Source organism: Chaetodon trifascialis, chromosome 11 (assembly GCF_039877785.1).
Source record: "Chaetodon trifascialis isolate fChaTrf1 chromosome 11, fChaTrf1.hap1, whole genome shotgun sequence".
Taxonomy (NCBI): Eukaryota; Metazoa; Chordata; class Actinopteri; order Chaetodontiformes; family Chaetodontidae; genus Chaetodon; species Chaetodon trifascialis.
In genome coordinates this window covers 19,883,553-19,953,469 of record NC_092066.1, presented here as the reverse complement: position 1 = coordinate 19,953,469, position 69,917 = coordinate 19,883,553, and the positions used below count along the sequence as shown (strand labels likewise).

Sequence of the window (69,917 nt, the reverse complement as noted above, 5' to 3'; positions counted from 1 at the left end):
AAGGGACCTTATGATTTGATAATAAAAATGCAATCAAATGTAAAATGCAGAATATGGTAGAAATTGCCAAAGTGTGGACGTAGTTTTTAAAAATCAAGGTTTACCACTGTAAGTGGTGCCTAAGACGAATGAACAGAAAAACCACTATGCTGCTATGTTTCGTGTCACACATACACACACACAGTCATGTAGAAGACACCCCCCCCGAGAGAGAGGCAGCATGCTAACAAGAGCTCATCACTTCAACAAATTCCCAGAAGCACTGCCACATCGGTTTGTTGAAGACGTTGTGGCTGTATGCTCAGAGTCATATATTCTGTTGGGAAAAAATGAACAAGCTACATCTGTTTCTGGTCAAGTATTGTAAACAAGGAGGAGCGTTGTACAAACATGAGAGTAGCCTCTGTCAGACCCACTCACTCAGTGTGTTTCTGCTGTCATAAACATCGTTTTGATAAAAACAACAATGTTGTGCTACCTTAAATTCATCAATATTCATGAAATTGTTGAAATTTTATTCCTTCACCTCATGGTTAGATGCTCTTTTTGACAACAAAATGCGATTAAAATTGTGAAAAAAAAGAAAACGGAAACATGTCAAAAAAGGATGAGCAAATAATCACATTCAGTTTTATTATGTTTACAGACTCCCAACTTTTTTGGAAGAGCAGTTGTATAACAAACATTTAACAGTTTGTTCCAAGTTATTCCAGCAACCTCCACAGCTTAGCATGCAAATAACCAAATGTTAAATGCTTCCCCGCTTCAGCCTGCTCCATTTTTCTGACAGAACACAGATTTGCATATCCACTTGTTCACCCTCCGCTCTCCCGCCCCTTCCTTTTGTTTTGACAGCGTCCCAGTCGAACAGCAGCCTGAAGAAGCAGAGGAGCCGGAGCATCTTCAGCACATTCTTCTGCTGCTTCCGCAACTACAATGTGGACCCACCAGCCGCCAACACCAACACCAGCTCCCCGCCTCCACCTGTTGAAGAGAATGGATCCCCTCCTAAGGTGGGCTGCTGCTCCACTAAACACATGCCATTTGATTGTTGTTTTCTCTATCTTCATGGACCCTTTTTAGTCTCTCTCTCTTTTTATTTAGTTCTCCTTCCTACCCCTCACCCTGTTTTTGTATGTATGTGTGTGTCTATCTCTCTTGTATTGTAGTGTGACCAGGTCGAGGTCATCCCTGTCCCTAGTGTATGTATTGCCTGTTTTTTTTCTGTTCCTTTGCATGCAGGCTGAGTGGGCTGGTGCTGGCACATCCTGTCTGTGTGGGCTCCAGTGCTCCTCAGAGAGCTTCTGCTCTGCTACCGTACTGCGACTCATTTTCAACCGATCATAGCACTGGCTGTGTGGAAGGTGTATATGCACCTATGGATTTAAATAGTGCAGCATGAGTGACACTTGGTGGTTTGAATGCTTTCTGAAATACCGTGACACTAACTGTCTAACAAGTTCAGTATAAAGCATTTTCCATTAATTGCCTCAGGTGCTTCCATGCAAGATGTAAATCCACTTATTGTGTGACTTACTTGTGCACTTGAATAATATTAGCGACAGTTAAGCTCCACAGTAGCTCCTAGTCTGTAATTCATGAGGGAGGGAATTACAGTTTATGTGATTTGACCAACATACCGGTCACACCAGCTTTTAGTGGCTACATGCAGGTCAACTCTTGAGATCTGTTAAAAGTGAATGGATTTTTGATACAGCACTGTTCCTACACTGAGGCATAGTGCCCACATGACTCTATCTTGTTCATAAATGAATTTGAAGTTTATTTGCATTTTCAAAATGATACAGTTTGAGTGACTTTATTGAAACTAACAATGCTCTGCAGCAGCAGCAGCTAACCTTTGCATGGCCTTTGTCTGAGAGAATAAGGGTCGGGTGATATTGGCTGTGGGCAATTGGCTTGATGAATTAAGGGTTTATTTTTGCCAAACCAGAGTTGGTGATGGAACAGTGGAAAGGCATTTTATTTCGTTGCTGTTGAGTTTGAGTTAAAGTTAACAAAGCTGGTCTTAGTTTAGTGAAAGAGAGAAACTTAAATTCAGAAGGCGTACAGTTGTATTTTCTGTTTAATAAGGAAAAAAGGTGTTTCTTAACATTTTGGCCAACAGGGCAATATAACCACTTGTTGGGCTGTAAAATTTTAACGAATCACCCAGCTCTAGTGAGACGGTGTGAGAAAATGTATTTAATCTCCACAGATCTGACACAAATCTCAGGGGATGGAAGACGTTACTTTCTCTGAGTAGGTGGCTGTGGCAGAGGAAGTATACCGTAGGGTGTTATTTTGAAGCAATGGGTCCATTAAGCACATCATTTCATACATGGCTTTATCACAGATGCATTGTCACCCATGGAGATGCTCTTCCTAGCATGGTGTTGGCCTTTCTGCTCAGCCTTACATAGTAATTTATGCAAAGTATATGTCTTCTGTCTCTCTCTCTCTCTCTCTCTCTCTCTCCCTCCCTTTCTTTCTTTCTTTCTTTCTTTCTTTCTTTCTTTCTTTCTTTCTTTCTTTCTTTCTTTCTTTCTTTCTTTCTTTCTTTCTCTCTCCCTCCCTTTCTTTCTTTCTTTCTTTCTTTCTTTCTTTCTTTCTTTCTTTCTTTCTTTCTTTCTTTCTCAAATACTCTCTGTATACCATATCTGACATCATCTCCCCCCCACAGCCACCAGCCAAATACCTCCTACCAGAGATGATAATATCTGACTATGGAAAAAAGTGTGTGGTGATTGACTTGGATGAAACGCTTGTCCACAGCTCATTCAAGGTAAGAGGAGGCTAAAACTCAAGTTTATTATTGATGTTGTGCGCTGCTATGCAAATGTCAATGTATGAGTGCGAGCTGTCTGAGGCCTTCTATGTTTAAAAGATACAGTGACCAGTTGGCTTGACCAGGTATTTGCTTAAAATGCAATTTGTAAATTGAAAAAAATAAATAATAAAAAAAAAAATTCCTAACTGTCACTCTTCTGAAAACAAGTTTATTTACCTGCATCATGCAGGTAAGCATATTGTGTATTTATGCCTTTTCAATGAGAATAATACATATTGCATAGCTGACATTATTTCTTTGTCTATACATCCAGTAACCTGCAGGAAGTCAAAGCTGTGTCAAATCCATGAGATCACTTTGTGAACAAAGCCAGAGGAGAGGAGCAGGTGGTGCAGTAAGAACAGGGCTGATATGACAGTGATTGTGCACTTAGAGTAGAAGCGGGATGGTAATGGAAAAAACTGAGGGTGCTAATGTTGGCAACCAGTTGCAGTTAAGACAGTTTCTTCATAAGCTTGAACAAGCATCGTAACATATAGACAGTCGGAGGATGATCACCTCGAGAGGTTGGAGAAAGGAGGACAATTAGCAGGGATTTGTTTGTGCAAGAGACTGATTATTTTCTTCTTCCTGTCAGAGATTTGACAAATCTGTGAATTGCAAAGTGTTAGTGTTTAGTGTTCCTAGCAGGACCTCTGCTGCTCACTTCTGGTACTACACCAACTGTGTGCATGACAGTGATGGTTTTTTGTGTTTCTTCTCACAGCCCATCAGCAATGCTGATTTTATTGTTCCAGTGGAGATCGATGGTACCGTTCATCAGGTATTGTACCCACACAATAAAAGGACAATTTTAGTCAATTATACCTTTTTTATTAGGGCCAAGAGTTCCATTTATGTGAAGAAGCCCGAAGAGAATGGCTGTGATCCAGTTCAAGTAATCCAGGATAGGCTGTGTGTATCCTGGTTAGCCTATTCATGATTACTTGCACTGGATGGCAGTCACTGGACGAAGAGAGGAGGGCATCTACACCGTGACTGTGAATGATGCCTTTTATGCAGGGCAGGCCAAGCTAAACATTTTGATAATGCAAGAAATAAGTAGCATGAATTTCTTCTGTTTCTTCTGTAGCAGTCCTCAAATGTGTTCCTCTACATGACATCATAGTTTGTTTATACTGCTATCAATCACACTGTGAAGGTTGTGCTCACATCTGCACATCTGCCTGACATTCACGTGAATCATGTTTGTTGTTTTCCTCTTACCTGGCCTAAACTGTGCTGTGTCTTGCAGGTGTATGTGCTGAAACGACCCCATGTGGACGAGTTTCTTCAAAAGATGGGAGAGCTATTTGAATGCGTGCTCTTCACAGCCAGTCTTGCCAAGGTGCGTATTGACCTGGCCATGTTTTCTGTTCTGACATGTTCTGATTACAAGCTACTGATGGCCATGGAAGAACATTTTCCATTTCCTTCTTGGACTCGGCATTTTTCATCTGCTCATGCTATCTGAATTTTCACACTTCCTCTGCTTTGCTCTCCATCTGTGTCTTTTGCATCTTAGCCAGTAATGCATTGGTAAGTTAAATGATATGAGACATAACTGTGCTCAGAGCCTGATGTGTCTGTAGTATCAAATGTTCCTCATGCTGGTCTGTACGCTAGGTGTCAGTGGTGCTTTTTTGTCATAGAGTAGTATCTCCTGAGGCATCTTCCCAGTCAGGTAAACAGAACTGCGCAGGATGACCTGCTTTGCTCCCCTTTGGAATAATAGTGTAGCATCCATGAGCTGTTTTGTTATCACTCTAGCTGCAGCATATGACCACAAAGATTTGCATCACAAAGTGTCTTTACAACATGGAGTTTATTTATTATGCGCATTTTTCGTAGTTGTGCAGCAGTGAAATTTGGGGTATGTCAGTTTTTTGTTTTTTGTTTTTATAGCAACATAACATGTTTCTGTGCTCGTTTGGCTCAAACAGTATGCAGACCCTGTGGCAGACCTGCTGGATCAGTGGGGTGTGTTTCGAGCCCGGCTCTTTAGAGAATCCTGCGTTTTTCACAGAGGGAACTATGTCAAAGACCTCAGCCGGCTGGGACGAGAGCTCAGCAATGTCATCATCGTTGACAATTCACCTGCCTCTTACATTTTCCACCCAGAAAATGCTGTGAGTTCCTAAACCAATGATACGATTGTCATATATATAAAGTCTCAGTTGGTATTAAATAAAAGCTAACTGCAAGTGGTTTTCCTGTCTCCCAAGGTCCCAGTCCAATCCTGGTTTGACGATATGAATGACACAGAGCTCCTGGACCTGCTGCCTTTCTTTGAGGGACTCAGCAAAGAAGAAGAGGTTTACGGAGTGCTGCAGAATCTGAGAGCCAGGTAGCAGGACACACCACAGCGCCACCTGTGCTCTCCACCCTTCTCTCTGTCAATCTCTGCCCCTTTCTACAACCACATCTCTCAGACTCAGGCAGATCCTCCCACATGCGCCCCTCTTGTCTCTGCCCCAAGGGGACGCCTTGGAGTCTCACTGTGGAAATCTTCATGTAACCTTGTCTCTGCTTTCATCTCCTGGTGACTGGCTGCCTTCTGAGTGCCATCAGAAAAAAACAAAACAAACAAAAAAAAAAAAACAGGAAATATCCCAGGAGCACTGTGTTTGACACAAACCACACCAGAAGTGGACAGAACGTCCTAAGTTGATAACATTGGGGACAAAATGCTAAGAGGAATGAACTCTGGTCTTCATTTTCAAACAAAGTTTTACTATTTGGTGAAGTGCTTGTTTTTAAACCAAAAAAAACAACAGCATTTTTTCTGGAACTTCTTTTGTGGTACCGCACAAAAGTCTGAAAAGATTTTGTCCTTGTATTGTTGCTATGCAGGCAGTTTCTGGTAGTGGAAAGGACTGTGATTCTCTTTTCTTACTGAATGAAGTGCCTTGTGTGAATGTTGTTTATATGGGGAGATATTTTGTACATGGCATATTTCCAGAGTACTTCAGTCTTTTCACACACAATATGCTTTAACGTGGGCACGGAAGTATCTCAGTATAAACATTTTAGTTTTGTTTTATTTTTGATCATCAATCGCTGGGTAAATGTCTCTGTAGTATTCTTTATTTTTTCCAGTATGCTTGTGCCATTATATAGATGTGACTTTGTTTCTTTCTGCTTTCATTATATGTAGAAATAGTTAATTTGTTTTAAGCAAAGGAGTACGTTTGCAATTGTGAACCTTACGCCCCACCTGCAAGTACAGTAGTTCTTTGCATTTGATAGTTTGATCTGATAGCTCAGATAAAATTGTGCCATTTATCTTCTGTCTCTGTCATTATCCCCCTTGAGCTCATTTTATTATTTGCCAAATAAGGAAATGTATCTTTTAACAGGCTTCATATCTTTAACAGGGATTCAGCTGTAAGTGTTAGACCATTAGTAGTAATTATAGCATTATAGGTTTTATTCTTTTGACAAATAGTTATCAGATACATTTGTATGTTTTTAATGTTATGAGGTCCTTGTTTGTCATGTCGTGTTTATCATATGGCTAGCTTTTTAGTCCACTTTGTTTTTTTGGGGGGGGGGGGCACACATAAGTGGTTCAGCTTCATCTTTAGGGATGATCTTTCTCCAGAATTGTACACAGTTGCAAAAGTATCCCTTTTGTTGTTTCTATGGTCTGGGATCTAACAGTAAATGGGTCGAGTGCCATGTTTTTAATTTTTCATGAGGTCAGTGTCTTTAGGGAATATAGTTTAGTGTCGGATTGAGTCTGGACAGCGTTAAAATCCCACCGTTCTCTCCTGATTGACATGCGATGATGGCCCGCTCTCGTCCAGTCCTGGTGTAGAACCAGTGGAGGCGATGTGTGGTGTTTACCTTCCCAGACTCTTTATAACTGCTCTTCACCTCAGTGCCTACGTTTTGAGAGGAGCCACACAAACTGAATGCTGCAACATTAGCTACCATGGCAATAACCTTTTCTGGGCGAGTTTCCATCCCAAGTTGGTTTGGGTGTCTTGAGCACTGGACACGGCTGGCCAGTCAAGGTTTGGTGGACAGGGAAGGCTGGTCTTGTGATAGAGGAGTTTTTCACATTATTTGATGTGAAAACTGGACATGCTTACATGATTTAGTCCTTTAGTCATCTCAGAATAAAAATTATTAGTGTCAAAATGATTCCCCCACTCCCCCAGAATTAAAATACTGAAACGACTTGAATGTTGCTTGGTCTATTTCAACAACAGCAGCCAAACGACCTTGTATGGTGAACTACATTGCCATAGTTATTAGCTTTCTGTTGTGGAAGAAAGTGAAAAGAAACAAAACAAAAAGGACGCCTTCCAAACCTACAGATGGGGGCTCAGTCCTGGCCCATCCAGACAGCCTCCAGATGTTAGGGGCCAGCTCTAAATGGAACACTACTGGGGCACTGTAAAAGGACTGTGAAGAACCTCATCACGGCATCAATGCCTTACTGCCTGCAGAGGCACAAAGCAATGTTTCTTCATTAATTCCAAGGTCACATCAACACATTTTTAGCATTGTCTCATTGGTATTTTCTTATGGAGTGTGCAAACGGCTCGGCCATAGTGTATTCAGACCATATGTGGTCAGGTGAATTAACATTGTGAATCAGTACAATGAAGCAATGAAGCATGAAGAAGCTCTGTGGTCCCATCAAGGGATTGTAACAACAAACCTCATTTGCTTTATTGCTTGGTTTATGGGTCATGGTGTTATATTGAAAAGACCTACACTACTTCATAATTTCCAACACTTTTTTTTTTTTTTTTCAAGTTGAAAGGCTGCTGCTCCTTCAGGCGTATTGAAATATTTTCTCTTGCTTAAGCATTTGTGTTGGTTGTTTCAGTGCAATGTCCTTTTATAAGAAGTGTTCGGTCAACTCTTCTCAACCTCTCAATGATTACCTTTGTCTGAAGATGTTGTTTGTATCATTGTGATATTTTTCTACCTACCTTTTGTCAGTATTTGGTTTGAAACGTTGCATATTACCCATTGTATCCAGCTCGTCGTCTCATCTTCCTTTCAGAGCTGTAATGTCTCTCTCTCTTGCATTTGGTAAGAGTTCTCAGTCAGGTTTCGTCTTTCCTATCAGGGGACATGTGTGCGTGTGTGTGCGTGCGTGCACAGACATCTTGTTTGTGCTTTCTTAAAGTGTTTTATGTGTCACCTCACTCATAGTCACACATTCATCATTTTGTATTGATTTAACACCAAAGTTCTGCAACACTTGAGTTCAAGTCACTGTTTGTTTGCGTGTGCGTGTGTGTGTGTGGGGAGGGTGGGGGGTGGGGTCAGGTTATTCACCTTATTTTTTTAAACACATTTCGGCTCTTATTGGCTTGCTTTGAGTGTTGGCAGCGTGTTGTCATCCTGAGCATCAGTTTTTTTTTCTTTTCCATAATAAAATGCTTCATTGAAATGATTTTGTCATGTCTATATTTTTTATTCAAATGTCTGATATTGTACATGAATTAAGGCCAAAGATCATCACTTGAACTTTATGTGACTGAGGTTTCCACTGTCTTTCTGTACCTGATATGGTCTATTAACTCCAAACGTCATGAGAGAGAATGTTACTGTGTTCTGTTGGCATATTTTACAGTGACCATGTACTATGCCATTAATTTCCTTCATTGACATGTCACAATAAAGCACATTTTTATGGAGGACTGTTGCTTGTCTTCTGTCAGCAGACTAATGGCAACCAGCTCAGTCTTTATTCATCCTAAATGAGCTGTAGCAAGTTCATGATATCTTAGACACAAGATTTCTGGCCTCTTACAAAAATGGCAGCACAACAAATTAAATATCCAATGCCAACTGATGTGTCTTTTATTTTGATATGGCATGTTAGCATGAACATTTAGCATACATTTGCCTATTTACACACTCAGCAGGTGTGGAGCAACATTAGCATTAATTTGGAGTTGTGTTTCTGACCTCCTGGCAAATGTTGGATCAAATATTCACTTACTCCTGAGAAACTTACCTGACTCTTTCGCTTCTATGTGCTCCAATATATTGAACCACTCGTGCCTACCTGTGTCTGAGGAGCGGAGGGAAACTGCAGAGTTATGTATATAAATATGTTGATTGACAGCTGCTTTAAGTACACAATACATTAAATAAATCCACAGCGGTCAAAGGTCATGTCATCAAACAGTAAGCCAATCTATGAGCTGACCTGCTTTTGATTGTTAGACTAACACTGCGTACTGAGGGCGTGTCCATTCAAAGTTCACTAGGTACTGTTATTACTGTGTGGAAAGGTTGAAGTGGCTCAGACCCAAACAGCTTTCCTTCATTTCCTCTTTGCATAAAATATTGTTCAAAAAGTAACTGGGCTTTCCTACTGTGTGCACTGTACATTAATATTGCCATATCATTTTTAAGTACTACACAGTATAGTTGTATTAGTCCACTTGGTAGCACTGGATCAGAAGCCTGAGGATTATTCATGAGGTTCATCTTTTAAGTCCTGCGTGACTACAGATGTAAAGTTCATCCATGTGGTCAGATCAGATAAAAGGATCGAGACAAGTGTTCATGTTTAAAGCTTTTATCTTCATCATGATTTCTGAAAAGATCAAGAGTAGTCGTGATGATGTCACATGAAAAATAATCATACTTGCTGACCAAAATTACTGATGAAGACAAAGCACATTATGTTTATGTTGGCTTGAGCATCTCCAGAATTCATGAATGGTCATTTGAATAAAAAGATTTAAATAGACAATACATTAACTGACCAGAAATGAGCGACACAAGCTGAGGTCTTAAAAAAATCCAATGCCATCGTAAACTGAACATGGTAAAACACTAGTGGAACTCACACAAACAGTTTGTATAATAGTCCCTGTAATGTGACTCATATGGAGCATTAAAGTCTCGTAAACAGACTGTTGTAAAGTATTTGTCACCTCCCAACTAATTTCCAGTTGCAGATGGAGATCTTTAGTTTGACTGTCCCTTGAAAATAATGTTTTACAGCAGTTGCTTGAAATATGGGAATTAAGCCAATAAGTTATTCATGAACTAAAACTACAGAGCCAAAAAAAAGAATAAAAATCCAATTAAAACCAGCTAAAACATGGCTGTGTAATGGGGGTCGTTGTGTCATGCAGAGACACATTCGTGACGTCTCACTCAGCATCAAGGACCATGATGTGTACAAAGAGTCCAGCTGAGGGGAGGACGTCTCCGTTCTTACTGAGCAGAGGCACATGTCTGTATCCTGTTGGAAGCACAGAGTGATTTATCAGAAAAACAGAGAATATGAGGAGCTCTTTGTGCAGAGAGTGAATTGAGTTCTCTATGCTCCGCCAGAGAAGGGATAGTTCCTCTCTCTGTTCATTTATGGAGAGTGTAAACAAAGAGCTGTGAGTGGGTCACAGTGAGGAAAAAAAGAACTTGATCACTTGGCAAACATCTGCCGACAGTTGCTGAACTTACCCATTTTTAAGCTGTTGAATGGAAGTGTGTACTGTCCAACAAACTCATTATCGGACGTAGAGTCATAGTCCTCGATGGTGAAGCGTACCAGTGCTAGCTCTGGCACGTACACGTCAAACTGGAAGTTTTCATTCCATGATGGGTTAAAGCCTGAAACAGGACGGAAGAAATGTGCCGTCAGTCACTTGATGTACCGCAGCTGCTATGCATCATTAATTCCTGACGTTCAGCGCATTCCAGGAGTTATTCAGTGATTTTTTAACCTGCCTTGTCTGCTTGGGCTTCAAAGGCTTCCCACATTTCCCAGAATGCACTCTGACAACCCCCAGAAGGCATGAACACATTAGTTGTGGGTTTCATGTGTGAAACAGATACACAGGGTAGACTTTTCCTCAGAAAACAACAATCTTACAGCTGACAACAGACTCAAAATGCCATGTGTGCTGTGCCTGCATTGCATTCTGGTCTATTGAGGCTTCTACAGGTACAGACGTGTTCTAATGTGGTCCTAAATGATCCTGAAGTCAGCCAAAATACAAATGTCAAATAGTGATACAATGTTTGTTTGTGATAGAAATGCTGCATTGGCTACGCTCAGATGACAATGATCTGCTAGAATGAGGAAAATCAAAGTATCAAATGACTGTATAACTATGTACTAATAAGTATATGACCAATATCTACTTTCTGTGAACGCCATTGTAAAATAAGAGCTCCGCACAGTAAAGGAAAGGTACCATTGTTGTCAACATGATTGGTCGCTTTCTCAGCGACATCAGCTGGCACTCCGTGAACCTCCACTTTAACCAGCGGGTCCACAATGGAGGACTTCTTCTTGTTCACTTTGGGGAGCTGCTGTGCTGATATAACCTGATGATAGGTGGGAGACACAACATGTCAGATAATAAAACAACAGGAGACTACAGCAAGTAGCCTAGCGTCAGTGTGCGCCTTCAAACACTCAACCATGACATGGAGCGTCTTGTGCTTCAGCCAATCTCCTCGGGTCAGGATGATGGGGTCAAACTCTGTGTCTCTGTCCCTCATGTAAGACGGTTTCAGGATGTAGCCGCTCTTTCCATTAATCAGGAATCTGCCCTGGTTTAAGTCCATGTCCGGGCAGGTGGTCTGGAAGTTTAAGGCCACTGAAAAGGAATAAATAAGATGATGCAGGGACAACAAAGTGCAGTGGCTACGACTAGGTGTAGCATTAGACTGGACTGTTCATGTGAGGGTTTGGAATTCCCTCCTTAAGTCAGTATTATGTACCAATTTGGCAGCCGGCATTCCACAGAGGCACTGGGTTGTAGTTGGAGGAGTCGGCCCTGGAGCCTGCTGGGTAGATGCGGCTCAGCTTGTCCACATTATGACGCACATAGGGATTAGCTGCAGAGGACACATCAAGACTGAGGAGCAGAATTATCAACTGAGCTGAAGGTTAGATTCTAAAATATTCTGTCATACACAGGAGCGTGCATCATTCTGTACATTGTGTGCACTGGAACTGCCATGTGAGAACAGGTTAGGCTGGTATCACGCCTGCTGCTTTGACAAAATCTTCTTAGGGAAGAAAATGTTTAATTCAATCTTGTTTCCGTGACTATTTAGTAGATAAGTAGTAGGTAATTTAGAAAATGCCCAAACTGGTAACTTGAGATAAATCTTGACACTGTCACATATGAGTGAATCCACCATGACGTCTTCCTCACCAGACCCCTCTGCCAGCTTCACAGCCTTTCCCTCCTTGAAGGACGACATCTCGTAGAAGCTCAGGTTGTTTCTGGCGTCCTCGAAGCCGTTGAAATGGACGCTCTTACAGTAGATCACCATGTCGGACAGCTCTTTGGCCAGTTTCAGCTTCTTCTTCTTCTACACGTCAAATGCAAAAGAAACAAATGTGTAAAAAGTGTAAAAGAAACAAATGCTAATGCTAAAAAGGTGTTAACTGAGATGATTGACTTAGTATGACCCCAACCTTGCTTTTCTCTTCTTCCTTCTGTTCATCCTCATCATCATCATCATTATTTGACTCTTCCTCCTCAGTCACATCCGTGTCATCAGCCACAGCATCAGAAGCAAAGCTGGCTTCCAGTTTGTTTAGCCTCTTCCCTTTGATCAGGAACTTCCCCTTTAGCTCCTGTAGGTACGTGCACGCACACACACACGCACACACACACACACACACACACACACACACACACACACACACATCTATATATATCTATATAAAAAAACAGTGCATCCCTGTGACAACCATCTGTCATTATCCTCCTATAGATAAGAGTGGATCCAAACCTCTGGAGATGGGAAGTTTGTGGGCATGGCGTCTCCCAGGGGGGAAGTGACAAGCGCGCTGCCCAGGATGGAGCTCATGTGGTGGGCCATGACTTTCTGCTGCTCCACACTGCAGTGGTTCTCCAAGGAAAGGATAACTGGGTAATCTGATGTCTGGGGATGACCAGCCAGGAAACACAGAGAGCAAAACTTGCACAGAGTGCTAATGGATATGTTATGATGCTGGATGTTACTGGACACTAAACGCACCTTGAAGGCATACTCCTTGATGGCTTTGATGGCGTCTTTGAAGAGGATCTTAGAGGTGAGTGTGTAGCCATGGTAGATCACTGGCTCATCGTCTGATCCGTCCCAGCAGTCCAGCTCCACACAGCGGCAGCCCTTCAGCAGAGCCCTGGGAGAGTCATAACCAGCATTAGCAACTGACTGGTTGGACTAAAAAGTGATGAATGAATTTGTCTCTGTGCTTCAAAACTTGACTGAATACAGGGCATCACAATATAACACGTCCATAGGCAGGCAGGTTGAATCAGGGCACTCCTAATCATCCAAGACACTGTTACCCCCTCCAGGCGTAACGCACATTTGGTCGCATGTGTGTCACATGTGTGTCACTCTGTCTGTAGGAATCTCGCATACAATTGGATCCATCAGCCTAATATTTTTTGTACACATTCATGCCTGTATGCTCAGGCACCTCTCGTGGTTGCAGTTATTCACTATTTTCGTGACTGCTCTTTTTTATTCCGCCTGCTGACTCCTCACTCCTCTGAACCGGCCGGCAAAAACGAGGCTTCAGACAGATTCTCACAGGCTGAATGAGAGCTGTTACCTGACGTAAGCCTCCGTGCTGCTGGGCCCTTTGAGCTGATCTTCCATGAGATAGGTGTTGTGCGAGGAGGAGATAAAGTAGTGGCTGAGGGGATGGCTCATGTCCTGGTACACATCTTTGTGATCAGAATTGAGGACCAAGGCCTCTGGATTGTGCATGTACATGATGAAGCCATCTTTGGACAGCAGCTTCTTCTGCTTGGCTGAAAGAACATGAAGACGAAACAGAACAAGAGTGACCAGAGAGGCAGGAGTCATTTATCCGGGACATAGTGTCTGTGTGTCATACATGCACCGACTCCACTAAGAATATCTGTTTCCACTATTCTAATTATGGTTCAAAGCCTACTGAGTTTTTGCTGATTTATCATTATTTGTGGTATGCTGTCGCTCAATTACCGAGAGATGGAACAAGTTAGAGACATGAAACAACTCTGTCATATAATTGGGGATGATGTGAAAATACTTCACATCCAACCTGAAATTTGACACATATATCCACCTCACCCTGCTCTACAAAAAAGCCTCTCAGGCCATAAAAGTTGACTGGATTTTCACTGAATTATCACCACATTTGGCATACTGCCTTGCAGAACTGAGATACACCAGCACTCTATAATTGGGCTGATGTTTCCAAAACTTTTGGAGCTTAGCATGAACCATTTGTCCAATCATCATAAATCATGGTAGATATTTCATTCATTGCTGAAATACCAGGGTCGAGAACGAGATCGAGAAGTGCTGCACTACACTGCGGAGTAACAACCTGCTTCAAGATAACCTTACAGATGAGGTACTGACCATTTTCATCCAGTTCGTACTTCTCGATAATCTTGTGCCCATCAGCCAGCGTGGCTTTCTCTCTCTGTTCTTTCATCAGGAAGTCCACCAGGTTCTCAGGACTCATAAAGCCTGCAGTTTTGGCATACTCTGAGTAGATGACGTCGATTTCCTCCCGATGGGTCAGCAAGTCATAGAAATGTTCAATCTCCTCTCCAGACAGGTATCCAGATTGTGATTTGTCACATTTCTGTGTGATGGAAACGTAATATGAAAAAATGTAGAATCAAAATTTGACTTCATCTTCATTTTTTTTCTTTCCTAGCAGAGAAATTCTCAACAAGTACAGACACTGATTAGACTTTTGCAGTCAATTCAATGGAAGCTTCAGATTCTTTTGAATTCAAAATGCAATCAATTCCTTTCTTCTTCGTGTTTTCTGATCATGAGCCTGCCTGCCATTAAACTGAATGGATTACTTCACTTTAGGTGAGAAGGCTTACAACATCGTAAGTGTTGTAAATAATTAAATCAGTTCCATCGAACAGCTGACCTTGCAGCAACGATCCATCTGTTTTTCCAGCTCTTTGGGATATCTACCATTTTCATCATTAGGATCCATTAAAAAGCTCTGAGGGCACCATCACCTGAAAGAGCATCTCAGCGTAGACGTCGTCCACCTCAATGTTGATCAGACGCAGGAAGTTCTTCATCTCTGACTGACTCAGCTTATCATCTTTGTTCTTGTCTGCCTTGTTCAGGCAGCTGAAGATCCAACTGAAAAGATTTCAATGTAAGGAATAGATAGATGTGCATGTTCAAACAGCTTGCCATTCATATGAGACTGGCCACTGAGGTATCTGCAGCTCATAAACCAAGATGTGCAGCAGGGGCGGGGCTTCCTAAACCACAGATGCTGTTTGCTAAAAGTTTACACAGAATAAGCAGCACTCTCATGATAAGGATACTGCTCTGTCTTCTGCTGGACACTCAGGTTGTTCATGTTGGAGACCAGTTTCTGCAGGCCATTGACCCACTGCCTGGCCTCCCCATCTGAGCTGGCAATGAGGTCCAGGTTCTTGCGGCGGCCCTTGAAAACGATAGAGAAGCAGCGGCCCTCCACTTGCTCCTCTGTGCTCTTCCTCAAGCCCTCAGACTGGCGGCCCATTCGCACCGCTGAGATGTCATCGAGAGAAACTGAGGCACAAGCACAGTTGCAATTGTTATTCTACACTTTCAGCATATCGCTTAATGAATGAACTCCCAGCCACGGGTCTGATGATAAATGTCTAGTTCCGCTACAATAAAGGCAGTTTATTATACTTTCGGTATCTTCGGTCATCACAGACCAGCCTGCTTGGCAAACACAGACCTGCTGTTTGCAGTTTACTGACGTCACGTGGCAAGCTTTCAGACAGCTGCCCTGAACTGACACTTGAAGTCACAATGGGCAGAGTTGCTGGATGCACCTTTAAGGCTTGAATGTTATCGGACGTAGAAATAAAGACATCAACTTACTACAGTTAAGTTTATGATTGTAATCCAAACAGAAAATATAACCAGAGCTATTTCATACCACTCCTTCACACACAATAAAAAAAATTACTATCTTGATGAACACACCCACAAAATCTATCACTGTTATCATGAAGCCCAGTTTCACAGGATAATACAAAGGTCTTTCAAACAGAGAGACTTCTTTATAGCTCTATGATCAGTACTTCACTTTTATAATCCATGAAAGAAAAATCCATCTGACCTGAGAAGAGATACTGTTTTAGGTGTATCCTCTCTGGGTGTGCTGAGTAGGGCTGAATGATATGCAAAAATAAAAAATAAATTTAAAAAAATCATATTTTGACTACTTCGACAGATGCTGCGATTGTGATATGAATTGAGATTTTAGTGGGAATGGCAACTTTTACATTTGATTTTCAGTGAAAAAATGTAAAAATGATGATGATGTGGCTTTTGTCTGTATCAAACAAGCATGTTCCCTTACATCTTAACACAAAAATCTGCAGCTCCTGTGAGATGCCATATTGTGATTTCAATAATGTTTTGATTAATTGTTCAGCCCTGGATGTTGTTTAGTAATAACTCCAAGTCAGAAGAGGCAGTGGGAGACGTGTCTACAATGAGACCAGACAGTTGTGTGCAAGCGTTTTGCTGGCAGGTCTTACACACATGTTTGTGGGATGCTGAGACAGCACTCACAGGTTTGGTTACTCTTGAAAATTTTGTTTGATTCGTGCCATATGGTCTTGCAGTCCTCCTGGAGTTTGAAGTAGCGGGTCTTCTTCCAGGATGTGGAGCGGACCTTGAGGAGGTCTCCCCCCTTCAGGAGGAACTGGAGGTCCACATCGCCATCCATACCTGTGAAAACAAGTGCAGAGGGAACAGTTCCAACAGATTAAACACTAAATTTCTGCAACCCGCCGTCTGACATTTCACACATGTGCCAGTTGATTCAGACCTTTGACCCTTTTCCCTTTCTTCCTTCACCTGCATTCATCTCATCGGAAGACTCCATGGAGAATAAATGACAAGCAGGCAACCAAGGAAGGCCCCTTTTACACATTTTTATTTACACATTTTTATGGCTTTACATGTTACAAACAAGTTGAGATCTACACTTCTACAACAAATCATGTCTGACCCTGGATGACCCTTTGGACACACCTGCCACAAGACATCGTTCAGATAACTGCAGTGCAGCCTACCTAGGATCTTTGCGTTCGTTTCAATCACCTTCTGGCTTCTGGCATAGCGGAGTGCTTCCTCAGATCCGCTGAGGCGGGTTCGTCTCTGCAGGCATGACATGGTGCCCTGACGTGCTGAGACTACCAGACTGTGCTCACAACAAGAGCAGCGATCGCCGTGTCGGAGGGCGTGTTCCAGCCCCACTCAAAGTTCACTTGTCGCAGCTAGACTCCGTCAGCTGACAGCCAATAACTTCAGCGAGTAACACTAGCAATGTGTACATATCGCAACAGGAGGAAGTGGTTCAACACTTCTGTCCGGTTTCTGTTGGTTTATTGAACTCATTTCAGAGTACTTCTGGAAAACGAGTTTGACCAATTTTGAAGCCAGTTGGACCATTTTTAAGGACAGCCAAAGACCCCGTGGTTTAACTGAACTGACACTGAAGATAATGAACAGATATTTCATGATAGTTAGCTTGTTTTAGTTGCTAGCTAATAGCATTAAGCTAGTGTTCATTAGCCAACAGCAGAATCATCAATTTAGCTACATGACACTAAAGTTGGTGTATAGTCAGAAGGTATTACAACAAACGTTTAAAATGTGACAAGGTGAAAACATTTAATTAGTAGGCCTAACACATTAGCATACATAACATATTTAATTAGTTAATGTAAAATATGATGTTACAGCCTGCATTACTGCAGTCCTGCAATTGCTGTCTTGCGGGCTCCATCTAGCGATGAGTTGCGGTACTGTCAAGTGCTGTGATTTAAATGACACTGGCCGCGCTGTCTGAGTTTAAAAAAACTAATTGGTGATAGGAAACAGGTCAACTAACACAGTGAATGCTGACAGGAGAGGAGCGTGGTCCCTTTTCTCTAAATAAGAGTGCTTCAGCAAGGGTTTGTTTGATTTCTCTGGTTGACTGGAGGCTCTGCGCTGTTGTGGTTTTGGCAGCACTGTTGCTGTTTGCAGCAAGGTGAAACTAGGCTTGATGAAAGGGGCCACACCTTTTGGCAGAGTTTAAACAAGACTTAAAAAATCTACAGGTGGTCTTAATGGAATACATTTCGCACAATACAGTACATAACAACACTTAGTGAAGAAAAAAGTTTAAATGTGAGGGTTTAAATGTAAGATAAATGAGTAAAATCCACTCCACTTCGGCCTTCGGGTTATTCACTACTGGGACAAACAAATGAGTCCCAACGAATACAAAACGCACTTTCATTTGTACAAACAACCGTGCCCTACCGTTCCTCTTTTCGATCCCATTCGTTTCCATCGTGTCTGAGCTCTGTCTCCTCTTCACGCAGTCAGGTCTCTCGTTCCTCGTTTCACTTAATGCAGCGTTTCATCCAAAGCTGCTGCTTCTTTCCATGTGCGCAGTTTGGTCAGAAAACTTGGGCTGGGACTGTTGAAACGAGTGTGAGGCCAACACACCTAAAGGCGGCGACACAGGTGGCTTTCTCCTGGCAGTCTGAATGGTGTCAGCTGCGCTCCTGCAGGCTCCAGCACCGGTTTGACAAGCCTGCCATGCAGGCAGGGCTGCTGATGTCACCACAGGGTAGGTTACACCTTAACACCAGCTTATGCCGCCAGGCCGGGGACTGGTTAACATACTGTTCCACTTAAAGGCCAACGTTTAAAGGATGCCATATTATGGGTTGGTACCTGCAGCCAAAATAAAAAATGGCTTTTAACCCGTGCCTTTTTGACCCTCACAAACAGGAAACCCTAGATGTAAATGATCAGGGAGGGTGCGTTCACCTGAGGAAGCAGCCATGAGCCTCAAAGTATGATAATCAGGCTTTATAACTAATATTGATAGAGTGGAAATGTCCCAACAGGTTATGTCTATAGTCAGCTTCCGCCAAAGCCTGTGTCAATTGTACTTTCATATGGACACCTGTTCCTCATTTGAACACAAGGTAAACATGATGAAGAAGGCTGAACAGCAGAGCTGGCTCCCTGCCCATCCACATAGTTGACAGTGAGCTTGAGCATATTTGGTTACACTGAATGGGACAGCTGAAGTTTTTTTGCTTTCCTTTTCATGTGCAGCTTAGCCTTGGCAGGATAATAGCTCTGCAATCACTGGTTGTGGGGCTCTTGTGGCCCTCAGCACTTCCCTTTCAGGCCTGGCTTACCCTCAGCGCACTGTCAGCATCAGGATGAGTGAGCTTTAATGCAGCATCGGTTGGAGGGGGGGGGCTTCCGGGCAAGGGCTGACCACTTCCAAAATCCACGAGGTTCATGGAAACATGCAGGACAACAGAGTACAGCATTGTCTTTAGATTTCTGTCTCATCTGTGTGCATGTTTGAGAACAGACATTTTCTTCAGTGCATGAGACACTGACACTGTACATGTGGTGTTTACTAACTTCACAAAGAAAACTGTGCAGGAAAAAAAAAAAAGCATTTTATCTTGGTTTCACATTTCATACACTTCTCTGCTCCTGTCTTGCTCAAGGGAATCTCAAAGTGCCCAATGAGGCAGGATAGTGTCACATATTTATTTACTCTGCTCAGCTTCTTCGACCATTTCTTGTTCATTCCTTTAAGCCACTTAATTGGCTTAAAGTGTCTGCTTATTTATCAAACAAGAACAGGTTCAACAAGAGTTTTGAGTAGATATTTTTCAGTGACAGTGAAGTGACAAGTGTAGTTACTGTACACTTGCTTGTAAAAAATCAAAGAGGTGATGATTTACGTCAAATTAGTGTTTTATTAACATATCCCAGATTTCTACTAATAGAATTTGTAATATTAAGAGTGGGGAAATAAACCAAAAACATTAAGCATTATCCATTCCTTGTCCAGCTGCATAGCTAAACTACTCATGTTCATTGTGTTTTAATGAGTCCAGGAGAAGTCCTTTTGCAGCTCAGGTCTGTGTGTATGTAAACCATGACATCAGCCAGTGAGCTGTGAATTTACTAACATGAGGGAATATGGTAAAAGTGAACAGCAATGGAATGTGTCACATAAAACTTCTCTTTAGTTCAAAACACTGTTGGTGGTAGGAGACTTCTCTAGCTGACAAGGCTGTGTCTTTGCTTAGTATCTGTGCTTGCTGAACAAGCAAGAACAGGCCCCGCTATTTCCTCACATACCACTGATACCATCCATACTCTTGTTGCGTTTTCCCAAAACATCCTGTCTCAGAGCACTGTTTCCGTGACATAGATTACGCAATTCCTGGTTTACCAAAGGATTCAGCCAAAAAATTGCACTGAGTTATGAATGCTGCCGTTTTACCGCCCATCTGCTCTTCATGAAACTTCTTGGCAAGTGGCAAAATCCAATGTGGAGACTGAAAGATTAAAAGTAGCATACAAAAAAACCTTAAACATACTATAGTTTGTCTACATTTACTCAAGCATTAAACCAAATTACAATTTTAAACATTTCCATTTCATGCTACTGTTTTTATCTACTCCACTAAATTCACCGTATTTAACAACTATAGTTGCTACTTTTCAAGATTTGCAACATTCAATAAGTTTAAAAAAAAAAAGACTTGTTCCACATTAAACCACCCAGCATTATATAAATAAGTTAAAATCAGCATCACTTCGACTAGCCACAGCAGGACTGCTTATACAGTAGGCCTGTGTTAATACACTGGGATGACCCAAAATATAGTACAATATCTGACAGGGGCCATTCTGCATAATCAGTGCTACTTTTACTTTTGTAACATTTTGAATGTTACGAATTTCTATTGCTACTCTTGTGGTACTTCCTATTGTCTACAGGCCTTTCAAATATCACTGTACACACCGAGCAACATAAGCGGAGAGAAGTGCAAAGGGCTTGAGCTTAGTAGAGGCATTAGCGCCCTCTGCTGGCCGTACTGTGCCCAGTTTTACAGGTGCGGATTGTAAGCATATAACGTATCTGTTGTCTAAAGGCTATACTATTTCAACCAGCTGACATGCCACGGTCCAGCAACTATAAGTTATTAGTGTGGTTCGGCTTCTTACGTTTTCTTTTTCCGCGTTTTTCGGATTTTGCAGACGTTTGGCAGACTTTGCCACACTCAAGATGGCGACATCCCTATGCCTCCTACTGAGTTGGTACGTAATACGATGCGTCAGTCGCGCGTAAAGTTGTGTTGACAGGAGCGGCAGGAGTTGTCAGCGGAACAGCAGCAGCAAGCATCAACGAAGCCGAATGGAGTAATCACAAAGATATTATTCCAGACAGCGTTTCTGTTATTACCAAGAAGCATCGGTGACTCAGTTGAAGTAACGACACCATGGCAGACGACCAGTCCTCACAATCCTGGTCAATCAACAAGGATGACTACGAACTCAGTGAGGTGATAGGTGAGTAGCTTAGCTTGCTAAAGTTAGCATCATAGCCTCCCCTGCCTCTGCAGCAGTGTCGGTTGCCAACTGCCACTAGCCAACTAGCACTGCATGACTGTAGCTAACACAAGGCCACACACCACCCGTAGCTTCATGGCAGGAAGGTTAAACAGCTCTGCAGTTTCCTTCGGGCCGGGTCAAATTAATTAATGGCTTCTGCTAGTTGGCGAGCTGTAGTGAAATGGCTCCTTAGCACGTCAACATGAAGCTAAACGGCTAGCGAACGCAAGTTAGCCTATAGTGCATGAAGGTTCGTCAGTTGTTGCACAGGGTGGTGCTCTTTGATTATAGTGAGACGTTATTAAGGTAACGATAAGGTGACTGATAACTTTGAACAAATTGGTATCTAATAGGTATCTTAAATGGTATCTAATTTTAAATTTGCTTTGATGCATCGTATTAAGATATTTTGTAATACAGTAAATAACCTCTCATTAGACTTCTCATTAGTTTCTATTCAAATTTAGCATCTCACATTACACTCAAGATTGAGTTGAGCTGTCATGTTCTGACGGCTGTTAATATTGTTCTCCCCAGGGAGTGGAGCCACTGCAGTTGTACAGGCAGCATACTGCAAACCCAGAAAGGAGAAAGTGGCCATCAAACGCATCAACCTGGAGAAATGTCAAACTAGCATGGATGAGCTCCTGGTAAGGAAATATAGCAGTGTGTGGGCCAGTATCTGCAGTCCAGATGTTCTGTGTATGTGTGTCTGCTCGGTGGGAGTGGTGAAAGGTTGGTGGGGTCAGATCCATCAGGGATGGATCAAAAGCGTGATATGTCAACAACCACTGAGCACTAGAGTACTGGTTGAAATCAATGAGACACATCATAAAGCTAAATAAAATGTGAATGAATAATCTGTCCCTGTGCGGCAAATTTTCCTGATGAGCAATAAACTAATATTTTCTTCACTTTATTTCACTCTTGAATGTTGATGTTCACTTGTGATATCCAACTGAAGGTGAAATGAGAGTAAAGTCAAGTTCCCACACACACATCATCCCTCTGGTACATGATGCTTTACCACATAGTGATCAGCTGGAAACTCCTGTCACAGCACCAGTAAACAATGGCTTCTACTCAATATATTGGATCAACTGTAGTGTACACTTATGGTATGCAATATTTAACATGTTATGAAACACAAAGTCATTTTATCAGTTTCAGGAAGCCAGTGTATAGCATATAGATGCATGTGCAACAGAAAGTTAAAGGTTCTATGCATGAGATTTTGAACACTAACATACTGTAGCAGCAGCAGACTACTATGTGCTATGTAAAGATACAGGGAAGAAATGGAATCCTGATCAGAAAGTCGCCCTCCCTCCGAGCGTGAAGTAATCCTGAGCTTCTCTGGTCTTTATTTTGGTAGCTGCTCTAGCTGCGTGTTCCTGTTTGTCCCTCCCTGTGAAACTGTTGGCCCTCCCCGCATTTATAAAGAAACTTCAGAGTGACCTCCTGCATAGCAAGATACTAAAGTCATAGCCTTTTCCTAACAGTGTCCCCTACACCTGAACCCATTAAACCTAAAGCATCAAACAAAAAAATTTAGGTAGCTTAAGTTTGATGAGCATTAGCAGGATAACTAGCACACTAAGAATTACATTGCATGGAATTAGGTCACTTGGAAGCATCCTTACCACGCTGAATATGTTACTAATCTCTCTAAAATAACTCTATACAGCAAAAATCAATACTCCAACCAGCGGAACAATAGCCAAGATGTACATCCTCTTGCTCGCCTGGTGTGCTTGTCTCATCACATGACATTGTTCAGTAAAGGGTAACTTTATACCATTGTTTATCTGATGCGTTCAGGAGCCGCTTTCTGCATGTTTCACAACACCTTCCTGGGAACATGAAGCAGGGTGGAAGGTGTCATTGCAGCCATTTTTATTGTTTGTTTTTGGTCTAAGATGCCTGTCTTTTTTGTCTAATACCTGACAAATCAAGCTAATTACTCACATCGATGTAAAAATCCTGTAAACCTAACACTGCTATAAGGCTTGATCATTGTTTCCCACACTGGTCTGTCATAACTGCAAATATTAAAGAGATGGCTACTTTTGTCGAATAGGTACAGCAAAATCTCTCCCGATATCTCTGTCATCGTATGGTATATGTTGCCTTAAAGGCTAACCCCAAGTGTGACTTTTCTTAAACTGTTTTCTTTCTTTTTGTGCTGATTTTTGTGACTCTGGTTGTGGTTGTCTATCTGTTCGTACTCTGCATCAGTCATTTGCTCCTCATCCTGGCATTATTATTGGTTTTCAGTGTCAAATATCATCCTTGCAGTGTTAACTATCTGAATATTTCATTACATCTCCTGGGTTTGACTTCCACCTACCGAGTTCTTAAAAAGATGTAGTATGGCAGAGCTTCAGTGTAATAAGACTGTTTAGGTAGTGCTTTACTTTGTACGTCACCATTTCTGCTTCTTTTGTGACCTTGTATCCCATATTGTCTTCTCTGTGCAGAAAGAGATCCAGGCTATGAGCCAGTGCCACCACCCAAACATTGTGTCTTATTATACCTCCTTTGTGGTGAAGGATGAACTGTGGCTGGTGATGAAGCTGCTCAGTGGTGGTAAGTGCTGTAAAAAAGAAACTTTGCTTCTGACTGGTTTTTGCTAACTCATGTCTTCACCTTGACTTTAACTTGACATTGTTTAAATCTCAAATAAGTCTGCCTTTGAACTTTGACTGAATGTTTGGATTAAGTTGCCACAAAGCCAGCTGACATGTTTGGGCCCAGTGGTAGGCTGTGTTGTTTTTGCTATCATTGACTTCACACCTGGCCATTCTGGGTCAGGGTTTTTGTTTGATGATTTGTTCTTCTTACTCCCAGAGATAACAGGCCACATGTAAACAACTTGACGTAACACAGAGATATTTCCAAGTTTTTGGTGTAATACTACAGCCCTCGTTGGGCAGCTACTCTGTCAGATATACAGCACAAGAGCAGCTGGTGTGTCTGTTTGCAGTGCAGCCAAACAAACAGTGAACAGTGAACACTGAGGCCGATATCAGTGGGATAAAATTATAAATAGTGATGCTACATGAATTTAAAATTTCCCCTGAATCCTTTGTGCATAGGTAACCAATTTGAAACCATTGGTTTGGTGAACTCTGCCAAAAACAATGAAAACTGCTGTGTAAAGAGGCTATTACTGATCGTAAATACACTGGATGACTGATGCTGTAAAAGTGCAAACATAAATGATGGAAAAAACAGGGTCTGACTTCATGACAATTTTAAGGATTCTGGATAAAAAGTGAGTGTGAAGTCAAGTTTCTTACTTACTTTTCTTACATCTACTCAGTGTAGCTTAAATGAAGCCATTCAACAACTGGTTACATGTTTGACGGTGTTCAATTTATAGTCACGTGAACGCTTTTCCACCACAAGAAGTATATTTCTTACTACTGTTATTATGTTATATTACGTCTTAATGTTTGAGACATATCTGAGCATCTGTTTTTTGACACATTTTTGCAAATTGTGATGTCAGGTTTCTTTTGTAGTAGCAACTTTCACTTTGGCAATTTTGCTAACAACTAGCCAAGCCTAGTTCATAGACAAACAGCAGACCTCAACATGAAAGCACTTCTTTAGTATATATTAGGTAACTTCAGGTGCACTCCTCCTGTTGGTGCGTTATGCTGAGTTCTGTAAAGCTTTGTTTAGAGTAGGACATACTCTAGCCGTGACTAATGTTTATAGTACAAACCACTACCAGATGAGTGCCACTCGATGTGCCTGATGTGCCATTTTGGAGGTTTCCTTCATTTGCTGTCAACATGTCAAGTTACAAGCCTCTGCCTCTCTTGCAGGCTCAGTGTTGGACATCATCAAGCATATCATCTCTTGTGGGGAGCACAGGACTGGAGTGTTGGATGAGGCCAGCATTGCCTCCATCCTGAAAGAAGTCCTTGAGGGTCTGGAGTACCTTCACAAAAATGGGCAGATTCATCGGTGAGTTGCAATTACGTGTCACCAGGCTGCAGGGCCAGGCCTTGCTATCGCTGTATGCTGCATTAGTGCAGTTGTATGTCCCATTGTACGCGCCTGACTCAGCTCACTCTGTCACTGAGCCTTTCATCTCTGCATATGAGCGTGTGGTTTGAACTAGACCTCGCATCTTCAATATTTAATACAGTGAAAATACATAATTGAGGAGGTTTGTTTTACATAAAAGTTCCTTGCAGGAACACTGAACCACCACTGAGAAGAAAGGCTTCTCTATATCCTCTGTGCCTTGTTGTAAGTGGAATTGTTTAAAATTAGCAGGCTCATGTCCCGGACACACAGAATCATTTAGTTACATTATTATGATTTTTAAAAAATGTTCTTTTGAAAGGTGGTTTATTTTTGTGATATTCTGCTACACTGTCATGATTTATGTCAGTGGACAAGTCAGACAGAATAGTGATTTCATTTGCTGATATTTCAAAAGGATCTAATGTTGCGTGAGTGGACAGTGCTTTCAGCTGACACAGAGCAGCTGCTGATTGAGCTCAGACATTGTGGCTAACTCACTTACACCTAATAAGGAAAAAGAGGGGGAGGGAGGTGGTTGAGGCCAGGTTAATCCCGTTCTTTGAGAGTAGTTTGCTCTCGGACTATGCAAACAGAAAAAAACATGACGTTAAAATGAGTCAAATCAAAGGTGCAACTTTGACCTGTTTGTGCATAGTATAGAGTGTTTGTCCGTTGGCAGAGTCAGTATGTGCCGCCCAGCCACTCCTCTGTTGGTGCTGTGAGTGACTTGAGACATCATAATAGTTTATCATGTTTTAATCCTCCTCCTCTTCACACACAGGGATCTGAAAGCTGGAAACATTCTTCTTGGGGAAGATGGCTCTGTGCAAATTGCTGGTACAGTGTTTCTGTTTTCTCTGCATTTACTGCAGTTTCACAAGTTTTTTCAGTTTTTTCTATATTCTGTTTTACATCCATCTCTAATTTTTTGTCAAACATTCCAAATCTCACACGTTCCCCAGACTTTGGTGTGAGTGCCTTTCTAGCAGCAGGAGGAGACATGACGAGGAACAAAGTTCGGAAGACATTTGTGGGGACGCCATGCTGGATGGCCCCTGAGGTCATGGAGCAGGTGAGAGTCTTGTGTTGTAGTTGTTTTCTGTCCGTAAAGCCTCATAAGTCATTGATTAATGGAAGATTCTAGCGCTTTGTTCAGCAGATTGTGCTTTTAATCCGCAGGTCCGCGGCTATGACTTCAAAGCTGACATCTGGAGTTTTGGCATCACAGCCATTGAACTGGCCACTGGAGCTGCGCCATATCACAAATACCCACCGATGAAGGTAAAAGTGTGTGTGCTCACACATTGGTAAGGCATCTGCTGTCTCTCTACTGTCTCCAAGGCGCATTCAGTTTTACAAGCTGCAGCTATCTGCTCAATCAACTCAGATGTTCTTTTCTTTATTTCAACAGCTCTGACAAAACAAGTTAAGACAATTGTAAGGAGTGTTATAGCTCATTGTCGTAGCTCTCATATTCTGGAAATGCAGATGTCCTTAAAGCATGAGTGGCTTTGATAAAGGTTCCCTCAGATGTTAAATAACTGTTGGTTTTATATCAGTTGTCTGACTTAAGCTGATTGTTGCATGTGTGCAGGTGCTGATGCTGACTTTGCAGAACGACCCTCCCTGTCTGGAGACGGGCATCACAGACAAGGAAATGGTTAAGAAATATGGCAAGTCCTTCAGGAAGATGCTCTCCCTGTGTCTGCAGAAAGATCCAGAAAAAAGGTCAGTTAATCTGCAAACCCATTTTTTTTTCTTAAAGCCAGATTAAAGTAGGCTGCACGGTGGCGCAGCAGGTAGTGCGCGTGCCTCACAGCAAGAAGGTTGCCGGTTCGATCCCCGGGTCAGGCGGGGCCTTTCTGTGTGAAGTTTGCATGTTCTTCCCGTGCATGCGTGGGTTCTCTCCGGGTACTCCGGCTTCCTCCCACAGACCAAAAACATGCTCATTAGGTTAATTGATGACTCTAAATTGTCCGTAGGTGTGAGTGTGAGTGTGAATGTTTGTTTGTCATTACATGTGGCCCTGCAATCGGCTGGCGACCGGTTCAGGGTGTACCCCGCCTCTCGCCCATTGTAACTGGGATAGGCTCCAGCCCCCCGCAACCCCGAAAGGGATAGGCGGTATAGATAATGGATGGATGGATGGATTAAAGTAGTGCTTATTTTTCTTTCCATCAGATTCTTCAGTTGTGTGATGAATATAATGAAGAGTCGTGTGTCTTTTCCTATTTAGGCCAACCGCAGCTGAGTTGCTGAAGCATAAATTCTTCACAAAAGCCAAAGTGAGCCTTCTGTCACTATTATAAAAGCAAACTGAAAACATTTTGTCAGTCTAACATCTTGTAAGAAATGTTTGTCTCTCTGTTACAGAACAATGAATATTTGCAGGAGAAACTGCTGTATAAAGGTCCAACAATAACAGAGCGATCCAAAAAGGTTTGATAGTCATTCCTAATGCGCTTTGTTGCCTAGTACTGTAGCCTACTGCATGCTGGGATACGCCCCATGCTACTCTGAAAATGATTTAGCAGAAAGACGTGATGAATGAGTCAATATTAATTATTGCATTTTTAAAAAAAAAAAATACATTGTGCAGGTGCGTCGTGTGCCTGGCTCGAGTGGCCGTCTCCATAAAACAGAGGATGGCGGCTGGGAGTGGAGCGATGATGAGCTGGACGAGGAGAGTGAGGAGGGCAAAGCTGCTGTGGCAGCTCTGCGGGTGAGGCTCTGCATGCCTGCATCTTCAAACCGTCAATCTGCTTTACTTTTAAGGCCTCTGCACTGTTTCTCACTGTACACTGCACCCTTCGGGCCAGCAGATGGCAATGTTGCACCGTCAGTTTGAACATTACTAAGTAAAGACTTCCTGCTTCAGTGTCAGTGTAGTTCAAGTTTAGGTTACTCAGATAAGTAAGACACACCAGACTCCAAAAATGTGTCTTGATGTTGAGAATTATCTGCCCAGAAACAGCTTGTCTCAGTTGCATTGTAAGCTCTGTGCTGCTGCTGTTGGACTCATGTAAATATTAACAAATATTTCAAAAGTTAAACAGAAAACAGGTGTTTCACCATGCATGTTGATTCTATATTTACCGTGACTCCACCTGTTTAGGGATGTGGCCTCAGTTTGAGAGAGATTTGTACTGAACACTGCTTTGCCCTTTCATAGCAAAAGCTCACATCTGTTGTTATAATTTTTCTCTCCAATGTGTATTGACTCTCAATTCACATCTTGGTGTGGGATTTTACTGTCTGTTATCTTACCTGTGTTTAAAGTCACCTTGTGTCAAATTCCTTCAATCCTGCAATGCACCATCAGTCCATACATTGGGTGGATAAACGAAAAACTTGCATGTTTTTTAATCCTGACAATCTGTCATGTCCATTCTGCAGTCACCCAGAGTGAAGGACGGGTCCCAGAATATGGAGGTGAGTGTGTTTGTAGTGGACATGACCTGAACATCTTGATTCATCGTAACGCCTTGACAGAGCGATCTGCATGACTATCTTATGTGTGTCCTCTTTTTTTTCCATTCATGGAAAACTCAAAACACCTGCTGATTGATTTCCACATTGGTGTCTCTTAGCTTTTCCCAGCAGCAGATGGCACCACAGGACACCTGCAGCCGCCTGGTGCAGCACATCATGTGGGCCAGGCAGCAGAGGATGCTCCACCACAGGCCTCCACTCAAACAGCGAGCCCCTCGCATGCACCCACTGCTCAGGTACAAACAGGGGACCGCTTTTTAGATCAGCCAAGTGAGTTTTTAACACTCATAGTTCACAACAGGCCCTTTGATGAACATAATGAACCTCTGGCCTACTGTTGGAAAAGCCAAAAGTCAAAAACTTGTGGCAGGATATGAATCAGACATGTTTTCTCGTGCATGTGCCATTACAAACAAAACAGTGATCCACTTCTAAAGACAGAGCTCTAAAGCCCAACTTCTGGTCAAAAACTTCACAGTTCAGGTGTGTGAAGCATCCACAGACCGGGTTGTGAAGCCCTGATTTCATGCCCCTGTTGTACAGAAGTGTTGCACACTGCTGACTGTTGTGTGGTTGCAGGATCCAGCTGCAGTCAATGCCAGTGTTCCCATCAGCCTCGTCCTGAGACTGAGAAATCTCAAGAAGGAACTGAATGACATCCGATTTGAGTTCATGTCCGGCAGAGGTTAGGATGCATCGGCTCGACTTTCTCTTTTGTCATGTTCTAAGAGAGTCTGGACTCAGCTCTAACTCTTTGGGTTTGTCCTCTCCATGTCTGCGCTCAGATTCCGCTGATGGAGTTTCTCAGGAGTTGGTCTCAGCAGGTCTGGTTGATGGGAGGGACTTAGTCATTGGTAAGTAAGAGATATAGCACCACTGTATCATGGGATGTTATCAGGGTTGCACAGTTGACTTGAACCTTTCTTGAGATAGGGAATCCATCATTGTAAAAAATAAAAAAGGCCTCATTAATGTTTTCACCACGTTTTCGTAATAGCATAGCATAATTATTTATTTTGTATTTATTTATAATTCAGAACAAAGTGAAGCCTATTTTTAAAAAAATCTAAAATATTTGTGAAATATATTGGAAAAAGATGTTATGTATATGTGATTTGTAGTAAATGTGCTAAAGCACGCTAAACCACGAGTGTGTTATGATCTTAAAACAGCTGCTTTATGATTTGAGTCCAGTTATTTCCTGTTTTCACAGTTGATCATGATAAAAAAGCCTTGTCATCTGTTCTCAGATTTGCTGGTCATCTGACACGGCCCTCTCACTTCCTTTTGTCTTCTGTCTAGTTGCTGCCAATTTGCAGAAGATTGTCGATGATCCTCAAAGTAACAAAAGTGTGACGTTTAAACTGGTGAGTGCGCAGAGGATGGGTTGGTTACTGTTGTCATCGGCTTAAAAACGGTAGGATTTATGATGTTGTTCCCTCTCTTCCAGGCATCCGGTGTAGAAGAGTCCGAAATTCCTGATGATGTTAAACTCATTGGATTTGCGCAGCTCAGTATCAGTGATGTCAAGTAGAGCCAGCAACAGAGGACAGAAACTAATGGTATTGCACAGCTGCATTTGTAGTCAATTCCAAGAAACCACTACTGCCAAAGAGAGGGGGAGGAGGATGAGGAGCAGCAGCAGCAGGAGGAGCAGCAGGAGGCACGAAGCTGGCAGGAGTGCGACACTACTGCAGGATGCAAGAGGACCACGTTGAGAAGAGGCTCAGTTCATCACAGGAATCACACTTGAAACGTTTACAGTGCGCTTACACAGTAAATGGGAGAAGAGATGCAATCAAATATATCAACTCCTGATTTCTTTTTTTTTTTTTTTTTTCCATCTTCTTCTTTCTTCCTTTTCATACATAAGCACAATCTAAACCATCTCCTGCCAGTACTGGAAGTGATTGCCTTTTTTGTTTGTTTGTTTTTTTGTTTGTTTGTTTTTCTTCTTTTAATCAACTGTGCCACAAAGCTCTCAGAGTGTCGTGCCACCTTTATTTTGGCACTTTATGCTACACTGAAATTGAAAAGTGTAAATTCAGCCTTAGTTAGTCAAAGTGTAGGTTTTACCAGTGCATTTGGTGAAAAATGGAGTCTATCTGTGATTATTGGGTGCATTCTGTGTGCGCCTGTTTCAGAAACTCTCCATGACACTGATCCAGACAAATTAGAAAAACGCAGACTGTAGCATAGTTTTAGTTTTGTAATTCTGTAAATTCAGATGGATTTTTACTCAAAATATAACATGACCAACCTCCTGTATAAGGCAAGTAAAGGGGTGTGGTGGTTTTGTCTAAATTTAGGCTCTGACTGCACTGCTGAGATCATTCAGATATTCACAAATCAAAGATAACTGCTCTCCTCTCTCCCATAACTGCAGTTACAACAAAGACAGGATCATTTCACAGATTGAGACCTGCTTAATGTTCTTCTACTATGCAATACGTATTTTCTTTTCACCATATGTGATCACTGGTTGCTGATAGTATTTCTCTTGGGTTGATTTGAACCACTTCCTGTGCTTGTACCTCTCCAGGAGTCCATGAGGTCGACCAGACAGACAGACAGACAGACAGACAGCTTTAGGACGCTGCAGTGAGAATTTGTTAATACTTTCATGCGCCAACAGACAGACATGGGTAATTATTGCTGTCTTCTCTGTACCCTTGTAAGAGGTAATTTCGCCTGTTTACCATTGATTGAAGAGCTGGGTAGAATCCTGAATGCTGGCAGTGAGTATGGAGCATGTGGCTGCCGATGAGCTTCTGCAGAGAGGTACGCACCCTCAAAAACTACAATTATTCTGCCTAAATGAAATAAAGTTTAAAGGGACAAAACATCTAAAATGCAGAAAATAGAAATGAATATAGATTGTTTCAGTTACCTCTGTCAGGATTTAGCCATGCAGATGGTTTTGGTATCATTTGCTGAAGGTTAAGACAATGACTTCTTCAAAATTCCATGCATTTCCATTGTATTGAGAGGCAGCAGGAATCTTAAGACTGATCTCTCTAAACCAAAGCAAATGAAGCTGAACCTGCCTGGAGACCATGAGAGGTCAATCTTTCATCTGTTGGGGGAAGTAACCTTTTAAACTTTTCCAGAAGCCAGTAATTAGTTTTTTGTCACCAGGCAAGTTGTACTGTAGTCTGTTTGCTTTTTAAACACTCACCAATGAATCACTGTCATCACTCCCAGTGTAGCTGTATGGTTGTTTTGTACCGTGTGCAAAGGGCTATGAAATAGCTCCTCGTTCAGGTACTGATGTAAAAGGTGTATGTAAAGATGTTGTAAATGTATGTATGATGGCAACTCCGTGCACTGTCACACAAACATGATGAGGTTTGTATGTAATGATGTCGATGCATTGACTGTTTCAGTGTACATGTCAGATAAGAGGAACGTTTCACTTGTAAATATTGATTAAGGCAAGCAGATCGAGAGTCGTCATGTTCAGTAGACAGTCGAATTTTGTTCTGTAGTGTTTCCCACTGTTGGCCTTTGTCAGAGCATCACTAATCATGCACACATTATTCGTTCGATTGGCACCTTATTGATCTGTTAACATGCGTATTTTTTGGAATCCCTTGTAATCACACACTCTGTGCTTCAATGTCATGACATGCGTTTTTTTCTCACTGACGCCTGTCTAATGTTAATGGATACAGTGTCATTTAAGAAGATGGAGGACACAGGTAGCACTGCTCTCTCACGGTGTGTGTGTGTGTGTGTGTGTGTGTGTGTGTGTGTGTGTGTGTGTGTGTGTGTGTGTGTGTGTGTGTGTGTGTGTGTGTGTGTGTGTGTGTGTGTGTGTGTGTGTGTGTGTGTGTGTGTGTGAGAGAGAGAGATGGTGATCATCAAAGACTTTGAGCCCCACATCATATTGATTTTCTAAATTTCTTTCCCTTTTATTGTTTACTCATGAGAAAGCCATTCATTCTGCCTCCTTATGGGGTCACTGAATGATTAGTATTAATTGAATCGTTTGATTGGCAAGTACAGTTTTCTTTTTAAACTTTTTTTTTTTTTTTTTTTTTTTTTTTTTACAAATCATGGCATATATTTTTGAAATATCATTAATTATAACATGTACATCGTCAAATGTATAATTTGAAGTGGAATATTTGTGACAACGTACAAAGAGATTCTTTGATATATAGACTATTGGAAAAACATACGGATGATTTTTAGTAGCTGAATAAAGTCACATGATGGAATTCAATGAGTGAACAAAATGTCTTGCTTTAACATGTCAACCATTAGAACAATGGTTACATTTGGGCATGAAACATGCTCACGACACAGTTATTTACTGACTAAAGTCAAATGGTTAAACATTTATTTTGACATGTCAAGTGACTTTGTAAGACAGCCTATCTGAGCTTGTCTCACGTCATTTGCTGTGTGAAAATGGTGGATTTTGGAGAGATTCTGAGAACAATCGGAGACTTTGGTCTCTTCCAGAAACTTCTCGTATTTGGCTTATCCTTCCCAAATTTCTTACTGCCCATTATCATCTGTAGTTTTATTTTTATCGAGTCAGATCCAGAGCGACACTGTAACACAGACTGGATCCTCAGAGCTGATCCTAACTTGACCACAGATGAGCAGCTGAACCTGACGGTGCCCCGGGAGGAGGATGGGACCTTCAGCAGGTGTCGGATGTTTGTCCCTGTGGACTGGGACATCAGTGCCATCAGGGAGTACGGACTCAATGAGACCACAGGGTGCCAGAATGGATGGGTGTACTTCAGCACGCTGTATGAAGCCACCATAGTCACTGATGTAAGCCACCTGTGCATGTCTTTGGTGTCACCTGTGCTGACTGCTCTCTAATCCTGACTGTTGTCTTTCAGTTTGATCTCGTCTGTGACAAATCAAACATGGTCGAACTTGTGCAAACAGTCTTCCTGACTGGTTCACTTGCCGGTTCACTCATCTTTGGACCTATGGCTGAATCGTAAGTGACTTGAAAAAGATATATTAGGTCATGTGCTTCTGACCCTTCATTTGATGGTCCCCCATTCTCTAAACTCTTCAGGTATGGCCGCAGGAGACCCACCCAGCTACCAGTTGTCCTTTTGCTAGTATTCATCATAGTTGCTGGCGTTGCTCCAAATTTCTATATTTACGTGGTGTCACAGATCATAGTTGGAGTTGCATTTGGAGGATACAGAATCAACTCCATTGTCTTAGGTATGAATTCTATCTATCTAACCCATATTTCTTCAATTGTTTGATGGTCAATATCACAAGCTTGGAAATGTCCTGTGTGTTCTCGCTTTGCAGTGATTTTGCTGTTCAAATTCTGCTTGCAGCTACCGAGTGGTTAGGGGTCACCAAAAGGTCCTTTGCCTCCTGTTGCAGCCAAATGTTTTCAGCTCTTGGACAATGTGCCCTGGCTGGTCTAGTCTATGCTATCCGTGACTGGAGAATAGCACAGTATGCCTTAGGAGGAGCGCAGGCCTTTATATTCTTGTACATATGGTATGTGTTGTATATGCTCTCTTCTTTCATTCACGGTGCTGTATTTGGACATAAACACACTTCCTGGTGCTAGCCCACCTGGCTACATCTAGTTTAACCGTGTGCATCTTGGTTTCACAGTGTTACATCACACCATGAGATAATACAAAACCAGACTCTGACAAATTAACAACAGTTTGTGAGCGACATTTGGATCGTGATTAATCTTGTCAGGTGGATTCCTGAATCTGTGAGGTGGTTGCTTGGACAGGGAAGAACAAAAGAAGCCCATAAATTCATACACCGAGTGGCAGCAATCAATAAAAAAAAGATCCCAGAGAATCTGCTGGAGGAGGTAAGTCAGTTTTAATCACATGAGATCAAATGAGACGTTAATGATCCCCTGAAAAACAAGACAGTCTATGGTGGTCGGGAACGTCCAGCTTCTGCTGCATAAAGTGGCAGTAAGGATGCATACTTGGCCTTAACTGACCTTAACATTAGTTAAGGAAACATTATTGATTAATATCATTGATAGTGGTAAATAACATCCAGTTTAATATCATTTGAAATAAGCACATTTGGAACATGATGGTTGGTGTCAGTGAGGGGGTCCTAGAGTTCATCTGACCAGGCTCTGGGCTCATATCAGCTCATAGTAATCGCCTGTTCTGTGGATCTTAACCCTTCAGATTAAATGTATTTTCTGCCTAATTCATAGAAAAGTGACTTTCAACAGCAAAATTGTCACCAGTGACCATATTTTTTGTCCTCTGTATTATAATAATACGTTTACCCTCCAGATAACTGGAGCACAAGAAGTCCAAAGTGGAGGAATCAAAGTCATTTTTACCTCAACAGTCCTGATGAAACATTTCTTCATCATATCTTTTGCCTGGTAAGTGAAGCACATTTGGAATGTGATTTTTAATCTGAGTGAATGACATCTTTGTCTCATGTCTGTTTTTTGTGGTTTGAAGGTTTTCCTTAAATTTAGGATTCTTCTGCCTTGTTCTGAATGTGGGTAATTACGGCCTGAACATCTTCCTGGTTCAGTTCCTGTTTGGGGTCTCTGAGATACCAGCTCATCTCCTCTGTATCTGGCTCCTGGAGGTGGTCGGCAGAAAAAAATCCCTGATATCAACCCTCCTGACAGGTGGTGTTTTTTGCCTCTTAACCCTGGCTTTTCCTCGAGGTGAATTTGCTGTCCTTCACATTCAACACATGATGATAAATCCACATGACCTTCAGTCTTTCAATACTTTGAAAATTGCCATTTTAATTCCAGACAGCGCTGTTGTTATCACAGCCCTCGTAACCACTGGAAAGTTCTTTTTGAACTGGGCTGGGTCAGTATGTATGGTCTACATCCAGGAGCTGTTTCCCACCCCTGTCAGGTACACACAATAAAAGTATATAGAATATAAAATGACAGATATTCTGCATATATACTGTGTGTATTTGAAACTGAACTCCACTCTGTCAGGCAAACGGCTGTTGGCCTGGGCTCCATCGCCTTTAGAGTAGGAAGCTTGCTGGCACCGCTACTTAATATGTCGGCCATATACCACTGGTCCATACCCGTTATAGTCTTCAGCAGCTTTGTGGTGGTCAGTGGAGCTCTTGTCTTGCTCCTTCCTGAGACCAGCAGAAAAGAGCTTCCCGATTCAGCCAATGAGGCCAAGGGCAACAGGTAAGCTGCAGGATTTACTGAGGAATATATATATATATATATATATATGTGTGTGTGTGTGTGTGTGTGTGTGTGTGTGTGTGTGTATATTTATATATATATATATATGTGTGTGTGTGTGTGTGTGTGTGTGTGTGTGTGTGTGTTCAGAGTCCAACCACTATATATTCCTGATGCGCTTATCACAGCAGTCATTACTTATCCTTGTGGTACTTCTTGATTTAATAGCAATTAACATTTTGTATTTTTATTTATTTAAACATTTTGGGGTTCAGAATAATGTCCAGTTATAATCTTCCAGTTTTGTTAAAATTACCCATAAAAGAACGAATAGTGATTAAGATAATTATAAAGATGATTTTCTTTTATTATTATTATTTTTTTTTTTTTTTCCTGAAGTCAAGGTCAGAATTAGGTTATCTAAACGTTGTGTCTTTTCATTACAGTAAAATGACCACCACAAAGACAGGAAGTGACTTCAACGTGGCTGAACACAACCGCAGCAAAGCCACCAAACTCTAGTCAGAAAACGCTTTTACAACCCAGATTCCACAGAAGTGGTAAATTCAAACAGATTCATTTGCAAAGAACTGCGTTTACTGACAACAGTTTTCCGAAGTGTTCCTGAGCTCATGTAGTGATCTTTTATACCAGGGCTTTGCAAAGTCCTGACCTCAGCTCACATCTGGACCGACCAGCAAATCAACAAGGACCCAGCCCATATCGTCAACATGCATCTGACATTACTTGCTAGTGGAAGAGGCTCAGTCCATCCTGAGAGTGATCGTCCATTAGCTTGCCAACTCCTGGCAATGAGACAAGAAGTCCATAATTCATAGTTCACCTGTTCTAGAGAATCGGATGGAGAAGCACTGAGCCTCTCTATGAGACACAAGAGGCATCCCTTGGGTTTGTTTTCTGTTCTATTTTAACCTGTTTCATTGAGTCTCAAACTGAGTGTTTCTAACTACCTCCTTGGCAAAGTACTGAAGACATTTTCTAGTTCAGCATCTTGTTATCATTTTTCATGTTTTTAGGAGTCTGTTGATACAGGCTCATAAACATTATACTATATTACATTACATTATGAAGAGGGTACGACACATTATGAAGTGTAATGTTTTCTATTTTGAAATAGATTTTCTGTGGATCCAGCGATCCTGTCAGTTGAATGTGGATGAGTTCCTTATGGTTGACATCATTGTCATGACAATGCTAACTGCTGGGGAGCATGTATATGTGTGCATGTGCGTTCACACATTAACATTACACCAGGGAATCTGCTATCAGCTCCTAAATCACAGAAACACAATGTGTTTCCTTTTCTCTTGGACAGAAGTTCTACAACCAGTGTGAATGTAGTTCTGAGTCAGAAATAAATATGGACTAACTGTCTGAGCCTTGTCTGACTAGTTTCATTGGTGACTAAATCCAAGGATTCATTTTCTTTCTCCATTCTTACTTTGAAACAAATAATTCAATAAATAAACAAAAACATCTCATTGTTTTGATGTCACTATTCCAGGCAGATGTGGCTTGTCCATTATTATTGTCACTTTGAAGAAAATCAGACCAAAGGGTTCAGTTATCTAATTCTATCTAATTGAGTTACAGCTTAATGGTTAACCATCCATCCATCCATTATCTAAACCGCCTATCCCTTTCGGGGTTGCGGGAGGCTGGAGCCTATCCCAGCTACAATGGGTGAGAGGCGGGGTACACCCTGAACCGGTTGCCAGCCGATTGCAGAATGGTAAACCAAAAAAAAATCTCTGATGCACCTCTGATGCATCAGAGAATGTTGCAGTTGGTTGAGATCAGTTCTGATCTGCTTCTTGAGACAAACTGTGATGTGAAAAGCAAATGTGAGCTAAGTAATCTTGTCAACTGCATTTGACAAGGCTGCACATATTTTATGTGTCCAAACTTGCACACATGTGCAGTTGTTAGTGTCTAAGAATATGAGTTGTGACATCCTTCTGTCCTTTAACAACTTCTTATCAGTCTGAAAACAAGCCAGTATTGCTTTATGACTGGCTAACTAACTCCACAGTGAGTGAGTGAGTGAGTTTCACAGTGAGCAGACGCTGCATGGACAATAAGAATACAATACTGCAACTGCAAGCATAGGGTGTGAGGGCAAATCAAATGCACATCGAGTCAACTCATGTACATTACACATATTACAATCATGATTTAATTGTTGATCCTGTGAGCAATTCTGATAATGATTCATGAAATGAACAGAAAGCTGCAGAGGTCATAAGGTGTAGTTATTTTGGTTTCTTTTGAGTAGTAATTATCAAGTGAACTCAACGTAACCCAAACCGTCTTCTCCTAATCATTATATTAAAATATGCCAACACAGTCTGTATCAGTCAGGAAGGCCTGCTGTTGGCCTACTGTGACACAAGACGTAACACACGAATGTAGCCTGAGAAACTGAGATGAGTGTGTTCAATAGTTTATTCAATTTGAGGTTAAACTGAGATTTTCACTCAGTTGGTTCCCTCAGTGGAGGTTAGCATATGATTATACATGTGAGTATGTATGTGATTTATATTCTTTTTATAATTATTATTGTTTTCAAACTCAGTGTTCTATGTAAACTGTTGTATGATGAAGGCCACAAGCCGAAATATGTGTCAGCCTTTTACGCTGTCAAAGACAAGGCAGAATTTATGGGCACACCAAAACAAATTGGACTCAGAACCTTAAAAAATGTCAGAAAACAAGTGGCATTTTCCTTTTAAGTTTCCTTGTAAGTCCTCTGCAGACCTTCAATAAAGTTATGGTACACTCCTTATTATATAACAGGTTTGCCTTTTATGTAAGTGCACCGGAGGAAAAGGTTTGATGAGTCAGCATGTTGTGAAAGTTAGTGACAGATCAATAGCAATATGAGAGATAAGCAAAGTTATTGTACACCGTCTGTGTCTGAAGTTGTGCTGTTGTCAAAAATGTTTGTCTTAAGAACATTAGAAAAATTAGTTGGTGACAGCTCAATTTCATAGAAAAAGGCTGAGGTAAATATAACTCGGTTTCAGGTCAAAGGATGAGGGTGTTATGAAGATGTCACACAGACAAAGAGAAGGGTAAAAGAGTGACACCTGCTTAAATTATCACAAGACTTGCTCTTTCTACAAAATGAGACGTCCATTCAAATGCTGTCTCATATTGGAGATATACAGTCCAGGGTTTAAACATTAATGGACATTGTTTAAAGGTCATCCTCTGGCAGCATCTCAAAGCTAAAACTCAGCTCCCTGAACATGGCTGACTTTGGAGAGATCCTCCGGAATGTCGGAGAGTTTGGATTATTTCAGAAGATCACCCTTTTTGCTCTTTGCTTCCCAAGTGTTATTTTGCCTTTTCACTTTGCCAGCGTCCTTTTTACCGAGTCAGATCCAGAGCGACACTGTAACACAGACTGGATCCTTCAGGCTCACTCTAACCTGACAGCAGATGAGCAGCTGAACCTGACGGTGCCCCGGGAGGAGGATGGGACCTTCAGCAGGTGTCGGATGTTTGTCCCTGTGGACTGGGACATCAGTGCCATCAGGGAGTATGGGCTCAATGAGACCATAGGGTGCCAGAATGGATGGGTGTACTACAACATGCTATATAAAGCTACCATAGTCACTGATGTAAGTGATAGGTCTGTTTAGTGGCCATATTAAATTATATTTATGCTAGTCTCCTAAACCATTTAATTTTTCTACAGTTTGATCTGGTTTGTGAGCACGCTACTTTGTTGCAAGTGGCACAGGCAGTGTTAATGTCTGGCATTCTTGTTGGTTGTCTCTTATTTGGACCTTTTGCTGAATCATAAGTGCTTGAAAGTTTGCAGAATATGTGTTCTCAGTGCTGCCTCACATCACATTTGCTAACCAGACGAGTTTCATCTGTTCCAGATTTGGTCGTAAGCTAGCAGCTCAGATTCCGGCTGTTGTGATGCTCATATTTGCTGTAACAACTGGACTGTGCCCCAACTTCTATTTATATTTGGCATCCCAGTTCATGGTGGGAAATGGCTATGGAGGTTATCGACTGAATGGTGTCGTATTAGATACAGTATAAGATTAAGACTTCACTTTATTAATCACTGCACACACATGATACAGGGAGGAGACTGCACACACGCCATGCTTCGTGAAATTACTTTCTCCGCATTTAACCCATCCTGGTAAGTCTTCCCCCACAGCAGACCAGGAGCGGTGGGCTGCCAGCCAACAGCAGCGCCCGGGGACCAGTTCCTCTTTGTCCTCTTTGGGGGACCAGTTCCTCTTTGTCACCATTGGTCAGGTGGTGATTTTCTTTTTAGTGGGGGTATTTTTATGGAGGATACCCCAGGTGAGCACGGAGAGAACATGCAAACTCCACACAGAAAGGCCCTTTTTTCCTCGAGCAGCAGGCACTGAAGGCATGGTGGAGGACACGCCACCAGCGCCCACAGCGGGATTCGAACTGGGACCTTCTAGCTGTGAGGCGACAGTGTTACCACTTGTTCCACTGTGCCACCTAACCTATGTTCCCATACCGGGAGTTGAACCCGGGCCGCCTGGGTGAAAACCAGGAATCCTAACTGCTAGACCACATGGGAGAGACCATATGGTATACTCTATCATTGTACTTTGGAACAGGTTTATTTTACTACTATTATTGTCATTATTTTAGTTCAGTTATTTTAAGCCATGTATTTACCTCTAGTTGATACTGCAAACTCAAGTTGTTGGTCATCCAAATATGACCACAGCCACAGATAATTTAGTGAGAACGTTTTATACATTGCAACAGATTTGGTAAGGAGGCTCAAAACTGACAAAATATAATAAATGGTGGACAATAGGTTGTTTGCACTCACGTGATGTTAAATTCACACGGAGGGCCGGAAGTACAGACTGCAATGGACGAGATGAAGAAAAGTTCTTACTGAGCTGGTTTAGATGAAAGTTCTAAACAGAAAAAACAAACAGCATTACTACTCGATAAAAGCTCCTCCTAGTTTCTTGGTTTGGTTAACCGGAGCAACTGTAAACAAAGCAAAACATTGTAATTTTTTGTCATTTATGTCATTTGAGTGCATGTTATAGCACTTCCAATGCAGAAAATCACTTCTGGTCCTCCATCTGCAGTCTGTGCCACAACAAAAGAGGGACGTGATTATTATTATTATTATCCATCCATCCATCCATTTTCTATGCCGCTTAAACCTTTCAGGGTCACGGGCGGGCCGGAGCCTATCTCGGCTGTCAGCGGGCGGGAGGCGGGGTACACCCTGGACCGGTCGCCAGCCGATTGTAGGGCACATACACACAACCATTGACACTCACACTCACACCTAAGGACAATTGTAGAGTCACCAATCAACCTAATGAGCATGTTTTTGGTCTGTGGGAGGAAGCCGGAGTACCCGGAGAGAACCCACGCATGCACGGGAAGAATATGCAAACTTCACACAGAAAGGCCCGACCCGGGAATCGAACCGGCGACCTTCTTGCTGTGAGGCACGCGCACTACCTGCTGCGCCACCACGTTAGTTGATAAAATAAGCTAAGGCTTAATTTATTTTAGTCTTCTATTTGTATTTCACAAACTTGTTTTATTTATTTTTCAGCTCCTTTATTTTTGTTTGTCTTTAATTTTATTTTTAAGACACTGAGCAACAGTCTTTTCAGCTATCTACCTAGCTGAAACTAACTTGCATTATGAAACTACACCAGACAGCTCGGGTAATGCTAATCATCTATAAACTGTTTCTACACCTGCCAATATTGATATTCAGGGGTCTGGTGTAATTACTTTCTGTAGCATTTCTGACTTATGATTGGAAATATTGTTTGAAAAACAAGGTTAACTGTCACTGATTACCTGTTTCTAGCTACTGAATGGATCGGGGTGTCGAAAAGATCATGGGGAGCATGTATCACTCAGCTATGTGGTGCAGTTGGACAGTGCCTCCTTGCTGGTATGATCTACTTCATCAGAGACTGGAGATTGGCTCAACTAATCACAGCAGCTCCCCATGCAGTGATTGCTATTTACATATGGTGTGCATTACTCCTTTTTATCACCATCTAAAGCTTTAAAGGTATATTACAGGCTATTGATACATGCTTCTGTCTTTGTTTCTCATAGGTTTATTCCAGAGTCAGCCAGGTGGTTGTTGGGCAGAGGATGGACAGCAGAGGCTAAACAACTGATTGCCAAAGTGGCAGCCATCAATAAACACACAGTTCCAGAGTCTCTTCTGGAAAAGGTACTTATCTCTTATAAAAAAGCTTCACCGTATCAAGACTTAAATGGGATATGACATATATTGATAATAGCAAACACACGGTGTATTGTATTTGATGTATTTTATTTATTCATGGTAAAAAAAAAAAAAAAAACCCTCTTACATAAGAAAATGTCTGAAATATAATGAACGCGTGTGCAGCGTAATGGATTCCAATACAATAGCCCTGCTAGAACTCAGCTACTTACAGTGGACTGTTTTAGACAGATGGCTTACAAACACTACAATCAATTCTAAAGTGCAGTAAGTTATTTAGGACAAAATTTACTGTACACAAAGAGTTGACAATATAACAGAGTTCATCACCTCTCTGACACAGTGCGAACAAAATTTGAATAATTTTCCAAGGCTAGCAAATGATAGCATGATATTGTGTCCACCCCCTGTGCATTACAGATTGTTGAGAAACAAACTGAGAAAAAGGGAGGCATAATAATTCTTGTCCAATCATCTGTGCTTAGGAAGTATTTCTTAACCATAATATTGGCATGGTAAGTTACATTTCATGATACACAAATTCTTCTGAGTCTATAAATGATACATTGAGATGCTGAAGTGATAATGCATTTTGAGATTTATATTTAGAATAATATAATTAAGAATGTTATTTTTTCTTTCCATGACTAATACTTGCTTTCTTTTTGAAATCCTCAGGTTCTCATTGAATGTTACCTACTACTGCCTTTTATTCAATGTGGGAAACTTTGGCTTGGACATTTTCCTGACCCAGCTCATGTTTGGTCTGACTGAATTACCAGCTCATATACTTTGCATCTGGATGTTAGAAGCACTGGGGAGAAAAGTCTCACTGATGTCAACACTTCTGATTGGGGGATTCTTGTGCATGTTAATTCTAGCTGTTCCTCAAGGTAAAGCATTTTGTTAAAGAGTATCTTTGTCCATAGTTAACTTTGTTGTTGTGAGCATACTACCATGCTGACAATAGTATTACATTGAACTGTACCTAAGTACATACCTTTAGGCATTTTAAGGATTTTTTTAGTTGTGCTTGTTGTTGCAGATCTCTAGTGATGGCACTTTGGTCATTCAGCCATTCCAGCACTTTTGTCCTAAGTGAAATATCTCAAGAAGTATTGGACAGATTGCCTCAGTCTAAGAACAGAGTGCTCTCATGGCCGTAGACTGCATGTCTTGTTCTACAGTAGTTTGTTTCATTCATCATACTCTGTGTTATTCTGTTCAAGGTAATGCTGTTGCTGTGACTGTGCTCGTAACCTCAGGACGTTTTTTCATAAACTGGGCAGGATCTGTATGCAATGTGTACGTTCAGGAACTGTTCCCAACATCAGTGACAGGCAACCAAATGCACTATTAGCTCATATAAAATTACAAATGTATCTGGATTTAAACATTGTGGGAAACATTTGGGATAATGTAAGTACACAGCTCAACAGAATAAGTAGCATAGGTCTAATTGTTTTTAGACATTTTAATGCAGAAATGTTACATATTACGTATATATTTAAATATTAGAGAGTGTACTAAATGTTAGAGAGTAGAGTATTAGTGACAAATATGATCAATATGTGGGTCAGCTCAGAAACTGTCGGAGCCACATATGGACACGACAGCCCTCCAGTACCTTCAGTGTTTACTGATGCCTTAGTTCAAGTGTCAGTTGTTACAGTCAAACTGGTCTTTGGAAAAATAGTCTTTCAGTTACTACATGAACAAGCTGTGCACATCTGAGCTTTACATATCTGCTTCAGACAAACTGCCTCTGGTTTGGGTTCCATTGCAAGCAGAGCTGGTGGCCTGCTGCCTCCATTGCTCAACATGTTGGCCGTGTATCACTGGTCCATACCCACTTTAGTTTTCAGCAGTCTTTCTTTGGTCAGTGGAGCTCTCGGCTTCCTGCTTCCTGAGACCAGGAGAAATGAGCTTCCTGATTCAACAGATGAGGCTGAAAGCAACAGGTAAGCAAGCTGCAAGCTAATAGCATTTTTGATAACACCTTCACCAAGGTCATGACTGTCTACAGTCGATCCCATCTGTTGGTGTTAGTGAAGTGTGCAGTATAACAACTCCCCAAGATTTATCACTGCATGTGTGAATTAGATAAGTCTGCCTGTAAATCTGTGTGTTGTGTTTGCTTCAGCGGTTAAGCAGGAAAAGCCTGCTGACCCATGAGTGAAAGCCTGCATTCTGATAGCAAACTTTATTTGAATTAATGCAGTAATTATTTTAAAGATACATAATTTATTGTTATTGTTATTGTAATTTTTATTTTTGAAATGTTGACCAATATTAGCTACTTGTAATCAATCTGAAAAGTACAACACATCATCAAATATGAACACATGAACCAGGAACATCCTCCATTTTGAGAATGAAGAAAGGACAACCAAACAGCTTTCATTTTGTTCCTGTAGTTTTGTTGAGAAAAACATTAGAGCAAAACTTATTATATAAACGGTAACATATAATACACTGGGGCACTGTCCAGTTGAACTAACCTTTCCATGTGTTACATTTTTCCATAGAAATAAGACCACCTTGAAGAACCAAAGCAAAGCAAACAAGCCTACACACAGCAAATCTACCAAACTGTAGTCTGAATACTTCCATGACTTTCCTGTTGTTGTTGATACTCAGTACGGTAATGTTGATTGGTCAGCTGGTTTGTCTGTCCAAGGCCCCACTTACATGGAATTTGCTGTAGAGTGTCATTGTTTTCAGAATAACTTCATAAATTATTAGTGCTTTAATGTTTTCTGTTTTGGACAGTCAATTATTTTTCTTGTAGTGCCATCATCAAGCAAAATGTCATCTTTACACACAAGATATCCCAAAATGTTGGGAGCTGATACTTTTGGAAGTTATTGCATTCTCCATTCATGCTCACAAGGTGACAGACCTTTTTAATTTCACTGACACCATGGTTTTAACTTTATTCTGTATATCCCCTTTAGCTTCTACAAACTGGGCACTAGTCTACCTGGGGTCCGTACAAAACAAGAACAATAAAAAGACAACAATCAGAGTCACATCGTGTCAACACAAAAGCACAATACATACCAAATACAAACATCAGAAAGCAAATGGCCGGACTTTACACATGAAGTTGCAAACAATATTAACCTACAGTGGAAACAAGAACAAAATTTTAGGTGAGACTCATTAATTCCTTCTCCTGTTAGGACCTGGCAGTGTGTCTCTCCCTTTTGTTTCCTTTTCTCCTGTTTCCCCCAGTGTGTTTTGTCTGTCTGTCTCCCCCTGTCTGTCCAGGACCGTGCAGTAAGGCTGCGCCTGCCAGTCAAGCTCCACCTGCCTGCCTCCTCTCACACCTGCAGATCATCAGCTCATCACCACCTAATCAGCAGCTGCATATAACCCAGGCTTTTCCCTCCAGTACTCATCAGATTGTCTGCTTACCTCCGTGGTATTCTGTCCTTCCTCTGCCAGTCGACTGATCCTCTGTGTCTGCCCGGTCCATTCTGACTCGTGTTTTTGTCTTCCCTCTTCCCGGAGCCTTTGCCCTGTGGATAAGCCCTCAGCCCAGCCCAGCCTCGGTTGTGAGAGGAGTTGGAGCTTCTAGCGGAGTGTTTTTATGCTCTCACCTTTAGTTTTTCCCGTTTTTGTGGACACCCTTAGTTGATCTGTGCAGAGTGTTTGTTTGCTCTCGCCCTTAGTTTTTCCCACTCTGGAGGACACCTTTAGTTGGACTTTGCAGAGTGTTTTTGTGCTCTCGCTTTTCATTTACCCATTCTTGTGGACACTTTTGGTTAATGAATCTTCTGTTGAATTTTACCTGCCTTAGTTCTGTGTTCTCTCTCAGCCATCCCTGTGAGTTCACCTTCATCTCTTCTCAGCGTGTGTACACACATAACAGTACGATCTGACCATGCAGAACTCGGATGGCCAAGAGTTGGACCAACCTGCCATGCAGAGAGCTCTAGTTCACCATGGGAATCTCCTGGGACAGCATGGTCAAGCACTAACTACCCTCCTGGAGCAGAATAGGGCACTCAGCGAGCAGGTGAGATCACTTACCGACAGCCTGGCTCACCTTCTTCCCCCTATTGACTCTGTTAATCCCTCAGCCTCTCTCTCTGCTGGTCCAGCGACGCCGCCAGCTGCGGCCACCACCGCCGCCTCGCAGGACCCTCCTCTCAGCCCCGACTCACATGCGACGGACCCGGAGCCCTTCACGGGGGAGCTCTGTAAGACACGAGGTTTCATCCTCCAGTTTGAAATGATGTTTGCACAGAGACCTCACACCTTCAGTTCTGACATTAGTCGCATCAGATATATGTTCACTAGGTTACGAGGGCGGGCACTAGACTGGGCTGAGGCATTTCATACAAGTAATCCGATAGATCAACTCACCTATGAGGAGTTTTTAATCCATTTTCGCTCCGTTTTTGATCCCCCCGAACACAAAGAGGAGGGCGCGGAGACTCCTCTCTCTCCGCCAAGGCAACAGAAGTGTGGCGGATTTCTCGGTAGATTTCTGGATAGCCGCCAAGGATGCCCGGTGGGAAGAGAGGGTGCTGTGGGGGGTGTTTCTCAAGGCGTTGAACAGTTCTCTGAGGGCTGAAGTCGCCAGGTGTCTCTTACCCACTAATCTGCGGTCTCTAGTCTCCTTCATCAGCAGGCTCGATCAACAGATTCGGGCCGGCCACCGGGACAGGAGTCCTCGTCCTCTCCACCAGACGCCGCGCTTGTTCCCTGTCACCACGGATGCGTCACCCCGTCTCCTCCAGAACCCATGCAGCTGGGAAGAACGCGCCTGACTGAGGAGGAGAGGTGGTGCCGGATACGAGCTGGAGAGTGTCTCTACTGCGGTCAGCCGGTACACACCCGCGCCTCATGTCCGGTTCAGCCAAAAGACCACACTCACCAGTAAAGCCGGAGCTACTGGTGAGTCGTATTTCTTCCCCAAGGCTCCGGGGTAGATTGGCCCTCTCTGTAACAGTCCGTCACGATGATGAATCGAGGAGTCTGAACACTCTGGTGGATTCCGGGGCGGAGGACAACTTCATCGATTCAGAGCTGGCAGCGAGCCTCCACCTACCGGTAGAACCGCTCTCCCCTGCACTCACCGCAAGAGCCTTAAACGGCACTTTCCTGGCGGAAATCACCCTGCAAACCACACCCGTGACTTTAGTTGCCTCCGGTAACCACTCCGAGCTCATCAGTTTCTGTATCCTGCCTTCTTCTGACCCCTGGTTGAGTAAGCACAATCCCCAAATAAATTGGTCCAGCGGGAAGATCCTGGGATGGAGTGAGTTTTGTCTGTCTTCGTGTCTGCGCTCTGCTCTCCCACCTGTTTCCTCACAGCCTCCAGTGCTGGTCAAGCACCCGGATCTCTCCCGCGTCCCTGCTGTCTACCACGACCTGGCTATGGTGTTCGACAAGGATCGAGCGGTCTCTCTACCCTCCCGGAACCAGGAGGAACATCAAGTACACGTCAGGTCAGTGCTCCAACGTCTCCTAGAAAACAGGTTATTCGTTAAGGCAAAAAAGTGTGAGTTCCACGTCACTTCACTGTCTTTCCTGGGATTCGTTGTGGAGAGAGGACAACTCCGGACCGACCCCGACAAGACCAAAGCAGTGGGTGAGTGGCCCCCTCCCACCGATCGCAAACAACTGCAGCGATTCCTGGGGTTTGCCAACTTTTACCGGCGTTTTATTAAGGACTACAGTAAGGTGGTAGCTCCTCTAACCAAGCTGACTTCTCCTTCTCTGCAGTTCTGCTGGTACCCTGAGGCCCAGTCCACCTTCCAGCGTCTTAAGGATCTTTTCGCTTCCGCCCCGGTCCTCGTCCATCCGGACCCGTCCAAGCCGTTCATGGTGGAGGTGGACACTTCCGATATGGGGGTGGGGGCTGTCCTCTCTCAGAGATCCGCTCCTGATCAAAAACTCCATCCTTGCGCCTTCTTCTCCAAGAAACTCTCCCCTGCGGAGAGGAATTATGACATCGGGGACCGGGAGCTCCTAGCAATCAAGCAGGCGCTCGAGGAGTGGAGACACTGGCTGGAGGATTCTGAGGTCCCCTTCACCGTCTGGACCGACCACAAGAATCTGGCCTATATTCAAGCGGCCAAAAGGCTGAATTCCCGCCAGGCCCGGTGGTCATTATTTTTTAGCCGTTTCAATTTCACCCTGTCTTACAGACCTGGTTCCCGGAACGTAAAGCCCGACATGCTCTCAGGTCAGTTCGCCGGTCCCGGGTCCAGCTCTCCGCCTGCTACCATCCTCCCAGCCTCGCGAGTGGTGGGCTCCCTGACCTGGGAGATTGAATCCGTGGTATGGGAGGTCTTAAAGGACCATCCCGATCCTGGCGGGGGACCACCCGAGCGGATGTTCGTCCCCGCGACAGTTCGCCCCCGGGTTCTGGACTGGGGCCACACATCCCACTTTTCCTGCCATCCAGGTACTGTTCGCACGACGACACCACTCAAGCGAAGTTTCTGGTGGCCTGGGCTGGAGAAGGATGTCCGTGAGTATGTGTCAGCCTGCGCTGTCTGCGCGCAAAATAAAAGCTCCCACCAGGCCCCGGCGGGTCTCCTCAGACCACTCCCCGTTCCTGGATGCCCCTGGTCACACATCGCTCTGGATTTCGTCACTGGTCTTCCCCCCTCAGCTGGTAACACCGCCATTCTCACGTGTGCTGACCGGTTCTCCAAGTCTGCTCACTTTATTGCCCTGCCCAAGCTCCCCTCTGCCAAAGAAATGGCGGAGCTATTAACCCTCCATGTCTTCCGCCTGCACGGCATTCCGGTTGACATTGTCTCTGACAGGGGGCCCCAATTCATCTCCGGAGTGTGGAAGGAGTTCTGCAGGGCATTGGGAGCATCTGTCAGCCTCTCCTCCGGTTTTCACCCTCAGACGAACGGCCAGTCGGAACGCACTAACCAGGATCTTGAGTCGGCTCTCCGGTGCGTAACCTCCCATGATCCCACCGCCTGGTCCTGTCATCTCCCCTGGGTGGAATACGCCCACAATTTGCTGGTCAGTTCTGCCACCAGACTATCCCCCTTCGAGGCCTCTCTAGGCTAACAGCCTCCCCTCTTCCCATCCCAGGAAGACGAAGTCGCGGTTCCCTCTGTCCAGCATCACCTGCGCCACTGCAGACGCATCTGGCGGCTTACCAGAGCGGCTCTCGCTCGCACTGCAAAGACGAACAAGCGCATCGTGGATTGCCACAGGAGGATTTCTCTGTCATACGCTGCAGGTCAGAGAGTTTGGCTTTCTTCCAAAAATATCCCCCTGAAATCCATGTGTAAGAAGATGTTACCCAGATTCCTCAGCCCGTTCGAGATTGGCAGCGTCATCAACCCGTCCGCCGTTAAGTTGCTCCTTCCTCCCTCCCTGTGGGTGCATCCTGTGTTTTACATCTCTCAAATTAAGCCGGTCTCCTCCAGTCCTCTGTGCCCTCCAGCCCGAGCCCCTCCACCCCCCCTGGACATTGACGGCGGTCCTGCCTTCTCTGTCCGCCGCATCGTGGATGTCAGGAGACGGGCAGGGGACTACAATACATAGTGGATTGGAAGGGTTACGGGCCGGAGGAACGTACCTGGGTGCCTCGTTCCTTCATACTCGACCCCACCCTCATCGCTGACTTCCATCGTTCTCACCTTGATAGGCCATCTGGGCTGCCAAGAGGCATCCGTTGAGGGGGGGGTACTGTTAGGACCTGGCAGTGTGTCTCTCCCTTTTGTTTCCTTTTCCCCTGTTTCCCCCAGTCTGTCTGTCTGTCTGTCTGTCTGTCTGTCTGTCTGTCTGTCTGTCTGTCCAGGACCATGCAGTATGGCTGCGCCTGCCAGTCAAGCTCCACCTGCCTGCCTCCTCTCACACCTGCAGATCATCAGCTCATCACCACCTAATCAGCAGCTGCATATAACCCAGGCTTTTCCCTCCAGTACTCATCAGATTGTCTGCTTACCTCCGTGGTATTCTGTCCTTCCTCTGCCAGTCGACTGATCCTCTGTGTCTGTCCGGTCCATTCTGACTCGTGTTTTTGTCTTCCCTCTTCCAGGAGCCTTTGCCCTGTGGATAAGCCCTCAGCCCAGCCCAGCCTTGGCTGTGAGAGGAGTTGGAGCTTCTAGCGGAGTGTTTTTATGCTCTCGCCTTTAGTTTTTCCCATTTTTGTGGACACCCCTAGTTGATCTGTGCAGAGTGTTTGTTTGCTCTCACCCTTAGTTTTTCCCATTCTGGAGGACACCTTTAGTTGGACTTTGCAAAGTGTTTTTGTGCTCTTGCTTTTCATTTACCCATTCTTGTGGACACTTTTGGTTAATAAACCTTCTGTTGAATTTTACCTGCCTTAGTTCTGTGTTCTATCTCAGCCATCCCTGTGAGTTCCCCTTCATCTGGTCTCAGCGTGTCTACACACATAACATCTCCTGTGACTTTTTAAATAAGGATCTGTTTTTAATCTGCTTGATTGGCTGGGAGCATATTCCAGACAGAACCTCCACATGGAACAGTTCTCATTATGCAGTTTGTTCTGGTACTACCAGATGACCTGTGCTCTAGCTAATCTAGTAGCCCTCTTCTGTGCAGTTTGAAGTTTTGTTTTGTTTTGTTTTTTAGATATTTTTTAGCAACACTTGACCAGATGATTGGGCAACATCAATTATAATAGAACACAAAAAATGCAAAATCTTTCTTTGCAAATATCTGTGGCCTGTCCCATCTTGGAGATTATGTAATCAGTCTTTTCAGACAGTTAATTATTTAACGTTCAACTGACTCTACTTCTTGTGCACAAATTTTCTATTTTCAATCAGTCAATTACTCAGTTTTCACAGTATTTGCCTTGAAGTAGCATTGGAAATAAATTCCTAACTGTTTTCTTTTTTCCGAGATCTGGTTTCCTGATCCATATCTGATGATTTCTAAAGTTCCCAATAAAACCTGTTCACAGTGGTGTCGGTGGATTTTTCTGAATGACAGACACATTGTGGAAATATATATATGACTTTGGGAAATCACAGCTTCTCAAATGTAATTTTTTGAATCTCTCATTGTATTTGGGCAATGACACACATCTCAGTTGTGGAAATGTGGAACATCTGCACATGAAATAAAAACTGTCTGCAAAGAGGTAAATGTTAGCTTTTTTTGTGCTGGAAAATTTTGTTGTGACAGGCTGCAAGATTGTCGATGATCCTCAAAGTAACAAAAGTGTGATGTTTAAATTGGTGAGTGCACAGAGGATGGGTTGGTTACTGTTGTCATCAGCTTAAAAACGGTAGGATTTATGATGTTGTTCCCTCTCTTCCAGGCATCCGGTGTAGAAGAGTCCGAAATTCCTGATGATGTTAAACTCATTGGATTTGCGCAGCTCAGTATCAGTGATGTCAAGTAGAGCCAGCAACAGAGGACAGAAACTAATGGTATTGCACAGCTGCATTTGTAGTCAATTCCAAGAAACCACTACTGCCAAAGAGAGGGGGAGGCGGATGAGGAGCAGCAGCAGGCTCTGACTGCACTGCTGAGATCATTCAGATATTCACAAATCAAAGATAACTGCTCCCCTCTCTCCCATAACTGCAGTCACAACAAAGACAGGATTATTTCACAGATTGAGACCTGCCTAATATTCTTCTACTATGCAATATGCATTTTCTTTTCACCATACAGTATGTGACCACTGGTTGCTGATAGTATTTCTCTTGGGTTGATTTGAACTGTTTCTGTGCTTGTACCTCTCCAGGAGTCCACGAGGTCGACCAGACAGACAGACAGACAGACAGACAAACAGCTTTAGGAAGCTGCAGTGAGAATTTGTTAGTACTTTCATGCACCAACAGACAGACATGGGTAATTATTGCTGTCTTCTCTGTGCCCTTGTAAGAGGTAATTGCGCCCGTTAAACATTATTGATTGAAGAGCTGGGTAGAATCCTGAATGCTGGCAGTGAGTATGGAGCGTGTGGCTGCCGATGAGCTTCTGCAGAGAGGTACGCACCCTCAAAAACTACAATTATTCTGCCTAATTGAAATAAAGTTTAAAGGGACAAATCATCTAAAATGCAAAAAATTCCACTGTCAGTGATGAATCGCTGTCATCACTCCCAGTGTAGCTGTATGGTTGTTTTGTACCGCGTGCAAAGGGCTATGAAATAGCTCCTCGTTCAGGTACTGGCAAGGCAAGGCAAGGCAAGGCAAGGCAAGGCAAGGCAAGGCAAGGCAAGGCAAGGCAAGGCAAGGCAAGGCAAGTTTATTTGTATAGCACAATTCATACACCAGGCAATTCAAAGTGCTTTACAGAAGCATAAAAATACATTAAATTCAAAGAAAGAAAGAAATTAGAAGAGAATAGAAAAGTAAAATAAAATACATTTAAAGGAAAAGAAGCCAGTAAAAGACAATAATTTAGCATTTAGAGTGATTAAAATCATTGAGTAGATATATTTACTTTAAGTAAAAGCTTTAGCCAATAATAATGTTTTCAACTCTGATTTAAATGAGCTGACAGTTGGTGCAGACCTAAGGTGTGCAGGGAGAATGTTCCACAGGTGAGGAGCATAATAACTGAAAGTTGCTTCACTTTGGTTTTGATTCTGGGAACACACAATAGACCTGTCCCTGATGCCCTGAGAGGTGTGGATACATCATGTGGGGTTAATAAATCTAGAATATATTTTGGTCCTAGACGATTTAATGCTTTGTAGACCAACAGTAAGATTTTAAAGTCTATTCTTTGACTCACAGGAAGCCAATGTAGTGATCTGAGGACTGGTGTGATATGGTCCATTTTTCTGGTGTTTGTAAGGACTCATGCAGCAGCATTTTGAATCAGCTGTGTGTTGCCAAATTGTTTTGAAATGCATGAACAAGTTTTTCCATGTCTTCTTTGGACAGACATCCCTTAATTCTGGTTATATTTTTCAGGTGGTAGTAGGCTGATTTGGTAATGAGCTTTAAGTGGTTGTTAAAATTCAGGTCAGAATCAATAATTACACCAAGATTTCTGGCTTTATCTGTTGTTGTCAGTGACATGGAGTTAAGATGAGCACTGATCTTTGACCTTTCATTTTTGGGGCCAAAACAATCACTTCTGTCTTATCTGCATTAAGATGAAGAAATATTCTGGCACATCCACTCATTGATTTGATGAATACACTCACTCAGTGAACGCAAAGGACTGTAGTCATGTGATACACAGAAATATAAAGTTGTGTATCATCTGCGTAAGTATGATAAGAAATATTATGATGCTCCATAATCTGAGCTCGGGGCAACATGTAGATATTGAAAAGAAGTGATCCGAGAATGGACCCTTGTGGCACCCCGCACATCATCTTTTTTCATTCAGACACATGCTCACCAATTGACACAAAGTAGTCTCTATCTTGTAAATAGGATTTGAACCAGTGTAGTACAGTGCCAGTAAGTGCCACCCACTTTTCTAGTCTGTCAAGAAGTATGTCATGATCAACCGTATCAAAGGCAGCACTGAGATCTAATAATACTAAGACTGAGGTTTTGGAAGCATCATTATTCAGATGTATGTCATTTAAAACTTTGATAAGTACAGTCTCAGTGCTGTGGTGTGGATGAAATCCAGACTGAAATGCATTAAAAAGATTGTTCTGCATCATGAAAGCATGCGTTTGTTGAAAAACAACTCTTTCAATAATTTTTCCTGGAAAGGGAAGATTTGATATTGGCCTGTAGTTACTTATTACTGAAGCATCCAGATTAGTTTTTTTAGGAGAGGTTTTATTACTGCAGTTTTCAAGGCCTGGGGAAACTGACCGGACTGAAGAGAATTATTTATTATCTGCAACACATCTGGAGCTATGCAATGAAAACCATTTTTAAAAAAGTTTGTTGGCAGAGTATCAAGGCAGCATGTTGTGGATTTTAATCGTGATACAGTCAGCCTTGTATGATCTAGAAGGTTAAAGTGTGCTAGATTAATTGGAGAACAAGAAGGCACAGATGGACTGGACTGTGCTAGATTAACTGGAGAACAAGAAGGCACAGATGGACTTATCATTTTGCCTGAGATGAAGCTGCACACTGTTTGTCTTATCCTTGAAATTTTATCTGTAAAAAAGGCTGCAAAATCATTGCATGACTTGTTGGATAGCAGTTCAGGAAGAACTGATGCTGTGGGGTTTGTCAGTCTGTCCACAACAGAAATCAAAGTGCGGGCATTATTACAGTTTCTGTTGATAATCTCTTAGAAGAATGCTTGCCTTGCCTTGCCTTCTTTAGTTCATGGTTATAGGTGTGGAGACTGTTTTTGTAAATCTCATAATGAACCTGGAGTTTGGTTTTTCGCCACCTATGCTCTGCCTGTCTGCAGACTCTTTTCTGGACTTTGACCAGTGTGGTGTTTCTCCAAGGTGCCTTTTTCCTTCCTGACAAAATTTTGGTCTTAATTGGGGAAATGGAGACATTAATAGTCATATTTTTGGAAGTGAAACTATTTACAAGGTACATCACATCAGTTGAAGCTGAGGGCAGTATTGGTGATGGTGTAAAACAGTGGTCCCCAACCTTTTTTGCGCCAAGGACCAGTTTAATGTCAGACAACATTTTCACGGACTGGCCATTGAGGTGTGGCGGATAAATATATCAAAATAAAATGATACGACCGTCTGCCCCTCTGCTTTCTTTATACATCGATGCTCTGCCCCCTAAGCAATTATGAAGGCTTCATTGCCTCATTAGAGAGTCAATCGCCACATATAATGCAGAGTGGGCTTGGTGCGTGGGAATCACCTGTCGCAATAAATACATATTTTAAGTAGGACTCCTGGTAATTAAATGCAGCTTTCTTTCTCTTTGAAGTCGTAGGGTCATCCTCTGCCTCCTCACTGGGCCCTTTTCCCTTCGCAAAGAAACTTTCTAACGATGTCTGTTTTTGCTCATTTTGGTAGCTTGACTGTAAAATTTCAGCAGCAACATGTCACATGACCGAGATGTACCTGAGAGAAACCTCATTTTTCAAAATAAAGCATCGCTCAGACTCAGATGATAAATAAAACGGAAATAATGTAAGTTATTTATTCTTTCTGTGCGGCCCGCTACCAAATGACCCACGGACCGGTACCGGTCCACTTAAATGACACACAGTAATGATCAGAAAGAGCAACATCCGTCACCACAACCTCAGCGATATTAAGCCCTTTGGAGATAACCAAATCTAATATATGCCCTTTGTTATGTGTTGAATGTGTTACGTGTTGAGATAGGCCAAAATGATCCAGAATGTTTAAAAGTTCTTTAGCACATCCATCTTTAAAATTATCAACATGAATGTTGAAGTCACCCACTAACACATCACAATCAAAATCAATACAAACAACAGACAGTTGATTGGCAAACTCATCAGAAAACTTTGCATTGTATTTTGGGGGTTTGTAGATGGTTACGAAGACTGATCAACAGGGAGACTTTGATTGAATGGCAACATATTCAAAAGATTCAAACTGACCATAAGAGACTCTGTTGCATTGAATGCTATCATTAAACAAAATGGCGACTCCGCCTCCTCTCTTATGCATTCTTACTTCACTTATGAAACTGAAATTTGGAGGGGCTGACTCATTGAGAACTGCTGCGCCGTTATCTTGTCCTAACCAAGTTTCAATTAAAAATGTGAAATCAAGCTTGTGCTTGATGATAAAGTCATTGATTAAAAATGAATTACCTGCCAAAGACCTAACATTTAAAAGAGCTAACTTAAATGTGCAAAAAAGTCCAACATCTCCATGTTTTAGAACATAGCGTGGCTGACATGGAATACATGTTAAATTCGATGATGTGATGTTTCTGGAGAGATGGACCGATCTTCTCCTCCTCCCTATTGAGACATGAATCAATGAAGCTTCCGGCACAATGGGCCCTGGCTTTCCTTGGAAAAGTCAGGCATAACATTTGCCTTAAAAGCTGGACCCAGAACACATCAGTTACCAACACAAATAGGTGGCTGTGCTGGGCTCTTACAGGGGGACTGGAGTAGGTTCAGATCAAGCCGTGGAGGGGGTGGTGGTGGTGCCCGTCGGCGCTGTGGTGGTGGAGAGGGACAGGGTGGTAGTAGGGGGCGGGGTGGAATCTGGGGGAACAGGATCCCAGATGGGCGAGGAGTAAGCCTGATACCAGCGCTGACAAGTTTGTTCATTTGGTCAGTAAACTCCAGCAGGGGGGAGGAGAGTAATGGGATACCCAGTGAAGATGATGAGCTAGATGGAGTTTGGGCAGTTGGAGATGGTGACCTAGGTGGAGTTTTAGTGGTTGGAGTCGGTGAATCCTCACGAGCAGTGGCCCCTGGTCGAGGACATGAGGCATCCCCTTTTTTGCTCTGGCATCCCTCATGGTTAGAGCATACAGGCGGGGAGTCGGTTCTCCTTCATGTTTTGGTGTTGCTGCTTTTGTTTGGATTCCCCTTGTCTCTTGTCCTTGGGAGTGGGAACAGTGTGACACAGGAAGAAAGATAGGTTGGAGGCAAAAAGTTTTACTCCTGACTTGTTTGGGGAAATTCCATCTCCTTTGAACAAATGTCTGCGGTCCTATAAAAAGTTAAAATTGTCAATAAAATGCACTGAGTGGACATCACATGCAGTTGAAAGCCATCTGTTTACTGCCAACAACCTGCTGAATCTCTCTCCTCCTCCTCTGACTGGTGGTAAGGGCCCACTGAAGAAGACTTCACTGCAGAGAGCTCACTGCATTTAGCAGTTTACCTAAATCTCTTTTGAGCACTTCAGATTGTTGTTTCGCAATATCATTTGCCCCTGTCTGTAGTACAAGGTATTTCAGAGTTGGAACAATACTGAGGATTTTGTCGGTCACGTTGGAGAGTGTATCATCAGGAAAGCACAGCACTTTTGTGTTTCTGCTCTACATTCTTCCCATATCTTTAATAGCAGAATCACCAACAACCAGAGTCTCAGGACCAGTCAGTAGCTTTCCTTGTAGCTTTCTATCTTCTGACTTCCTGTCGGGCCTTACCCTTCTCTGTGAGTCCGAGAAGTTATCCAGGTTTTCAGTTGGAGATCCAGGGTCCTGCAGTAGTGGAGCAAACCGTTTTTTTGTGAGGGAGCTTTGTGGCTCATCTTCCCTTTGTCAGGATCTGTCATGTCTCTGTTTTCTTTTGTTTCCTGTTTTATTTTGATAGTCTCATTTTCCCCTGTGTTGCCTCTACGTTTGCTTCCTCCCTTTGTTTCCTCCCTTTGTTCTTTTTCCCGCCATTGTGATTGTCTGCCCCGCCCTAATGTGCTTCACCTGTGCTACCTCCCTCCTAGTTTATTTAGTCTGTGTCTTCCCTTCCTCCTGTACCGGATCTTCTTTGCCCTCGTGTGAGAGTTCCAGCGTACTTTATATCTATATTCCTAGTGTGTGTTTCGACCCTCTCTTTGTTCATTGACCATTCTTCTGCCTGCTGTTTTCGGATACCTCTGCCTTATTGGATTGCCTGCCCGTGTACCGACCTTTGCCTGGATTAAACCTTTTGAACTGTATCAGTCTGTCGTCTGCTTTTGTGAGTCCATATTTCCTGTGAGTCTGATACCCTTCAGCTTTTATCCACGGCTGCGTTTTACTCTGCATACTGTAGGTGTTGAGGAGGATGAAAATGCAGGGCAGCCTGTTGCATCACAGATCTCTGGGTGCTGGGTTCTACCTGTTGGACATCTCCCCATTCTGCTGATTTACTCTTGGGCTTTGCCGCGAGAGCATTCCAGGGAGGACTAATACTGGCAGATTTATTACCCGGTACACAGCCCTTTAGTTTCGTGGGAGCTGTATCGCAGCTAATTAGCTGGATGTTAGCATTCTTCAGTCCGCTGTTTTGAGTCAGCAGCATTTCCACAAGGTCCGTTCACTTCTACTACTACTACTACTACTTATTTCCAGACGCTGAACTTTAGTTTCCAACACTGCAACCTGCTGCAGAACTTTGTAGAAGTTGTCTGTGGAGAAAAGAAGCATCTTGGCGCTAGTTAGCTTTAGCTGCCAGCAGGCTTTTTCTGTTGGTAGGCCGAAGCAGGCTTTTACTGGCAGTAGGCCAGAGCAGAGTGTATCTGTGAAAAATCAGAGGTTGCAAGAGTCATCCACAACTTTTAAATATTTGTCCATAGATGTCCAATTCAGCCAAAAATTAAAACCTTCAAGTTTAAGGAAAATTAAAATAAATGCAAAAAACAAGATGGGAAATCACGAGCCAAGACAGAAACCAGAGAAGGAGGAGGAGGAGGAGTCACTGGTGTAAAAGGTGTATGTAAAGATGTTGTAAATGTATGTATGATGGCGACTCCATGCACTGTCACACAAACATGATGAGGTTTGTATGTAATGATGTCGATGCATTGACTGTTTCATTGTACATGTCAGATAAGAGGAACGTTTCACTTGAAAACATTGATTAAGGCAAGCAGATCAAGAGTCGTCATGTTCAGTAGACAGTCGAATTTTGTTCTGTAGTGTTTCCCACTGTTGGCCTTTGTCAGAGCATCACTAATCATGCACACATTATTTGTTCGATTGGCACCTTATTGATCTGTTAACGTGTATTTTTTGGAGCCCCTTGTAATCACACACTCTGTGCTTCAATGTCATGACATGCGTTTTTTTCTCACTGACACCTGTCCAATGTTAATGGATAAAAGAAGATGGAGGACACAGGTTGCACTGCTCTCTCGGGGTGTGTGAGAGTGTGTGTGTGTGTGTGTGTGTGTGTGAGAGAGAGAGAGAGAGAGAGAGAGATGGTGATCATCAAAGACTTTGAGCCCCACATCATATTGATTTTCTAAATTTCTTTCCCCTTTATTGTTTACTCTTGAGAAAACCATTCATTCTGACTCCTTATGGGGTCACTGAATGATTAGTATTAATTGAATCGTTTGATTGACAAGTACAGTTTTCTTTTTAAACTTTTTTTTTTTTTTTTAACAAATCATGGCATATATTTTTGAAATATCATCATCAAATGTATAATTTGAAGTGGAATATTTGTGACAACATACAAAGAGATTCTTTGACATATAGACTATTGGAAAAACATACGGATGATTTTTAGTAGCTGAATAAAGTCACATGATGGAATTCAATGAGTGAACAAAATGTCTTGCTTTAACATGTCAACCATTAGAACAATGGTTACATTTGGGCATGAAACATGCTCACGACACAGTTATTTACTGACTAAAGTCAAATGGTTAAACATTTATTTTGACATGTCAAGTGACTTTGTAAGACAGCCTATCTGAGCTTGTCTCACGTCATTTGCTGTGTGAAAATGGTGGATTTTGGAGAGATTCTGAGAACGATCGGAGACTTTGGTCTCTTCCAGAAACTTCTCGTATTTGGCTTATCCTTCCCAAATTTCTTACTGCCCATTATCATCTGTAGTTTTATTTTTATCGAGTCAGATCCAGAGCGACACTGTAACACAGACTGGATCCTCAGAGCTGATCCTAACTTGACCACAGATGAGCAGCTGAACCTGACGGTGCCCCGGGAGGAGGATGGGACCTTCAGCAGGTGTCGGATGTTTGTCCCTGTGGACTGGGACATCAGTGCCATCAGGGAGTACGGACTCAATGAGACCACAGGGTGCCAGAATGGATGGGTGTACTTCAGCACGCTGTATGAAGCCACCATAGTCACTGATGTAAGCCACCTGTGCATGTCTTTGGTGTCACCTGTGCTGACTGCTCTCTAATCCTGACTGTTGTCTTTCAGTTTGATCTCGTCTGTGACAAATCAAACATGGTCGAACTTGTGCAAACAGTCTTCCTGACTGGTTCACTTGCCGGTTCACTCATCTTTGGACCTATGGCTGAATCGTAAGTGACTTGAAAAAGATATATTAGGTCATGTGCTTCTGACCCTTCATTTGATGGTCCCCCATTCTCTAAACTCTTCAGGTATGGCCGCAGGAGACCCACCCAGCTACCAGTTGTCCTTTTGCTAGTATTCATCATAGTTGCTGGCGTTGCTCCAAATTTCTATATTTACGTGGTGTCACAGATCATAGTTGGAGTTGCATTTGGAGGATACAGAATCAACTCCATTGTCTTAGGTATGAATTCTATCTATCTAACCCATATTTCTTCAATTGTTTGATGGTCAATATCACAAGCTTGGAAATGTCCTGTGTGTTCTCGCTTTGCAGTGATTTTGCTGTTCAAATTCTGCTTGCAGCTACCGAGTGGTTAGGGGTCACCAAAAGGTCCTTTGCCTCCTGTTGCAGCCAAATGTTTTCAGCTCTTGGACAATGTGCCCTGGCTGGTCTAGTCTATGCTATCCGTGACTGGAGAATAGCACAGTATGCCTTAGGAGGAGCGCAGGCCTTTATATTCTTGTACATATGGTATGTGTTGTATATGCTCTCTTGTTTCATTCATGGTGCTGTATTTGGACATAAACACACTTCCTGGTGCTAGCCCACCTGGCTACATCCAGTTTAACCGTGTGCATCTTGGTTTCACAGTGTTACATCACACCATGAGATAATACAAAACCAGACTCTGACAAATTAACAACAGTTTGTGAGCGACATTTGGATCGTGATTAATCTTGTCAGGTGGATTCCTGAATCTGTGAGGTGGTTGCTTGGACAGGGAAGAACAAAAGAAGCCCATAAATTCATACACCGAGTGGCAGCAATCAATAAAAAAAAGATCCCAGAGAATCTGCTGGAGGAGGTAAGTCAGTTTTAATCACGAGATCAAATGAGACGTTAATGATCCCCTGAAAAACAAGACAATCTACGGCCGTGCTAGTGGTTCTGTGAGGCAGCGCTGAGGCACAGTGGTGCTGTGAGCTGGAACATCAACATGCTCACAATAAAAATTCTAACATTTGCTAACTAGCAAAACACAAACACAGTATAACTGAGGCTGACGGGAAATTAATTATGAACAAATTAAAAATTTGACTGACGAGTGGCTCACTGCATCAAACTTATTCCATTTTATCGTTTAAATATTTAGTGAAAAGTAATGGATAAATGATTACAGATCAAATTAAAAGTACACGATATATGGATAAAATGTGAAATGGTTGAAATGTCCAAATACATCTGACAGAACTAAATGTGAAACATTTAGCTGAATGTCAGATAAATGGTGGGAACATCCAGCTTCTGCTGCATAAAGTGGCAGTAAGGATGCGTACTTGGCCTTAACTGACCTTAACATTAGTTCAATTGCATGGAAACATTATTGATTAATATCATTGATAGTGGTAAATAACATCCAGTTTAATATCATTTGAAATAAGCACATTTGGAACATGATGGTTGGTGTCAGTGAGGGGGTCCTAGAGTTCATCTGACCAGGCTCTGGGCTCATATCAGCTCATAGTAATCGCCTGTTCTGTGGATCTTAACCCTTCAGATTAAATGTATTTTCTGCCTAATTCATAGAAAAGTGACTTTCAACAGCAAAATTGTCACCAGTGACCATATTTTTTGTCCTCTGTATTATAATAATACGTTTACCCTCCAGATAACTGGAGCACAAGAAGTCCAAAGTGGAGGAATCAAAGTCATTTTTACCTCAACAGTCCTGATGAAACATTTCTTCATCATATCTTTTGCCTGGTAAGTGAAGCACATTTGGAATGTGGTTTTTAATCTGAGTGAATGACATCTTTGTCTCATGTCTGTTTTTTGTGGTTTGAAGGTTTTCAGTAAATTTAGGATTCTTCTGCCTTGTTCTGAATGTGGGTAATTACGGCCTGAACATCTTCCTGGTTCAGTTCCTGTTTGGGGTCTCTGAGATACCAGCTCATCTCCTCTGTATCTGGCTCCTGGAGGTGGTCGGCAGAAAAAAATCCCTGATATCAACCCTCCTGACAGGTGGTGTTTTTTGCCTCTTAACCCTGGCTTTTCCTCGAGGTGAATTTGCTGTCCTTCACATTCAACACATGATGATAAATCCACATGACCTTCAGTCTTTCAATACTTTGAAAATTGCCATTTTAATTCCAGACAGCGCTGTTGTTATCACAGCCCTCGTAACCACTGGAAAGTTCTTTTTGAAATGGGCTGGGTCAGTATGTATGGTCTACATCCAGGAGCTGTTTCCCACCCCTGTCAGGTACACACAATAAAAGTATATAGAATATAAAATGACAGATATTCTGCATATATACTGTGTGTATTTGAAACTGAACTCCACTCTGTCAGGCAAACGGCTGTTGGCCTGGGCTCCATCGCCTTTAGAGTAGGAAGCTTGCTGGCACCGCTACTTAATATGTCGGCCATATACCACTGGTCCATACCTGTTATAGTCTTCAGCAGCTTTGTGGTGGTCAGCGGAGCTCTTGTCTTGCTCCTTCCTGAGACCAGCAGAAAAGAGCTTCCCGATTCAGCCAATGAGGCCAAGGGCAACAGGTAAGCTGCAGGATTTACTGAGGAATATATATATATATATATATATATGTGTGTGTGTGTGTGTGTGTGTGTGTGTGTGTGTATATTTATATATATATATATATGTGTGTGTGTGTGTGTGTGTGTGTGTGTGTGTGTGTGTGTGTGTTCAGAGTCCAACCACTATATATTCCTGATGCGTTTATCACAGCAGTCATTACTTATCCTTGTGGTACTTCTTGATTTAATAGCAATTAACATTTTGTATTTTTATTTATTTAAACATTTTGGGGTTCAGAATAATGTCCAGTTATAATCTTCCAGTTTTGTTAAAATTACCCATAAAAGAACGAATAGTGATTAAGATAATTATAAAGATGATTTTCTTTTATTATTTTTTTTTTCCTGAAGTCAAGGTCAGAATTAGGTTATCTAAACGTTGTGTCTTTTCATTACAGTAAAATGACCACCACAAAGACAGGAAGTGACTTCAACGTGGCTGAACACAACCGCAGCAAAGCCACCAAACTCTAGTCAGAAAACGCTTTTACAACCCAGATTCCACAGAAGTGGTAAATTCAAACAGAATGATTCATTTGCAAAGAACTGCGTTTACTGACAACAGTTTTCCGAAGTGTTCCTGAGCTCATGTAGTGATCTTTTATACCAGGGCTTTGCAAAGTCCTGACCTCAGCTCACATCTGGACCGACCAGCAAATCAACAAGGACTCAGCCCATATCGTCAACATGCATCTGACATTACTTGCCAGTGGAAGAGGCTCAGTCCATTAACATTACACCAGGGAATTTGCAGCTCCTAAATCACGGAAACACAATGTGTTTCCTTTTCTCTTGGACAGAAGTTCTACAACTAGTGTGAATGTAGTTCTGAATCAGAAATAAATATGGACTAACTGTCTGAGCCTTGTCTGACTTGTTTCATTGGTGACTAAATCCAAGGATTCGCTTTCTTTCTCCATTCTTACTTTGAAACAAATAATCCAATAAATAAACAAAAACATCTCATTTTTTTGATGTCACTATTCCAGGCAGATGTGGCTTGTCCATTATTATTGTCACTTTGAAGAAAATCAGACCAAAGGGTTCACTTAATACTTTTTGGCACTGTATCTAATTGAGTTACAGCTTAATAGTTAAAAAAAAGGCAGATGTTAAGAAAAATGGCTCAGGACGAAGGTACCCAGAACAGATGGGCTTGTCAGCAGGGGTGAAGGTACATCAGATAATGTTGCAGTTGGTTGAGATCAGTTCTGATCTGCTTCTTGAGACAAACTGTGATGCAAAAAGCAAATTTAAACCGAGTAATCTTTTCAAATCTCAACCAAAAACAACTGCATTTGACAAGGCTGCACATATTTTATGTGTCCAAGCTTGCACACATGTGCAGTTGTTAATGTCTAAGAATATGAGTTGTGACATCTTTCTGTCCTTTAACAACTTCTTATCAGTCTGAAAACAAGCCAGTGTTGCTTTATGACTGGCTAACTAACTCCACCCTAGACTTTCCACTTACTGTGGAAGTTCACACGTGGGTTTACATGCTGTTGAGTTTCACAGTGAGCAGACGTCTGTCCAATTATACCAGAATTTATACCAGACTCCAATATACTGTATATCTTTCCAGTTGAAGAGCTGAGAAGTGATTTTCATTATGATTATGTTTCATCTGAATATTTTGAAAGACCTAGATGCAACTGTGTTGTATTTCACATGAAAACAAAGATTAGAGAAATGTCCAAACAAGTGAACAGATGTTTGTGTAGCTCAGCTTTTTTTTTTTCTTATTTCCCATGGTCGTAATCACATTTTGACCCTTGTAGGAGTCCTGAACCACTGTTAAAGAGAACTGTGGCAGAAGCTGCATGGACAATAAGAATACAATACTGCAACTGCAAGCATAGGGTGTGAGGGCAAATCAAATGCACATCAAGGAGTCAACTCATGTACATTACACATATTACAATCATGATTTAATTGTTGATCCTGTGAGCAATTCTGATAATGGTTCATGAAATGGGGCTGCACGGTGGCGCAGCAGGTAGTGCGCGTGCCTCACAGCAAAAAGGTCGCAGGTTCGATTCCCGGGTCGGGCCTTTCTGTGTGAAGTTTGCATGTTCTTCCCGTGCATGCGTAACCCAAACCGTGCTCTCCGGGCACTCCGGCTTCCTCCCACAGACCAAAAATATGCTCATTAGGTTGATTGGTGATCAATCCTAGGTGTGAGTGTGAGTGTGAATGGTTGTGTGTATGTGCCCTGCGATCGGCTGGTGACCGGTCCAGGGTGTACCCCGCCTCTCGCTGGTTGACAGCCGAGATAGGCTCCGTCCCCCCCGTGACCCCAAAAGGGATAAGCGGCATAGAAAATGGATGGATGGATGGTTCATGAAATGAACAGAGAGCAGCAGAGGTCATAAGGTGTAGTTATTTTGGTTTCTTTTGAGTAGTAATTATCAAGTGAACTCAACGTAACCCAAACCGTCTTCTCCTAATCATTATATTAAAATATGCCAACACAGTCTGTATCAGTCAGGAAGGCCTGCTGTTGGCCTACTGTGACACAAGACGTAACACACGAATGTAGCCTTAGAAACTGAGATGAGTGTGTTCAATAGTTTATTCAATTTGAAGTTAAACTGAGATTTTCACTCGGTTGGTTCCCTCAGTGGAGGTTAGCATATGATTATACATGTGAGTATGTATGTGATTTATATTCTTTTTATTATTATTATTGTTTTCAAACTCAATGTTCTATGTAAACTGTTGTATGATGAAGGCCACAAGCCGAAATATGTGTCGCGGGAGTTTTGGCTTCTTCAGCCTTTTACGCTGTCAAAGACAAGGCAGAATTTATGGGCACACCAAAACAAATTGGACTCAGAACCTTAAAAAATGTCAGAAAACAAGTGGCATTTTCCTTTTAAAGTTTCCTTGTAAGTCCTCTGCAGACCTTCAATAAAGTTATGGTACACTCCTTATTATATAACAGGTTTGCCTTTTATGTAAGTGCACCGGAGGAGAAGGTTTGATGAGTCAGCATGTTGTGAAAGTTAGTGACAGATCAATAGCAATATGAGAGATAAGCAAAGTTATTGTACACCGTCTGTGTCTGAAGCTGTGCTGTTGTCAAAAATGTTTGTCTTAAGAACATTAGAAAAATTAGTTGGTGACAGCTCAATTTCATAGAAAAAGGCTGAGGTAAATATAACTCGGTTTCAGGTCAAAGGATGAGGGTGTTATGAAGATGTCACATAGACAAAGAGAAGGGTAAGAGAGTGACACCTGCTTAAATTATCACAAGACTTGCTCTTTCTACAAAATGAGACGTCCATTCAAATGCTGTCTCATGCTTCTGGAGATATACAGTCCAGGGTTTAAACATTAATGGACATTGTTTAAAGGTCATCCTCTGGCAGCATCTCAAAGCTAAAACTCAGCTCCCTGAACATGGCTGACTTTGGAGAGATCCTCCGGAATGTCGGAGAGTTTGGATTATTTCAGAAGATCACCCTTTTTGCTCTTTGCTTCCCAAGTGTTATTTTGCCTTTTCACTTTGCCAGCGTCCTTTTTACCGAGTCAGATCCAGAGCGACACTGTAACACAGACTGGATCCTTCAGGCTCACTCTAACCTGACAGCAGATGAGCAGCTGAACCTGACGGTGCCCCGGGAGGAGGATGGGACCTTCAGCAGGTGTCGGATGTTTGTCCCTGTGGACTGGGACATCAGTGCCATCAGGGAGTACGGGCTCAATGAGACCATAGGGTGCCAGAATGGATGGGTGTACTACAACATGCTATATAAAGCTACCATAGTCACTGATGTAAGTGATAGGTCTGTTTAGTGGCCATATTAAATTATATTTATGCTAGTCTCCTAAACCATTTCATTTTTCTACAGTTTGATCTGGTTTGTGAGCACGCTACTTTGTTGCAAGTGGCACAGGCAGTGTTAATGGCTGGCATTCTTGTTGGTTGTCTCTTATTTGGACCTTTTGCTGAATCGTAAGTGCTTAAAATTGTGCAGAATATGTGTTCTCAGTGCTGCCTCACATCACATTTGCTAACCAGACGAGTTTCATCTGTTCCAGATTTGGTCGTAAGCTAGCAGCTCAGATTCCGGCTGTTGTGATGCTCATATTTACTGTAACAACTGGACTGTGCCCCAACTTCTATTTATATTTGGCATCCCAGTTCATGGTGGGAAATGGCTATGGAGGTTATCGACTGAATGGTGTCATATTAGGTACAGTATACTCCATCATTGTACTTTGGAACAGGCTTATTATACTATTATTGTCATTATTTTAGTTCAGTTATTTTAAGCCATGTATTTACCTCTAGTTGATACTGCAAACTCAAGTTGTTGGTCATCCAAATATGACCACAGCCACAGATAATTTAGTGAGAACGTTTTATACATTGCAACAGATTTGGTAAGGAGGCTCAAAACTGACAAAATATAATAAATGGTGGACAATAGGTTGTTTGCACTCACGTGATGTTAAATTCACACGGAGGGCCGGAAGTACAGACTGCAATGGACGAGATGAAGAAAAGTTCTTACTGAGCTGGTTTAGATGAAAGTTCTAAACAGAAAAAACAAACAGCATTACTACTCGATAAAAGCTCCTCCTAGTTTCTTGGTTTGGTTAACTGGAGCAACCGTAAACAAAGCTGTTATGGGACGGTGTCAAGGAAAGCCAGGACCCAAAATGCAGAGACAAGGGAAAATGCTCACAAGCAAAATGAACTAAGAGTCACCACAGAGGGGAAAAAACAGATCAAAACAAAGAAGCAAAATAACTCAAAACTCACCAGAAAATAACTGGGATACAAACTACAAAAATATTAAGAAAGGGGGACTATGAAAAATCTCAACGTGAAAAACACCAGCAATCAGGAAATAATGCACACAGGAGGAGCAAGATCGAGAGACGAGCAGAACCGCCAGGCGAGCCGCGCACTAGAGAAGCTGAGAGAATAGTCCGGCACAGGAGTGTAGCACGAGGCAACTTAAGAAGCCGGGTTGATTATCTGATGAGGTGCAGGTGCGACTCTGGGGCATGCTCCCCTAGTAGATCGGCCTGCCTCTCTCTCCCGCTCCAACCTGCTGTGGGCGTGAACAAAGAAACGCAGTATCAATCATAGACAATGAAACAGAGAAAAACACACAGTGATCAAAAACCACAGCCATCACAAAAGCAAAACATTGTCATTTGAGTGCATGTTATAGCACTTCCAATGCAGAAAATCACTTCTGGCCCTCCATCTGCAGTCTGTGCCACAACAAAAGAGGGACGTGATGTCATCTGCAAACAACCTATTCAAAAATATAACTGCATACATCAGTAAATAACATTATTAGTTAAAAGTGTATGTAAAATCAGTTGATTGTTATTATTATTATTATTATTATTATTATTACCTTTAACACACAGTTAGTGGATAAAATAAGCTAAGGCTTAATTTATTTTAGTCTTCTATTTGTATTTCACAAACTTGTTTTATTTATTTTTCAGCTCCTTTATTTTTGTTTTTCTTTAATTTTATTTTTAAGACACTGAGCAACAGTCTTTTCAGCTATCTACCTAGCTGAAACTAACTTGCATTATGAAAATACACCAGACAGCTCGGGTAATGCTAATCATCTATATACTATTTCTACACCTCCCAATATTGATATTCAGGGGTCTGGTGTAATTACATTCTGTAGCATTTCTGACTTATGTTTGGAAATATTGTTCGAAAAACAAGGTTAACTGTCACTGATTACCTGTTTCTAGCTACTGAATGGATCGGGGTGTCGAAAAGATCATGGGGAGCATGTATCACTCAGCTATGTGGTGCAGTTGGACAGTGCCTCCTTGCTGGTATGATCTACTTCATCAGAGACTGGAGATTGGCTCAACTAATCACAGCAGCTCCCTATGCAGTGATTGCTATTTACATATGGTGTGCATTACTCCTTTTTATCACCATCTAAAGCTTTAAAGGTATATTACAGGCTATTGATACATGCTTCTGTCCTTGTTTCTCATAGGTTTATTCCAGAGTCAGCCAGGTGGTTGTTGGGCAGAGGAAGGACAGCAGAGGCTAAACAACTGATTGCCAAAGTGGCAGCCATCAATAAACACACAGTTCCAGAGTCTCTTCTGGAAAAGGTACTTATCTCTTATAAAAAAGCTTCACCGTATCAAGACTTAAATGGGATATGACATATATTGATAATAGCAAACACACGGTGTATTGTATTTGATGTATTTTATTTATTCATGGTAAAAAAAACAAAACAAACCCTCTTACATAAGAAAATGTCTGAAATATAATGAACGCGTGTGCAGCGTAATGGATTCCAATACAATAGCCCTGCTAGAACTCAGCTACTTACAGTGGACTGTTTTAGACAGATGGCTTACAAACACTACAATCAATTCTAAAGTGCAGTAAGTTATTTAGGACAAAATTTACTGTACACAAAGAGTTGACAATATAACAGAGTTCATCACCTCTCTGACACAGTGCGAACAAAATTTGAATAATTTTCCAAGGCTAGCAAATGATAGCATGATATTGTGTCCACCCCCTGTGCATTACAGATTGTTGAGAAACAAACTGAGAAAAAGGGAGGCATAATAATTCTTGTCCAATCATCTGTGCTTAGGAAGTATTTCTTAACCATAATATTGGCATGGTAAGTTACATTTCATGATACACAAATTCTTCTGAGTCTATAAATGATACATTGAGATGCTGAAGTGATAATGCATTTTGAGATTTATATTTAGAATAATATAATTAACAATGTTATTTTTTCTTTCCATGACTAATACTTGCTTTCTTTTTGAAATCCTCAGGTTCTCATTGAATGTTACCTACTACTGCCTTTCATTCAATGTGGGAAACTTTGGCTTGGACATTTTCCTGACCCAGCTCATGTTTGGTCTGACTGAATTACCAGCTCATATACTTTGCATCTGGCTGTTAGAAGCACTGGGGAGAAAAGTCTCACTGATGTCAACACTTCTGATTGGGGGATTCTTGTGCATGTTAATTCTAGCTGTTCCTCAAGGTAAAGTATTTCAGGTGTGCTCATTTGGATGGTGTTTGTCTGACTTTTGTCTGCTTGTAGATACACTAGCACTAGCAGCTGGTGGCTAGCAGCTGGGAACAGTTGTGTTGCTGAGTCAGTGCACCGCTTTGGTCCACAGTAAAATATTCTGGATGGATTGCCATGAAATTTGGTACAGCTATTCCTCCTCTGTGTGGACCGTGTATAACGGCAAAATCTGTCTTTTACATATTTGTTTGTTACAGTACATTG

The 69,917-nt window shown here is 42.3% G+C and overlaps 6 protein-coding genes and 1 non-coding gene across 10 annotated transcripts in view; 5 read left to right on the top strand and 2 right to left on the bottom strand.

Moving 5' to 3' along the window:
* LOC139338401 (CTD small phosphatase-like protein) overlaps positions 1-8,484 on the top strand; it is a 19,971-nt gene extending 11,487 nt beyond the window's left edge. The window contains exons 2-8 of one of the 4 annotated variants that reach the window (XM_070973360.1): positions 856-1,013; positions 1,170-1,202; positions 2,684-2,785; positions 3,558-3,614; positions 4,086-4,178; positions 4,774-4,959; positions 5,056-8,484. In XM_070973360.1, coding sequence (XP_070829461.1) covers positions 856-1,013; positions 1,170-1,202; positions 2,684-2,785; positions 3,558-3,614; positions 4,086-4,178; positions 4,774-4,959; positions 5,056-5,181 — 755 coding nt within the window. In that variant the 3' untranslated portion in view covers positions 5,182-8,484. Of the gene's footprint in view, positions 1-685; positions 1,014-1,169; positions 1,203-2,683; positions 2,786-3,557; positions 3,615-4,085; positions 4,179-4,773; positions 4,960-5,055 lie in introns of those variants that run through there. The other 3 variants (XM_070973359.1, XM_070973362.1, XM_070973361.1) reach the window with 3 other exon arrangements.
* Positions 8,485-9,811: 1,327 nt separating this feature from the next.
* Positions 9,812-18,355, bottom strand: LOC139338402 (1-phosphatidylinositol 4,5-bisphosphate phosphodiesterase delta-1-like). The gene is made up of 15 exons (XM_070973363.1): positions 18,146-18,355; positions 16,403-16,561; positions 15,154-15,382; positions 14,833-14,962; positions 14,207-14,435; positions 13,407-13,608; positions 12,824-12,968; positions 12,575-12,727; positions 12,255-12,416; positions 11,989-12,148; positions 11,549-11,665; positions 11,246-11,424; positions 11,017-11,149; positions 10,280-10,429; positions 9,812-10,061 (listed from the first exon to the last, which is right to left on the bottom strand). The coding sequence occupies exons 1-15, from the start codon at positions 18,174-18,176 to the stop codon at positions 9,970-9,972; spliced, it is 2,271 nt and encodes a 756-aa protein (XP_070829464.1). The 5' UTR covers positions 18,177-18,355; the 3' UTR covers positions 9,812-9,969.
* Positions 18,356-20,815: 2,460 nt separating this feature from the next.
* Positions 20,816-31,665, top strand: oxsr1a (oxidative stress responsive kinase 1a). Its single transcript, XM_070974672.1, has 17 exons — positions 20,816-21,226; positions 21,806-21,918; positions 23,749-23,857; positions 25,105-25,246; positions 26,094-26,149; positions 26,275-26,384; positions 26,492-26,593; positions 26,907-27,040; positions 27,549-27,597; positions 27,686-27,751; positions 27,912-28,034; positions 28,709-28,744; positions 28,903-29,040; positions 29,384-29,489; positions 29,590-29,658; positions 30,107-30,171; positions 30,255-31,665. The coding sequence occupies exons 1-17, from the start codon at positions 21,157-21,159 to the stop codon at positions 30,336-30,338; spliced, it is 1,572 nt and encodes a 523-aa protein (XP_070830773.1). The 5' UTR covers positions 20,816-21,156; the 3' UTR covers positions 30,339-31,665.
* A 1,555-nt stretch (positions 31,666-33,220) lies between these two features.
* On the top strand, positions 33,221-49,776 carry LOC139338842 (uncharacterized). Its single transcript, XM_070974118.1, is given in 26 exon segments — positions 33,221-33,595; positions 33,667-33,770; positions 33,852-34,006; positions 34,129-34,297; positions 34,511-34,631; positions 35,080-35,174; positions 35,257-35,471; positions 35,565-35,673; positions 35,763-35,969; positions 36,416-36,490; positions 39,211-39,616; positions 39,694-39,803; positions 39,884-40,031; positions 40,975-40,981; positions 41,851-42,019; positions 42,108-42,228; positions 42,664-42,758; positions 42,922-43,136; positions 43,473-43,577; positions 43,994-44,204; positions 44,884-44,887; positions 46,121-46,267; positions 46,353-46,451; positions 46,886-47,075; positions 47,207-49,245; positions 49,318-49,776. Coding segments are annotated over 26 exon segments (6,150 nt in total).
* Positions 40,501-40,572, bottom strand: trnae-uuc (transfer RNA glutamic acid (anticodon UUC)). The gene has a single exon. It is a non-coding gene; the product is annotated as a tRNA-Glu (tRNA).
* Positions 49,777-59,493: 9,717 nt separating the features above from the next.
* Positions 59,494-63,111, top strand: LOC139338841 (solute carrier family 22 member 13-like). Its single transcript, XM_070974117.1, has 10 exons — positions 59,494-59,868; positions 59,940-60,043; positions 60,125-60,279; positions 60,402-60,570; positions 60,784-60,904; positions 61,709-61,803; positions 61,886-62,100; positions 62,194-62,302; positions 62,392-62,598; positions 63,036-63,111. The coding sequence occupies exons 1-10, from the start codon at positions 59,494-59,496 to the stop codon at positions 63,109-63,111; spliced, it is 1,626 nt and encodes a 541-aa protein (XP_070830218.1).
* A 2,931-nt stretch (positions 63,112-66,042) lies between these two features.
* LOC139338373 (solute carrier family 22 member 13-like) overlaps positions 66,043-69,917 on the top strand; it is a 13,857-nt gene continuing 9,982 nt past the window's right edge. The window contains exons 1-7 of the mRNA XM_070973311.1: positions 66,043-66,417; positions 66,495-66,598; positions 66,685-66,839; positions 68,380-68,548; positions 68,637-68,757; positions 69,193-69,287; positions 69,451-69,665. Of these exons, the coding sequence (XP_070829412.1) occupies positions 66,043-66,417; positions 66,495-66,598; positions 66,685-66,839; positions 68,380-68,548; positions 68,637-68,757; positions 69,193-69,287; positions 69,451-69,665 (1,234 nt within the window). The remainder of the gene's footprint in view (positions 66,418-66,494; positions 66,599-66,684; positions 66,840-68,379; positions 68,549-68,636; positions 68,758-69,192; positions 69,288-69,450; positions 69,666-69,917) is intronic.

Coding starts and splice junctions, on each gene's coding strand:
- LOC139338841 (XM_070974117.1), top strand. CDS start 59,494: ATGGTGGATTTTGGAGAGATTCTGAGAACGATCGGAGACTTTGGTCTC. Junction 60,571..60,783: donor TTTATATTCTTGTACATATG/GTATGTGTTGTA, acceptor TAATCTTGTCAG/GTGGATTCCTGAATCTGTGA. Junction 62,599..63,035: donor AATGAGGCCAAGGGCAACAG/GTAAGCTGCAGG, acceptor TTTTCATTACAG/TAAAATGACCACCACAAAGA.
- LOC139338402 (XM_070973363.1), bottom strand. CDS start 18,176: ATGGAAACGAATGGGATCGAAAAGAGGAACG. Junction 13,609..14,206: donor GTACGAACTGGATGAAAATG/GTCAGTACCTCA, acceptor ATGTTCTTTCAG/CCAAGCAGAAGAAGCTGCTG. Junction 10,062..10,279: donor ATTCAACAGCTTAAAAATGG/GTAAGTTCAGCA, acceptor TGCTTCCAACAG/GATACAGACATGTGCCTCTG.
- oxsr1a (XM_070974672.1), top strand. CDS start 21,157: ATGGCAGACGACCAGTCCTCACAATCCTGGTCAATCAACAAGGATGAC. Junction 23,858..25,104: donor GATGAAGCTGCTCAGTGGTG/GTAAGTGCTGTA, acceptor CCTCTCTTGCAG/GCTCAGTGTTGGACATCATC. Junction 29,041..29,383: donor CGCATGCACCCACTGCTCAG/GTACAAACAGGG, acceptor GTGTGGTTGCAG/GATCCAGCTGCAGTCAATGC.